The sequence below is a fragment of the Amphiura filiformis genome, chromosome 20, assembly GCF_039555335.1.
Source record: "Amphiura filiformis chromosome 20, Afil_fr2py, whole genome shotgun sequence".
Taxonomy (NCBI): Eukaryota; Metazoa; Echinodermata; class Ophiuroidea; order Amphilepidida; family Amphiuridae; genus Amphiura; species Amphiura filiformis.
In genome coordinates, this window is record NC_092647.1 from 11,495,835 (window position 1) to 11,567,923 (window position 72,089).

A 72,089-nucleotide genomic window follows, 5' to 3' on the forward strand; every position below is an offset into this window, starting at 1 on the left:
TCTTTAAATCGGGTATACACTGTAATACAATATAGGATGATATGTAAAGCCTTCGCAAAAATGTAATGCAGCCGTTAGTACGCTTATAGCTGCAGCACTATTCATCGTTGTCACAATAATTTAACATAGAATCAGCGACGGCTTATCTACGCGCATTTTGATACCACATTGTACAATGTTGTTCAATGTTAGCAATACAGTGGTGTTTTAAAGAAAAATACCGACATTAAAAAGTTGTATTTCATAGCGATCAATTATTTTGGCATGCAAAACCCGTCATTATCTTCACGCTGAATTTACATCAATACAATTTACTACCACTTTTAGATTTGGTTAGTTTTCTTTAAAAATACTACCGTTATGCTAATATTGATCATAATGGGGTATTGAATTACACGTAAGGGAGTACAGCCAAAATGGTTTGCTGAGCTCAGCCAAGCTTTGCTGCCTTCACTGACGGTTAAGCTTTGCTAGAGCCTTCGATACTAACAAGCAAACAGTATACCAGTTTGCTGATATGTGTCGGAGCCTTCAGTAAAGCAGCAGGATTATAAACGCAGGTTGACGACACAACCATAATCAATTTTCTTTGTATTCAGTAAGTACATAATGACCCACTCGTCAAAATGCTCAAGTGGTCATTAAAAAAGCATAGAAAGTCAATTAGGTGTCAAGGGGTTGCCAATTCAAGCATGGACGTAAAATAAATTCAATCGATGTTTGGTCAAAGGTGGCATCGGAGCAGTGTGTGTAAATTCAGCGAAGCCTGTCAGTTTTCTTCAGGCTTTTATGCGTTTGGGCTTTGCTAAAAGCCGGGTCCCCCTTCGCTAGATTGCATTACCGAATGCAGCAAAGCCTGTCTGAGCTCAGTGAACCATTTTGGCTGTCCTCCCTAAATAAACCATCTTTCTTTATATGCAAAATCAATGTGAATAGGATTATTAGTTCTGAAGCTATAGGCATATCTAAAATTATAACGCCTGCGTTACATTTTGTGTAGGTTTATATTGGAGTCGTTAAGATGAATACTCTTTCAAACTGTTCTTTACAATGTTCGTGTCCATCCTCATACGGAAAGCAGTATTGCATAAAGAATGTCTCTTTGACAGTCATAAATTGACAATAAAATCAAGTATACCGCACTACAAAACAAACAAGTCAATGTTTAAAATTACAATACTCCTGTAGTAAGTTTCATTGAGTTCTATCAGATATACATGTAGATATCCCTTCAGCTAAAGAAGTTATGATTGTTTCAATGCCATACCAGCCTCTTAGCCATATTCTCCTTTAGTGTGTTTGTCCGCTTGATTAGACTTCTTAGAATTCGAACCTATAAGCCACTGTTTTTCCATGTAATTGTTTTACTCTTGTGAAATTATTCTAAGGCATTATGGACTTAAACCTAGGGAATATTTTTGTACCTATTTGTTATCACTGGATAGAGTATTCATATAGCTATACATCAAATATGACAATGTATGATAAAATATAGCGGTTGCATTAAACGCCCCTTCATAGTTTGTGTCATGTCTACCACTTGCTGGTAGATTTGGTCAGTACATTTCGCCATATTGCATATTTATCAGACAAAGCATGTGACAATTTTTACAGCATGGCTTGCAAACAGACACAGGTACTGCTAAAACGGTAATGAAATTTTGTTCCAATTTTTGTATAATTGTAATCAAAATTAAGGATTATGCTATAGCACATAGGGTTGAGAACCCGAATTGCAATAAGAAGTTACGGTTCGAATTCTTCTTCAACCAAAATTATTTGGTTAACTCTTTGTGTTATTTTGTAATTATTACTTATCACGTTTCTCTCCTATATTATCTTCATTTATTTTAGTTGAAGAATTCAAATATAGGTGCAATTGTATTGGTTACAGACAGTAGCGTAGCGTCATAGGGGTACGGCGGGCACGCCCCCCCCATCGATTGCAAAACTTTAGAAAATCCCATAGGAAAATTGCTGAAAAACGGCTTGTGCCTCCTCCCCCAATCATGGTCGGTAACCCCAATCCAATATGATCACCCACGCTACGCCAAGCTAAAGATTAAGAAATTACACTTGAATTATAAAATGCCGCTAAAATTACATATTAATAAATACTTATTAGGGCTGAATCCTGCGTCTTAGCAGGACTTGATAAAGACATGGATACTGAATGTATGTTATAAATACAGGCAATATATTTTATTTTCGTAACGTTAGCTATATATTATCATACATGTAGTAACTTTACAAGTTGCGTAAATTAGAGTCCTCCGCTTATTTAACATGCTTACAAAGTTAGGGTTAGTTACACGGCCTTTAATTGATTTAGAATAATAGTTTATTTTGCGTTGAATGCTCAATAACTCAACTGTATTAATACTTACTTTATTTTTTGATATAAACATCTTAAAAGTAACTAACCCCCCTTAAATAATGGCCATTATTCAAAAAGGGGCCATTGTATTGCAAATCTGTAAAATACGTTGGAAGCAGAATTTATTTCTGCGCATTTTGACACCTCATTTGATACGATAGTCAAGCAAACAATAAAACACTGGTCAATTTTTTTTAATGTAGTGAGGTCCAGATTTTAAAGTTGCACTTACATACAAATTTTTACAATACATAAACACTCAGAAATCATTACACAGATTTCCATTACACTGAATACAAAATCAATACAATTTACTGCAACTTTCAAATATTGGGCTACATTGATTTAAGTGTACGCTGTGACGTCAATATTTAGTCAATTGCTACAAATGAGGTGTCAAAATGTGCAGAAATAACGCATTTTACAGATGTGTAATACAATCACCCGTTTTTGAATAATGGTCATTATTTAAGGGGGGGGGGGGGATTCAGGGCTACGAAATCCCCGGTATCGTGGTACCGGCGTTCCCAGAAAAAAAATCAGAGTCGCAGAAAAAAAATAAAGACGGGAAAAATAATTTATAACATCCTAATCTTTAATATCATTTTTCTGAAGCTCTGAAAATATTCTGTGAACACTACCATTTGTGAAACGTTTTCTGCGAACTTGGACGATAACTGATAAATAAAACTAAATGCCAATGACTAACTAAACGCCGTGTGTTGATTTTAATTATGTATGACTCGATTCACTGTAGTCTCTAACGCTGCTGCGTCAACATGAACTCAAGACCAGACTATCGTACACACCGCTCTGATCCCAGAAAGTAACATGAGGTAGGGCCTAACTGGGATCCCCCCGAAAAGCAGGTTTTTCAACATGCGGTAGAGCCTAACTGGGATTCGTTCCTAGAAAAGCAGGTTTTCATTGACTGTCGGAAGGTAAGTGATAGAAATCTTAGTCTTTCATCACGTCTTCGAATTTTCTCGATACGTCAGTTCGTTCGAATGAACGTTTGGACAGTATTTATTGTGGGACATTAGAGCACATCAGACATATCGAATTGCATTCTGAATACGAAGAATGTCCTTCTGATATCAAATAATTTAGATTTTTGAAATTCGCAATGTAATACACATTTTATGGCAATGATTAAAAATTGATATTTTTAATATTTAACAGTACTCGAAGTAAACTTTATAAATCTGATGATTTATACTTAAAGTGTATGTAGGTGGGATGAAAAGCCGACGATCAATTGAAAATTTTGACCTTTCGTATTGGAGATATGGATTTGTTCCCCAAAATACTAAAAAATTAGGTCTTTTGGGGAAAAATCCATATCTTCAATATGAAAGGTCAAAATTTTCTATTGATCATCAGCTTTTTCTCCCAGATACATACACTTTAAGAATATATCATTAGATTTATAAAATTTACTTCGAGGACTGTTATATATCAAAAATGTGAAAAATATCAAATTTTAATAATTTGTCATAAAATTAATATTATATCGTGAATTTAAAAAAAGAAAAGAAAATTATCTGATATCAGAAAGACATTCTTCGTATTCAGAATGCAATTCAATATGCCTTTAATATGTGCTCTTATGTCCCACAAAAAATACTGTCAAAACGCTCATTCCAGATCCCTTAAGTAAATCATAGTTAAAATGGTATTATCTGAAGATTTTTACCCACGATGTGACATAAATGTTGTTAAAAAATAAATTAAAGTGAACTGCAACAAAGAGAGATTGTGAGTTTTGTAGCTTTATTTACATGAAAATAGTCACTCATTGGGATAGTCAACCAATATTCATTAAATTTGTATTATTTCAATAATTACTAGTACTGTAACAAACACCAATACTTAATGTTTTGTAACAGGAGCTAACTGTTTAAGGAATTGAAAATGCAAATAGACTCCACTCTTCAGAATGCTGATTTTTGCCCATAAAAAATCCACTAACCCCTGCCTGGACGGCGCTGGGGGTTCGCCCCTGGACCCCACCTGTTCAAAAATTGTGTTCATACTCGGGCTCCGGCTCCACGCTCGCAGAAAATATTTCAAACAACAGTTCACGTTCCCAGAAAGGAAATTATTTTTCGCTGCCCCTGGGGGGGGGGGGGTAGTTACTTTTTTGAGATGTTTATTAATTTATCGTTGCTATGAATTGCCAGAGTTGAATGTATTGCATTCTGGAACGTCGAGAACAGAATATCGAGCATAGGTGAAACTAAACCATATTGCATTTTATATGCCATATTATACAATGCCCACAGCGTTTGCTACAATCACAGCTATTAGTGGATCGGTGTTGTATAATAAAAACATTGCTGCATTTTGACACAAGAGTTCGTACCCGGGGGGGGGGGGCACTTCAACTTTGGACGTGACGCGTATGTAGGGCTGTTAAGACCCCTTTTTCAGCATCGCTGTCACCCAAAGACCCATATTTCTTTACAAACACATGCTCTGTCCCGGCTCTGTCACCCGAAGACCCCCTATTTTTCCATTTGATCTGTCACCCAAAGACCCTTACAAGTTCAATTTGAGCAGCAACTTTCATTTATCACTGATTTTGTTACTTGTTATTTTGAAAAAACAATGAAATTTGAATCGATTTAGCACTAAAAATTCGATTTTCGAGGTTTCTGTGGCGCTTTTTCGGTTCTCACCCAAAGATTCCATTTCAAAAAATGGTCATGTTCTCACCCAATGACCCCATATGTTTTACATTTTGCTCTCACCGAATGCCAAAAATCATGCTCTCACCCAATGACCCCATATTTTTTACATTTTGCTCTCACCGAATGCCCCTTAGTGCGAAAGTGCCAGCCCTACACCTATATCCATTTCAAATTGAAGTGCCCCCGGGGTTCGTACTTCATCTCCTCAACCCATAGACTTATTCAAGAGTTCTTTGTTAAATTCATTTGACTTGCAATGTCAAGATAAAAAGAATTATATCCAACTAACGATTTGAGCGAATAATATATAGAGTTTTTAACGGAACAGATAAGATATTCGGCAGTGTACTTAGGTTATAAATGCGCTTTTATAAATACGCACGTGACTCATGGACACGACATACCAAGACCAGCAAGCGTGACCAAATCCTCATGCATTGACTACTATAAAACCATTGGTTCCACTAATGTAGGAATATACAATCCCAAACCCATAGCGCCATGTACAAAATGCGAACAATCATGCAAATCCGTGCAGATATGATTGTAACCTCATCCAGGTTTATAACCAATTTGGTCAACAACAATTATATATACTCTTGATGTATAATAAACAATATATATGTCATCCTTGAGACAGACAGTACCAACAATACTATCACTTCATCGGAAGCAATTTGGTTATCATTCGAATATGAGCCATTAGTATGAAACTTGTATTTTTTATGGAGGAAGATGTTGATTTTCTTTGTCATTTTTGTTTCATTCTTGGTATTCGGCTTTGTCAATTTATCTGAATCTATATACTAATTCAAAAACATGCGAATTAAAACAATACCCAAATCTGTGTGCTACTCCTTAACCTTTCTTTTTGTGTAAACAGAAAAACATAGTAGATTAATGAGACTTACGGTATGCCTTACGTACTTGTATTTGAACCCTCTCTTTCCATTACAAAGACTACATCTTATTAGTGCCAGATGCAATGACGTTACTCTATCATCTTCACGACTTTATTATCACTTTAACGAAATGGTTGGTCGACTTTGGTTGTTTGTTAGTCACTCGCAGGTTTTTGATAATTTAGACTAATTGAATTATTAAATTTGGCGAAGTTTTCTTAGGCTCCATTTTCAAAAACGTGCAGTTGTTACTAAAAAGCTATATCCCGAGTAATTTTCTTAGCAAGAATAACCCAGGAAGAAAACACCATCACTAACGCTCAATCTATAGTTAATAAGATGGATGAAGTTGATATTATCTGGCGCCAAGAACAGATTGATATTGGTATCATTAGTGAATCCTGGTTCACCCCTGAACTATCCCCATGCCAAGTAAACATCTCGGGTTACTCCTTGTACTCCTAAAGTAGAGAAGCTTGCCGGGGTGGTGGTGTGGCCATCTATGTTAAGAACGAGATCCCCTCAAGAATGCTTGACATTCAGGTACCGGACGAGCTGGAATGTTTGTGGGTTGAAGTTAGGCCTCACCGATTACCAAGAGGAATATCTGCTATAACTTTCTGTTGCGTTTACATAGTAACTGATTCCCCTTTCCAACCTGTTCTCGAGAAGCACCTTATTGAAACGACTGACCATCTTCGCACTCGTTATCCTGAAATGGGGTTCTGTATTTCTGGTGATTTCAACCGAATGAACATTAATGCTATAACTCGTGGCAATGATCTTAATCAGATAATTACATTTCCTACTCGAGGCCAGGCAACCCTGGATCTCATTCTAACTAATATCCAAACCCATTATTTACCACCATCTGCTCTCTCATCAATTGGTAAAAGTGACCATGCATGTGTTCTATGGAAGCCTAAAAACACCACTGCTAAGAACACAGTTAAGTCCAGGATTACACGGCCTTTTCGTGATGATAATATCAGAGCATTTGGTAGATGGATTCAGGATCAGAGTTGGAGTGAGGTCCACGAATGCAATGGTACTCAAAATAAAATGGATGCTATGTATTCTGTGTTAAACAAGGGTATGGAACTTTACTTTCCTACTAAATTACTCAAAATTCATCAGACTGATAAACCGTGGATCACTCCACGTATAAAGAAACTCATATCAAAACGTCAAGCAGAATTTGAAGCTCATGAAACCTCAAAATGGCGCCAGTTGCGTAATGAGGTGAAGAGAGAAATTGAGAAAGCTAAAGTGAATTATAATGCTAACAGAGTGAGAAAGTTGCAAAAGACTGAACCTCGTAAATGGTATCAACAAATCAAGTGTATGCTTAATTCCAGCAATTCTGATCTTGACATGCACATCCCAGGAGTGGATAGGGCTAACCACAAGGCAATGGCTAATGCCATTAATTCCAAGTTTGTGAGCGTGTCCTCCCATGTTAATCCCTTGGATCATTCTGAGCTTCCAACCTTCTTGCCCGCTGTGAAACCTGCCCCCGTTCTTTATCCATGGGATGTGTATAGCGAGCTTAAGAGAGTTAAAACTTCTAAATCAAGTGGCCCGGATGGAATTCCTCCCAAAATCATAAAGGAATTTGCTTATGAACTGAGTGGCCCTTTAACAGATGTGTTGAATTGTTCTTTTGAGGAGGGAATTGTGCCACACCAGTGGAAATCTGCCATTGTTGTCCCCATTCCAAAGCAACACCCTCCCAGCATTGATAAAATGAGGCCTATATCACTTACTGATATTTTTGCCAAGGTTGCCGAAGGGTTTGTGGCAAAATGGATTGTGTATGATATTGAACCATACATAGATATTAATCAATTTGGGAATGTCAGTGGTATATCAACATCCCATTACCTGATCAATCTTGTGCACACACTTTTCCAAGGTTCAGACAAACGCAACAATGTAGGAACGGTAGTCCTCACGGACTTCTCCAAGGCATTTGACCTGGTAAACCACAATATAGCTGTTGAAACGTTGATTGCTTTGGGGGTCCGGGGGGCTATCGTTCCTTGGGTTTGCAGTTTCCTCAATAATCGCACTCAGTGTGTGAGATATAACCAAACCATATCTGAGTATGCCCCCTTGTGTGCTGGTGTCCCGCAAGGTACCAAACTTGGTCCCATCATTTTCCAGGCTGTCATCAACGACGCTGCTGAAGGTTGCAGTTCTCACTACTGGAAATATGTCGACGATCTCACATTCGTTGAGAACCGTGCGTGTAGTGAGAAAGGCAACCTTCAGTCTGATCTTGATGACTTCCTGGACTGGTCTGTAAGTAACCACCTGAAACTCAACCCTGACAAATGTCAAGCCATTCAAATCTGTTTCATGAGAAACCCACCTTCTCATCCCATTCTGAAGATAGGCCATTCATTGCTTTCTTTTGTTTCATCTGCCAAAGTCCTGGGCATCTTCATACAGCAAGATCTTAAATGGGATGCCCAGGTGGATCACATGTGCAAGTGTGCTAACAAACGCCTCTTCATGCTCCGTTCTCTGAAACGTTTTGGTTTCAACGTTTCGGAGCTGACCACAGTTTACGTTGGTTACATACGTCCCCTGTTGGAATACTCTGATGCCATTTGGCATTCATCGCTCACTGTGAAACAATCAAATACACTTGAGCGAAAAAAAAAAGGGCATGTAGAATCATTTTGGGTGTTAATTATATTTCGTATGATAATGCAGTTAGTGTATGTAAGCTAGACTCTCTCTCTGCCAGGAGGGAACAACACTCGCTGAAGTTCGCGCAATCGCTTGCTAAATCAGAGCGTACCAACATGTTGCTCCCTCCTAGTAGAAGTGAAGTCCATGGAAGACAGCTGAGAAATGCAGCCCATATCTCCAAATTGCGTGCACGCACAAGCAGATTTGCTGAAAGCCCCATTCCCTACTACATTAATCTGTTGAATAAGCAGTAGTAGCTTGTGTGCTGGTGGCTTCCCATTGTGCCCTTTTGCATCTCTCTGCTGTTTTTCCATGCCAAGTTGTTGTTTTTTTGCTTAATAATTATGTGTATTTGATTTCTTTCATAATATTTGTTTATTGTCTCTTGTATAATGCAATTCGGCCGTTTGGCCGCGATGTTGTGCAGGTTAATAAAATCATATCATATCACATCATACCATCAGCTGAGTGAGTTTCACATGTCTTTTTTTTACACATGTCGGTGTTAATATTTTAAATATACTTATTGAGATAAAGATAAAAAATATTATATCCAACTAACGATTTGAGCGAATAATAGAGTTTTTAACGGAACAAATAAGATTTTCGGCAGTGTATTTCGGTTATTTGAACCCTCTCTTTCCACTACAAAGACTACATCTCATTAGTAGTGCCAGATGCAATGACGTTACTCTATCATCTTCAAGACTTTATTATCACTTTCACGAAATGGTCGGTCGACTTTGGTTGTTTGTTAGTCACTCCCAGGTTTTGATAATTTAGACTAATTGCATTATTAAATTTGGCGAAGTTTTCTTAGGCTCCATTTTCAAAAATGTGCAGCTAACATGCTATATCCCGAGTAATTTTCTTAGCAAGGATAACCCAGGAAGAAAACACCATCAGCTGAGTGAGTTTCACATGTGCAATGTCTTTTTTTTTAACATACATGTATGTCGGTGTTAATGTTTTAAATATACTTATTGATAGATTTATGTTCACTGAGCATGAACTTGGAGGGTAACTTTTTACAATGACAGTGCACCTCACAGTGTAGTCTAGAGTTTGCATCTCGAGTTTAGCGCGCTATACCTCACAGGTTACAGCTGCGCTATATACATCGAGATAAATTACAGCAACATTAAGAGAAAGTTAAGAGCGTTAGATAAGCACTTATTTTAAGTGCACGATCTCGTCGTATATTTGGATAACGTAGTAGCTTAGCGTCCCCTTATGCATGTTCGGATTATAAATCAATCTGGTAGTTATGATAGCACTGTGTTTGCAACAGTTGCATTCCATCCACAATAAATCAGAATTAGATCATTTTCGTCAAACAATTTTTATCACCCGGGTGAAAACAAGTACCTAAAAACAACATTGTGGTCAAAGTAATACACATTATGTTATCATGGTTATGGTAGAGTCTAAACCGATGCACACACTTACGTGAGTTTCGACACGACGACTCTATGTCTTTTTCAAACTGATGGATTATGACATGACGCGCCGGTGATGTCATGTGACAGAACAGGCTCATAGACCGGTGGTAGCTGGTGGCGGCCTCTGTCCTTGTTAAGTGAACTGAGGTGGCGTCTGATGTTGATGGCTTCCCTTACACCTCGGTTAAACCAATTGGAGTCCTGATGTTTTTAGTGCCATGTAATTATTGTATTATCAAAATTGCAGATACAAAGGCAAATGCAAATTTATCTTTGTGTTGTGTTAATGATTAAATAAAATAAAAAGTCCAACTGATTTGGTGAACTTAAGGGGGGTACTACACCCCTGCCCATTTTTGTGCCTATTTTTGCATTTTTCTCAAACATTATAGCGCATTGAGGACAAGTAAGATATGTATATTATAGGGGCAAGGACTACAACTACTACACTGGAAATTTTATTTCAGCACAGACAACAGTTGTGGAGTAACAGTCAAAAATGAGGGAAAACCAATATCAATAAATCAATAACTACTTGCTTTGAGTTGCTGAATTTTCAGTACAGTAGTTGTAGTCCTTGCCCCTATAATATACATATCATACTTGTCACCAATGTGCTATAATTTTTGAGAAAAAAGCAAAAATAGGCAAAAAATTGACCAGGAGTGTAGTACCCCCTTAAAGATGATTAAAGTTTTTATATTAATATTTTAAAAATGGCATGGAAGAGCATTTTTTGTTTCAGCGGAAAAGCCAATTTAAAGATTCCACCATCTTAAACTCGATATGTCGTTTCCTTTTGCTGTTCATAAGCCAACCAGCACGGTATGGCAATTGAACTTACATCCATTATGGATGCACTGTAATGGACTACATGTATTTCAGCATGATAATTGAATCTAGTCTGGTATATTATTCCACGGAGCTCATCTTAGAGCACACTGCTTTAAGGCGGATCGTGAAGAGAGCATCTGGTGTTAATACTCAAATTTTGCGACAAATCAACGTGATACACAAAACGAATGATATGGTATATATCCCTAGGCTTGATATAATCATTTCGACCCCATTGGCACGATTTTACATGGAAGGAGGAAAACAGTGAATGCTTCGTTTGGATATATTATTGGCCTTAGCTTCAGCGTGACTTGTCTCTAGTCCGAAGGGTCGCTAGTGGTCCGAATGTTCTCTAGTCCGAAGGGTCGGTAGTCCGAAAACCAAATTAATTTCGGTAATCCGAAGGTTCTCTAGTCCGAATATAGAATAAGGGTTATAGTGTTAGGGTTAGGAGTTAAGGGTTAGGGTTAGGATTATGGTTATGATTAAGGTTTAGGATTAGGGTTTAGGGTTAGGGTTAGCGAGCCTTATTCTATATTCGGACTAGAGAACCTTAGTTAGTATTCGGCCTAGCGAACCCTCGGACAATAGCACCCGATATTCGGACTAGCAAAAATGTTCATAATTCTGACTAGCGAATGGTAAATTACGTGTTCGGACTAGCGAACCTTCGGACTAAGGAGCCTTTGGACTAGGGAACATCCGGACTAGAGATTTGTTTGTTTGTTTGTTTGTTTGTTTGTTTACCCAGGTTGGTCCGTGAGGAACACATGCTAATCCATGGAAAACCATGGACCGTTCCAAGCTCATACAAATGCACAAGCATGGATAGCCAGTGTAGGCTAATATATGCATGCTGGCCTAGATAGCTTTGATAAACAAAGCAAGAAATGGAAGAAAATAGCTAGGAAAAAGAGAAAATAGAGAAGGCCACTCCCAAACACAATTGTACAATTTTACTCTTAGCCCTTACTTCGTGAGAAAGGAAACTGGAATTCCAATCTCAGGCCCCGATGCAAAGGCTATTGTACTGTCACCAACTTCAGAACCGCAAAACCTATGGCAATACAAATGTGATTATTGGCTTTCCTGTTGAATGATTAAAACAGATCTTTTATGGTCCATGCTATCCCACTCGCCTTAATGTCCTGGTATTGCACATTATGGCATATTGTTCGTACAACACTACGCCCATATATACAGAGAAATGGGACGAATTTAATGTAAAAAGTCACAATATTGATCTGCCCCAGATCTGATTCATGCTGTTCCATTTATCTTTGCTTTGAATCCAATAAGCTTTGATTGTACCTTTGGTATATGCGTCACATTGTCCTTTATATCCCATAAGCATTTGAAGAATACATCAAGTCATGCAATGAATACATTCCACAAATGGGAAGTCTGCTATTGCATTAGTAAAGTAGATTTAGATTTAAAACGTTAGTTTCAGTTTATGTGGATTTAAGGAATAGACACAGCATAAACAAGAAAATTGTATATGGATGTTATTTTATAATAAGAACATTGCATTGTCATGCTTTGCGATTCCATAGAGAATTGTGGAAGATTTGCAGGATGTTTTTCATTCTTGTACAAACACAATATTTCAGAAATGTCTTCAAGTGTCCTGGTTAATGGTAAATGTAACTGTATAAATTGTGGTATAATAGAAACATTTTAACCATTTTCCATTGTTATTAGTGTCACAAAAGTTGTGGGGCAGTAAAAAAATCTTGATCCATTTCAGTTAAATTCTTCATTTACAGGGTATGTGTTGATCCCCCCATTGCATAGTTGTAAAATTACGGCCTCTTTGATATTCACAAAGTGACATTTAAATGGTGTATCTAAATGATTGGTACCCCTCAGTTTTCATTGATAATGGATGAGCCCGACACATACAAATGTAACACCAGATCCAAATAAGAGTATCTAATGTTGTGTTTGGAAGAGTCAGGCTTTTAAAAAACATCAAAGTTGATGGGTACCAATCATTTTGATACACCACCAGCAAACACAAAATGTTTCGATATTATTCGCAAAAGGTTAGAAAGGGTTGCCAGAAAACATTTAAATGTCGGGTTATATAAAGGATATTATAAAGGGTTTAAAACGTTTTCATAACATACAAAAACATTTTGTTGGTAATCTACTGCATATATTCTATTAAACACAATGTTATTTAAGTGTTGACAAGATATTTGTCAAAAAATATTTGCCAAAAATAGTTGTAGTGTGATTTCATACCAAACGTTTTAAAGCGATTCCATAACCTTTATATAAATTTAGCTCGATATTTAATGTTATTAAAACGTTTTTATCTAAATTAAAACCCAAACTATGTTCTACTATAATTTTGGTCTCCACCATTGTCCCCAGAGGTAAAAAAATGCTACAATTTTAATCAAAGTGATTTCTAATTTCCCACTTGGAAAAATATTTTAAACAAAAATTAACCTTTCAATGAATATATACATGATTAGTGTTATACAGCAGCAAATATTATAATAGTGCATTAAAGGGACGGTCGCCCACCTTTGCACAGTATTTTTGTGGGACATGTGTTATGGTCACCAAAATGACCCAGGCCAAAATCACCTGCCACCGAGTTCACTCAACAGCAAACACGCAAACACACTGTTTATTATATAGAACAATTTCATTATTTTTCATTAATTAGTGCAATGTGGCTGTCAATCAAATAACAATACAAAATCATACACTAATAACTTAGAAATATTACACAGATTTCTTTTTACTACGATTACTTATCTAAAGCCTGGTGATCTTGATCGGCTGAAGATCTCATGAGATTCCTTTGATAGTCTCAGTTCTTGATCCAAGATCCGGCAATGTCCAAGATCCTGTCTACCCAAGGGACTATGACTATATTTCACTATCCTAGCTTCAGCGAAAGCATAATGAATAACATATTAAACACCGTCGGATTATAAAATAAATAGGACACAAGGAGCTTAAAGGCCCGGTCCCACTATGACGGCAGATAACCAACGAAAGGTGACGAACGTGAAAATCACAAAATGTCGACGGCAAAGCGACGGAAAAAAGAGGAAAAACAAGATTCGCTGACGAGTGGGAACGACCTTCAGCGACAACACGACGGCAAGGGACCAAAGTCTGCGGCAGGAAACGGAGACTAGCGACCAAAACCGGACGTTGTCTGGGCGGCGAGTGACGATGTCTCGACGGAGCCCGACAACAAGCAATGAGGTCAGACGGCTGGCAGCGGATTTGCTTGCGGCAAGGAACGGCAGCTGACGGTGGATTACGGCGATGATGACGTGACTCAGCGGCCGATATCAAAGCCTCTGTGTGTGTGTGAGTGCGTGCGGGTCGTATAGTCCACTTTGGCGTTCCCATGCACTCTTCACTGAGATATGCACTGTTTAAAGAAATATTTCAATGAAATGTACTCTCTAAAGAGATGTTTCAATGGTATGTACTGTTTAAAGGAATGTTTCAATGATATGTAATGTTTAAAGGAATGTTTTAATAATATATTGTTTAAAGGAACAACGTCAGTGCAACGTAGGACTTTAATTCTGCTCTCGTTGAGAATACGGTTTAGCACTTTGCATTAGCATGGTGAAGGGGCATATTATATGTAACGTAAATAAACTCAGCAATACCCCATGTTTTCCCATTGCTTTTAGAACAGAGATCCAAGCATACAAACAAACGCGAGTAATTATGAGTGTATTCGCTTCGTTTTTTCGGTCCACCTTTTTGCAAACTGTGACGGGGTTGCTACATCTAATGTGGCTAACAGCTCTGCCAACATTACCATATTTATAAGACTACGCATATGACAATTTTTACACCATGGCTTGCAAAAATATACAGGTACTGCTAAAATGTAAATGAATTTTTATAACAATATTTGTATAATTATTGTTAAAATTTAAGATGGTGCCAAAAGGTTATATGGCTGAATAGATCGTATTAGGTTGAGAACTCGAATTGTAATAAGAATTTACATATTAATGTATAATATGGCTGCAATCTCGCGTCTTTGCATAACCTTATAATGGCATACTGATATGTTATAAATACAGGCAATTTGTATTATTGTAATTTCAGCTATAATATTATTAAAATAACTTTACAAGATGTGTAAATTAGAGTCCTCCTATTATTTACATGCTTACAAAGTTAGGGTTAGTTCACCGACCTTAAGTTTAGAATAATGATATTTTGTTACGTTCTTGTTTATGAGGTTCAATAACCTAATCGTATTAATACTCGATTTATTGTGTCTTTGATGTATAGAATATTTCGTGGCTATAAATGACTAGTATTGAATGTCAATTAGTGGGTTCGCCGTCGGACAAGTTTAGAACTGTCTTGAATTAATTTAGAAAAGTATTGAATGTATTGAATTCCAGAACAGAATATCGAAGATAAGAGATACTAAATCATATTGCATTTTATATGCCTCATTATACAGTGCCTACAGCGTTTGCTACAATCAAAACTATTAGTGGCTCCGCGTTGTATAATTGTTTCATTTTGAAACGATGAGATTTTACTTCATCTCCAAATGCCATAGGATAAGTCAAGAGCTCTTTCGTGAAATTAAATCCATTTGATGTTCAATTTCAAGATGAAAAGTAATATATCGAAACAATGTACCAGTATTTGTACTGAGACTAGTTTCAGTTTATGTATTCTAATTTGTGGAAAAGACATGTTTGTTTCTTATATATAAGCAACCATTTAATTAAAGTAACAGTTAAAGGTGAAAATTAGAGCAACGTTTCGGTATACTCAAAATTTGGAATGCTTTGTCTTTGATTTTTGTGACTCGATTGATAGAAAACATGCAAAAATGCATTTTTCCAAGAAATTAATAAAATAGTGAACTTTTTCTCTTCCTTTTATCTCCAGTTAGGGCTAAATGAATGATTAGGATTGAGCTATGTTTCATTTGGCAGATCTTGATAATATTTTTGGGATATTTTAATCCCCAAAATAAGTGCTGTATTTTTCTAGAATGGGCAGTATTATAGCAAGCCAATTATCATTTAACTATTGTATTTCTAATTAGTTGGTCGCATCAGTCGAAGTCTGATGAATACTACGCTGTGAACTATGAAGTAAACAGTTTTTAACTTTTAAACCTTTCAAATTAAAACAAAACTACATTCATAAAATACATTCATGACGCCAATAAGCACATTTGCCTTTAAAACAACTTATTTTCAAGGGAGACCAAAACAGGATATGTGGATTACTTTTGCTTGCCATTCATCAAACAAAACCTGCTGACAGTTTCAGCAAAACATGATATTTGCCATTATTTAGAAGGAATAAAAGGCATAATACATAAATGATTGCAACGTCATTGGACATGATAAGTGCGCACATGAATTCCCCATTGCTTTGTACTATTCATGTGTTATTATCTTTATTGCTACCCTAAAGACTGTTGATATTTAACGAAAACGTTCATTGCACGAGTAAGATGTTTTGTTGTAGTTGTTATGCCACTTAATTTGCGCATAGAAAGTTTCGATTTTATATAAGATACTAGTTTAACTTATGGTGTTTTGGTCTGTAATTGCATGAGTTATTATGGAGTCTGTGAATATCAAAGAATGTACTTATTCATAAATTAATATCATGGAAATAATATGGCATTATTTTTAAGACCGGTTGTAAATAGTATTTTAGCACAGATATCGGGCTGGTGTATCATATATAATCCCAGCAAACACAAAACGTTTTTGAATCATTCGCAAAAGGTTATAAAAGGTTGCCAGAAAACGTTTAAATGTCGGGTTATATAAATGGTATATTAAGAGTATAAAACGTTTTCATAACCTTAAAAAACATTTTTTGATAATCTACTGCTCAGCAAACAAAAATGTTTTACAGAAAACGTTTAAATGTCGGGTTATATAAAGGTATATAAAACGTTTTTAAAACATTCCAAAAACATTCTTGAAAACTTGGTACAAAACATTCTAAACAGAATGTTATTTTGAGGTTGAAAAAATATTTTGCGAAAAATGTTTGCCCAAAATATTTTCAATAACGTTTTAAAAACGTTTTCATGACCTTTATATAACCCGACAATTTAATGTTATTAAAAGGTTTGAAAAAAAAATACATTTTAAGACCATTTCTGTGTTTGCTGGGTTCAAATATTTTAACATAATGTTATTTATAAGTATTGACACAATATTTGGCAAAAAAAAGAATTTGGCCCACTTCTTTTTCGTGTATCGTAACAAACAAATTCTTGGGCCAATTTATTTTTTTTATTAATTTTTAAAAACTAGATAAAAATATCTAGGACCCGTTTTTTGTTTTTTTTGAATTTCAACCAAGTGGGCCAAAAACCGTTACTTTTAGGATTTGGGGCCAAAAATGCCATTTTGGCCCAAATTTGACCTCACAGATGAACTTATCAAGTCTTTGCCATTCTAAATATGTATACTTTTATATACTTTAGACCAACAATCTAGAAGTTATGAGGCCCGAAAGTTTCCATAATTCCAGGGTTCAGACTAACCTTAAACCTGTCCATGCTTGTGTGTTCTCTTGCCCAGGGCATTCAACTCATTTTTTACGCTGTCGTAAAATATGAAAGACGTGGTTGCTGTTGATATTTGAGTCCATCTTTTTTCTTACCCCAAAATTCACAGGTTGAAACTGTATCTCCGAACTTGTATTGCTCTAAGTCCCATAATCAACTCTTCGTGAATTATGAATGGCTGCCAAAGAAATGTAAAACAAACCTCTTCTGAATCCTCAGCATTTCATTTCTTTTTAATGAATCCGCGAACCTACCAAAGTCCATATGTCAAACCTCTCGAATGAAATTAACCTGCTCATCTCCTAAATCTCTTCCGGCATTTTCAGGTTACAATGGTCGTCGCTAAGGTATGGATGTTATGGACAAATCGTCGTCCGTATTCCATAGTGGCGTATAGTGGGGCGCCGCGAATAAACAACTTTTCGAGAAAATCGGGTTTGAAGAAATGCCAATTTAAAATCGAGTTGTGTAAATCAGACATTCATTATATTTTGTAAATGATGTGAAATTTCTCTAGTAAACTAAATAGATTTTATTGTTATATATTTTTCAAAAGAAATAAATACATACTTTTGCTGGCAAACTGACAATAAAACTATACGTCACTATGGAAAACGAACAAAACGCAATACCTAACCTTTTCGTATTCCATAGTGGCGTATCGACCATACGCCACTTTTATACACATTTTATAATTATGAAATATCGGCAAAATGAAAAACATCGTATTCCATAGTGGCGTATAGGTTCGATACGCGTACGCCACTATGACATACGATGTTTTTCATTTTTGCCGATATTTCATAATTATAAAATGTGTATAAAAAGTGGCGTATGGTCGATACGCCACTATGGAATACGAAAAATGTCACTTTGTAACTATACGCCACATTTAATTAATCAATTACTAATTAATTAGCTAATTATGACTGATGAGACTTAGAAAAAATGAAAGAGAACATCATTAAAGACATATGTGCCAATTTTCAAAAAAATGACCAAAAATCACTATACGCCACTATGGAATACAGCCGACGAAATGTCATTGTCGGGTTATTTGTTTTGCCTCTTGAAGGTCACGGAACTCTTCGATTCGTTGCCTGGGTAAATCAATTATTTATATGCTCTCATTCTACATAACATGTTCAAACAAATACATAACTAGTAGCATGTCTAACAGCATTTAGTTACAATCAAATCGTTTCCTTTTCCCTGTCATGTAATTTTGATTATACCATGTTAGTACGACCATATAACAACGACTAACCTAAGGAATGGACGTGCTTTGAAAAATTAAGTTTAAAGGCACATGTTCCAATTACATGCATCACGTGCCGTTCTGTAGTGATTGTGTTTAAATTTGTTTAAACATACGTAAAATAGATGCAATTTGAAAAGAATGAAAATGCGTATATTTTGAATACAAGATAATTAACAAAGCATTGCACTATAATTCGAGAGATTTGTTCCAGAAAATTTTTAATACCTATATTTATCATAGTACTTTAAAAAGTACTATGATAAATATAGGTTTTGCTTCATAAGATTATTTTGGGGAAGGTTCAAAATAACTCTCTAGATATATACCAAGTTTGGTAGCCTACCATACCCACTTTAGGTAAGGGACGCAACATTAGACATCAAGGGGGTTAGGAAGTTGGGGTCGGGGGAAATTTAAAAAAAATGTCATGCATTCATACACAGATACACAGTTAGGTGGGGAAAGTTTTTTTTTTTAGTGTTGGTGGGGAAAGTTTTTTTTTTTTGCTCATGTAGTGGGGAAAGGTTTTTTTTTTCAAAACTTCCTAGCCCCCCCCTTGAAGTCTAATGGTGCGTCCCTAAGACGAACAAATCTGTTTTCGTTACAAATCCGCGCAATGATTAAACCCGCAATCACCTCGAGTAATTTGGTGGTTATTTCGAGCGTTTTGAGTATGTTGGATGATAAACTCGGGGGTTATATTGATTGATGACAGACGATTGATGCCGTAAAGTCTCACGATATAGAAAATGAGGTTATTGAAAGCAATATTAACCGCCTAGTAAAGCAGACAATCTATAATAGTGGCACATACAAATAAGCATGAGCTTTTGTATAAAACACCATCTTTAGAAATATTCGAGAATACTCCCGTCCCCTATTCTCTGCGGAATAAACACACTCCAGACGACGGAATAACCACCATCCACAGTATAGACTAGAGCTATTAACTAACTCTATACATAAGTATAAGCTTATTATCCTCTTCAACAATAGGATTAAAGATTGGCGTTTGACTGGCACTAAAATGAAAAACATGTAGGACACACATTAGGTGCACCTATGCACATTTTGCACTGTAACTCGAAATACAATTTGGCGACTTTACGAGCGGTTTGAGATGGATGGTCACATTTGTTGTGGCAATATTTGAAACAATATTTCAAACTCAATATATCGTAGGTCGTATCACATATTGACGTATTCGACATTTTTGACATTTCCTGAATTTTGGCAGAGTAAATAGGTAGACATGCAACACTCTTTAAAAGTACCAAATCTTAGCTAGGGATGTTGCTTCATTAGTGAGATAATTAATTTATCGACCTGGTGCATATTTGACCTATCTAGGACGTACTTGAGTTATTTCCAAAAAGGGTCAAAGGTCAAAATTTTTGCCGCGTACTTCCTGTTCTAATGTTCTTGCGACATGGGTCTCAAAATGTTTTTATCAAGGCAGCCCTATAATGAGCTTTGTCTGAAAGCAAAGATACTATGTATGAAAATATAAAGGGACGAAGAAGGGACAATGAAATATTAGTATTTTTTTTTCATATCTAACAATTTAATACGTCCTACGCATTGGCTTAGGAAGATTTAAACATTGGGGGTGGGTGCAAAAACAATTGTAAGCCACCCTGGGGATATCCAAGGGGAGGTTTCCCTCTTGGAGTCAGACAATGTTGCAAATTATAGGTCACAAACATCCATTTTCCAGTCTATGTTACACAATTTTAACTTCACCTAGGATTATTATGGAGGCTGAAAGGTATTCCATCCCCCGCACCAAAATTATTGAAGAGGCTGAGCCCCAAAGCCTACCCGGTTCCTAAGATTATGCTACAGTATAACTTAATAATAACTATATTGTTTGTACACGTGTACGTTTGAGTTATGGTACAAACATTACGTGGACAAAAGTTGCGAGGAAAAAATCGATGTTACATGGCGTTGAAAAAGGTACGATAAAACCGGGTCGACCATTGACAACATTCAAGCAAAATCGTTCTTTCCAACAAGAATTAATTTTTGACTAGGGAGAGCGTGGCTCAGTTGTTAGTATTCTCGCATTTTGATGTTCCACTTTCTTTCACAGGCGATGGAAAACTTACTTCTTATTAACTTTACTATTAAAGTTACCCGTGCATGACTCAATAGCGCGATATAATCGACTAAGAGACTTTAATCGAGTAAAACCTATGGAATAGACACCTTACTATAACACCTTATCCTTATGCATTTTTTTCAGCTGGAAACCACAATGAAAGAATGTTAGAAAACTGAATATTCGCTACATACATTACACGATAATGTTGAAAGGTCATATTAATTTGCTTGATGTGCTTTAACGACACATTAAAGTTCAACTAAGGCATCGGAAACAAATTTATTCGATCTTTGGATCGACCATCGATGCTGCTCCGATGCTGGTTATTAACGAACTAACTAATTAATGAGAATAATGCTAAATTTATATTGGTCAATATCAACACATACTAAGATTCAATTGTTATCACAATTAACAATAGTTAATGAATTAATTTCATAAATAATAAGGATCGACAAAGCATAGAAGGTCGATTGAAATAATTCATTGGACTATTTTTAAGTAGAGAATGCGGAAGTCCAGCTATGTTCACCCCTGTATATTAACAAAGATATTATGTCATAATTGGAACCAACAGCCAATAGCTGCATTTTTTTAAGCTCGAAAGACCTTATTCGATTCAATTTGCTCTATTGCATGCCCTATTGATTTGGACCAGCACCGAGAATTTTCAACCAATTTCAACAAAATACATCTCAAAAAAGTAACTAACCCCCTTAAAATGGCCATTATTCAAATAGGGGCCATTGTATTACAAATCTGTAAAATGCGTTGGAAGCAGAATTTATTTCTGCGCATTTTGACACCTCATTTGATACGATAGCTCAGAAAACAAAACAAAAACGGTCAATTTAATGTAGTTAGGCCCAGATTTTAAAGTTACACTTACATACACATTTTTACAATACAAAAACACTCAGATATCGTTACACAGATTTCCTTCCATTACACTGAATGAAAAATCAATAGAATTTACTTTCAAATCTTGAGCTACATTGATTTAAATGTACACTTTGACATCATTATTTTGTCAATTGCCACAAATGAGGTGTCAAAATGTGCAGAAATAAATTCTGCTTCCAACGCATTTACAGATTTATAATAAAATCACCCGTTTTTTTAAATAATGGTCATTATTTAAGGGGTTAGTTACTTTTTTAGATGTTTATATTAGCTGCTTGTGGATTTTTGGCATATTTTAGCAGAAATACTGGCCTAGTGCATCATGTATGTTACAAGGTCCGTGCATCATGTAGAAATGCATATAACCAACAGAGAAAAAAGTTCGTTCTTGCCGTATAACAAGTCAACAACCCTTTTATCTAAATTGTCATCAAAATGTTTAGATGTAGTAGTGAATATATTATACTATTCACCTACTACCTGATTCCTATTAAATGATAACTCTAACAACCAGGAATCAGCGCTGTTGTTTTTGGTACCGTAAGTTTATAACATGTGACCCCAGTGGGGGATATTCAATCTCCAATAAATTTGATAATAACCCAACAATGTTACATAAAGTCCTAAATTGTGCCCCCTTTAAAGCTACATTATTAACACCATAATGTCAACTTATTGAAAGCATGTTTTCTATCAACAACTATTTTACACCATCTTCTGATATACCCCATTTAATATTTAGCCCGTGCGGTTTATGGCTTAACGCAAAACACAAATCATCTGTCACGGACGTTCACAAATCCACCATCACTGATCATGTGGCCTCTACAGATCACTCCATCAATTGGGAGGACTCAAAAGTTATTGATCGTGAAGCCGACAAGACCACCGTGTTGCTGAAAGAAGCCATCTGGATCCGCAGAAAGGGACATGACACTCTAAACAAGGACAAGGGGGGCTACGCACTCAACAACATCTTTGACCAACTCATCACGCCCTCTATGGTGCATCCTGTTGCCTATAAAAGCAAGCAGTCAGATGTGATGAGTTGGCAGTCTGATGAAGCCACTAGTGTAGTGGTGAAACGTCACTAAAAACGTGAGTAAATCACCTCGTTTTTCCTAATGAACTTATTCAAAAAAGTATTGAATAGATTGCTTTTGGATGTCAAAAATTCACAGCTTGAGAGTACATCTCCGGACTTGCATTGCTCTAAATCCCATAATTAGCTCTTCATGATTTACAATTGGCTGCCAAAGATATGTATTTACAAACCTCTTCTGAATCCGTAGCATTTCATTTATTTTTTAATGAGTCCATGAACCTGCCAAAGTCCATATGTCAAACCTCTCTAATGAAATTATCCTTCTGTAAATCGAATGCTCATCTCCTAAATCTCTTCCGGCATTTTCAGGTCACTATGGTCGCCACTAAGGTATGTTGTGGACAAATGTCATTGTCGTGTTGCTTGTTTTGCCTCTAGAAGGCCATAGAACTCGTCAGATTAATATTCTGCGTATTTCCAAATATTACTAAAAGTCTTCGATTCGTTGTCTAGGTAAATATGCTCTCATTCTATATACATTACATGTTCAAACAAGTATATAACTAGTAGCATGTCTAACAGCAGTTAGTTGCAATCAAATTGTTTCCTTTTCCCTGGCATGTAAATTTGATTATACCATGTTTAGTACCACCATATTAACAATGACTAACCTGAGGAAAGTGCGTGTACTACGGCGCTTGAAAAAGTAATCTTAAAGGCACACGTTCCCATTACATGTACCACATGTCGTTCTGAAGCGCTTGTGGTTTTATTTGTTTAAAGGTACTTAAAATATATGCAAATTGAAACTTTTGCTTAAGATAATTTAGATACGAGTATATACCAAGTTTGATAGCCTGCCATACCCACCTTAGGTAAGACGAACAAATATGTTTTTGTTACAAATGTGCGCAAGGATTATACCAGCAATCACCTCGAGTCATTTTGTGGTTATTTCGAGCGTTTTATTTATGTTGGATGATATACCCGAAGGGTTTATTGATTGCTGACAGATGATTGATGCCGTAAAGTCTCACGATTTTGAAAATAAGGTTAGTGAAAGCAATATTAACCGACTTGTAAACCAGGCAATTTATATAGTGGTACCCGGGAGTGGTACATGCAACCAAGCATGATATTTCGTATAAGAAAACATCTTTAGAAATATTCGAGACTACACCCGTCCCCTATTCTCTGCGGAATAAACACATTTTTATCATGTGATGTACTCAGACGACTGTCGCAGATTAGTACATTCGCATTCCGTGGAGAGTCGCTGTAGGTTAGATGTAGATTTAAAATTGTGTGTAATTTGGTTAAATAAGATGGAATAGATTCGTCGCTGTTTTGGCATAGTGTCGTATGACGATTTTTGGGCAAAATGAGTTATATAAACTTTCAAAATCTATGAATGAAACTATATAACTAAGTAAATTAACGATACAATGTGAAATACAAGCAAATTTAAAATGATGTCATTGCTTAAACATTTTTGGGCAAAATGAATACAAACTTTTTATTCATTCACTAATTAGAAGTAATTAATCTGCAAACTCATACGGCAGTATGCCAACATATGCATATAATTTGACAACCTATGTATTAATACGTCGCTGTTTTGTATTATGTTGAGAACAAAGACAAATATATTATTGATTACATTCTTTGATAATAATAAACATATTTTACTTTGGTGCTCTCCAGGGGGTCGTCAAAAATTTGAAAAACTTTAAATGCGATTTTCTCAAAACTGCATTTTTCGTCATACGACAGTATGCCAAAACAGCGACGGATTGATTGTTTCATATGTTGTGGTAATTTTGGCAACCAACAATATTTCAAACTCAACATATTGCTGCAGATTTCTGTATGAAACATAAACCTTATACAATTACGTTTAGTTTACAGGTAATATTTAAATGCGGGCAGTCTGCCTCTTGTGCCATTTACCCTGATTATTATACGTCCTTGATAATTACAAGATTTTGATGTTCGTAGCAACAAGAAAGTTTGGTGACGTCATAAAAACCAGAGAAGAGTGGTGCCGGTTTTACAACATCTAGAAACACCATTTCCAGAATGAACAAGATTACTGAAAGGATTTGCAATATTTCTGAGTGAGTATAGTATAATTTTAATTGGATCTGAAATAAGAATCTTTATCAATCAAATGAACAATGAACGATCCTGATGAATCTGTTTCAATAATATTCATGCGTGTTTTAAGGAGAAAGGCATTAAATATTAGTGCCTTTATTGTCAATATTACATTTTCAAAGTGTTTTATTTGGTGTTCACCCGTTCGGATTCCACTTTTTCAGAAGGGGCAGTCTGCCTTGTGTGCCACTCCCCATGTTTACGTCCCTGTCAACTTTAACGGATAATTACAAGATTCTGATGTTCGTAGCAACAAGCCTGAATTAGGGCTGTCACACAACGCACTACGAGGTACGATTGGAAAGTTTTATGTTTATCTCCAGTCCTAGAGATTTAATGTACCAGTCGACTATCTTTCTGGGCATCGATGTGAGATTTAAAGGCCCATTCAGAATCCCAGAGCAAGTATTAACAATTAAAATTGCTTATAAATTGCTTAAGGGTCAAGGAAAAGTCATTCATATTGTCATTTGGTATTTTTGAAACGAAATATTTGGCAAAAAAACGAAAAAAAAAAACCCAGCAGTATTGACGAAGTTAAAGCCCATTATATCATATATGCTGCCAGTATATAAATTACAGATTCTTGTAAATGCCTAGTTTTGTCTTAAATACACGGAATTCGGCTGAACCACTAACAGGCTATGTTAACACATCCATGACAAAGGTACCAAAGTCTGAATTTTGATGATTTTTTACTTTCTTCCGGATGAGCAAACCATTGAATGGGTCTTTAAGCAATGACATCATTTTCAATTTGCCTGTATTTCACACTGTATCGTTAATTTACTTCTTTGCGACTGTTCGTCAAACAACGGAATGTATATTTGACATTCGTATTTAATGTAAGCATCCCGGTAAGCATGTCTGTTAATACGAACAGTCTAGCTAAATCCCCATATTCAATTTTCCAATAAATTACCAATATAAAACTTTAGATATACAACAATTTATATAATACAATTAATTGCTTGTAACGGCTAACTTGAAAACACAAGTAATATGAATGTTGAGCATATGCCACAAACTAAAAGCAGGTTGACAAGACCCTGGGCTTTACTCCGTAGGTGGTTGCAGATCTTTGGCATTAGGGAATCAAAACCGTGACAGCAACGGGTATTAACAACAGAGCAAGGACGAGGCTTTGACTCGTCGCTATCCGAGAGAATGCGCAGACAAAAGCAAGTGATCCCTGGTGTTGTTGATAAAAAACTCATTTATGAATAGAATCTAGGAGTTTGAATAGCAGTAAAGTAACACATGTGTTTATCCCGCTAGATATACTAAGTAGGACATGGCCCTAGTGGGAATGACCGAAGTGGGACATGTCTAAGTGGGACATGGACTAAGTGGGACATGGCCTAAATGGGACATGGACTAACTGAGATTGGACTAACTGGGACATAGACAAAGTGGGATTTGGACCTAATGGGATTGGAAGTGGGAATAATTGCTCAACATCTTAACTAGTGAAGATACAAAAGAAGTACTGCTGTGTTACAAGAAAAGTTTATGACGAAGGTTAAAACATAAAAATACCAAAACAACTCTATGATAGCTGTCATATTTACACAAAATTAATACTTTTATTGAATCACATTGCCTTAATCTCGGTATGCTGTGGCCAGGTGGAGCACAGGTGCACTTTCATGACTATTGTGTCTCTTATGTCTCTTGTGCAATATCTTATTCTGCAAGACCTTGCAAGTAACAAAGAAACGAAAACGGTTAAGATGCTTCATCTCATATGCAGCTTTGTACTTCGTGAAGAGTGACGTTCTTTAACAACAAAGTTCAATGACCGTGTCTGATTTTGTTTCGATCCAAAGACTCAAGGACGGTATCAAATACAATGATAAGGAAACACACTTTCCTAGCAAACAACTTACCGGTTTTTTTTACGAGGTTGACATCTAATGCACAAGCCTGTTAAAGCCATATTATAACATTTGCTGAGGAGGACGCCCTCACTGAATTTTTTTAATTCATTTTTTTACACGATTAAATTGTACTTTATTAAACCAATATAGCGTGCAAAAATTAAGACTCTAGGTGCTGTAGTTTTGTCAAAATCCGAGATTTTGAATAAAACGCCGGATTCGGCGCTTTATTATTACGATGGAATTATTAGTCGAACGCATACACGATGTTCATAACACACAGTACGTGACGGCGTGCGGGACGGTGATATACACAACAAAAGGTCGTACTATAACATGACCGAAGGAGTGGTACGTATTGGTGACATGTGCGCTGGTAGTAAATTCCAATTTTCTTTGCTTTGCCGTAGTTGTTCGGCTCAAAAATAAAAGGGGATATATCTGACAGTAAAAGCTAACCTTTTATGGCAAAGAAATGCTAATCTATTTTGTTTGAAAATGTTATAATATGGCTTTAATGATTGCCGGAATGCAATACAGAATGACTGTTGAATTTATTCAAGATGACAGGTATTAGAATGCAATGTAAGTTTGTAAATTTCAACAGAACTTCAATAATGTACAGACATTTATGATTAATTGCTCCCGTTTCAACCTTTCAATGATGTTATACAGTAAATGATATTATATTATTATAGTTCATTAACCTACAAAGCGATGCGTAAACTGGGGGAAGGAATGTGTCAATAACATGTGCTTACTGTAGCTGCAGTTAAAGAGCAGTGCCGTTGCATAGCGTAACTCTCATTCTGCAATACATAAGAAGAGATATCTAAAGCATCACAATTATTGGACAATAGTTTCCGTTATTCTTCAATGTGTCCAATGAAGAAAGTTTAGCACTTGGTCATTAGCATAATAATAGGGCATACACAGGTATAATATGATCACAACTATCACGAAACGAAATTCAGTAATGTTTTCCCATCGCTTTTGAAACAGACACCCAAGTATACTTTATTACTATTGTATTCGCTTCCTTAATTCGTGCATACCGGGACGGGCTTGCTCAAAAGTTTGAAACTCGAATTACAGAAGTTACGGTTCGAACCCCCCTTCATCCAAAAGCTTTGTGATCACTTCTTGTTTTGTATTTTGTATGTATTACTTTACACATATTTCTCTATATAATGTTCATTTACCTATATAAGTATAGTTTCATAATTCAGAAATGGTTGCAATTGTAATAGTTAGAGATAAGGGTAAGAATTTAGACATTACAATCGAATTATATATTAATGAATAATGATTAGGGCTGAAATCCCGCGTTTTTGTATAACTTTATATCTATGTTCTGGACGGCTGCTGTATATATCCTTATTTACTTCAGCGAAGACCATTGTACACTTCCATTTATAACTCATCACGCGAAAATGGTGCTGCTTTCTCCCAAATACTAAACTCCTTGCGTAGTTCTCCAAATTTCTTTACTCCTTGCGCAGTTTTCCTACTCGACAGACTTTATCAGCATGACGACGAAGATCACAAAGCACAATGCTGATTCAATATTCAACTTTGTGAATATTTTGCTGCACCATACACACAGCTCACTGCTTCATAATAATTAAATGTCTGTGTAATAAACCTGTTGACATTTGCTTTTTTATAACAACCAAAACCCACATCTATTAATAGCCAATTACTACTTTCACACTATGCTGCAATCTGGGAAATTCCCAAATCTTAATTATAACATTAACCTTTCACATGACATCACTTCCTGAGGGGAATCCCATGATATCACTTCCTGAGGGGGGTTTCAAAATATTCCATATTAGATTTTTTTTTTTCTTTATAACTCAGTGAGGTTGGCGAAACGCCTTTATTTTATTTAGTTTATATATCAAGCTCAAAAACTTGCTATTCCACAATATTGCGGCTCAAAAGCCACGACATGTAAATTAACATTATCAAAACATTATGTATAACTTATTACAGTATATTCAAATGAACCTTAAGTTCATCCCAGACATTTGATTTTCTTTTATAATTGTTGGCACATTTCCTGCATTTGTTGTTATTTCATTCAATCTTTCTACTTCATTAATAAAGAGCATTGGTATAGGAGTAAATATATTGGTTTCACTATATCTTATTTTGGCCTTGTAAACTGAAAACGATGCTATAATTAAGAGCAGGTTTACAAAATCAAAATGTGAGTCTTTCTTGTTCCAACCATAAATAATATGTTCTAGAGACACGTTCAAATGTGTGTGTGTCGTAATTAACACGCATTCTTTAAAGAAAATCCAAAATGATGTATTTTTCCTGCATGATATGAAAAAGTGTTCATAGTCCTCACGACAATTGCAGAAACAGCATTCGTCCGAATTACTAATCTTCCATTTCAATAGGTTTTTCTTACACGGTATTAGGTTATATAAAAGGTTATATTGAAAGTGTCCAAATTTGTTTCGAATTCTATTTTTATTTTAAAAGTGAAGATTTGTCTCCAAGATGATTTACTTGTATTACAATTGAAGTGATCTTGCCAATATTTAACGCAAATTGGGTCGCATTCTGATGGCATTAAAAGTTTATATATTTGTTTTGTGGATAGCTTTGAAATGTGTAGTTTGGTTTTCCCAACTTGAAATAATCGATCATTGCCCTTTGTTTTGTTGAAATCTACATGATTATTTAAAATTAACGTTTTCCATTCTTTTGGTATTGCTGTCAGTAATGTATGCAAGTTAAAAACATCATTTGGACACCGAACTATTTGTCTTAGCTAAAAAAGAGTTATAAAACGATTATTGATTACAATATCACTTAAGTACATTATACCAGCATCTTTCCACTTCTTAAACATAAGCAACTTATTTCTAAATTTTATGTCATTATTGTACCAGATTATTTGATCATGAAGTACTCTTGCTTCGTGTAAAGAGGCATCAGCATTCTTTTTTTTCAACATAAACCAAGATTTTAGTACCTCTGTGTAGAACTTGGGAATTTTTTTCTTTTGTTACTTCCGATACATTAGAGGACTTACATTCCAAATTAAGTACAAAATCTATGCCTCCTATTTGATTAAACCAAAATTTTGCTATTTTTATCCAAATACCATGATCATTTTCGCAAAGTAATCTTGAAATCCATTTAATTTTTAGAGCTCTTATTTGGCTTTGCAGGTCTATCATTTTCAAGCCACCATATTCCATGTATCCCGTTATCGTTGTTCTTTTGACTTTTCCCCTCTTTGAACCCCAAATAAATTGAAAGAGCATTTTGTTTGCTTCTTTTATCACATAATCTGGTACATGTATAGAATATGCACAATATAGTAGTTGTGAAACACCAAAAGTCTTGACAACTGATATTTTACCATAATATGATAGTTTTCTGGCTTTCCATCCGTTCAAAGCAAGTTCCATTTTCTTTAATTTTTCAGACCATATCAATTTATGACATTTCTCAATATCTTTTCCAAAATACATACCTAGACTTTTAATAGGTTGTGTTGACCACGAAATAGTTGTTTGAGGAATGTTAGGGGGACTGTCTCCCAACCAAATACCTTCTGTTTTGTTTTTGTTAAGCCTAATTCCCGCAGAATCACTAAATTTTTCAATTGCTTCCAATGCTTTCACAACTGATGTTTCATTTCTGACAAGTAAAGTAGTATCGTCAGCCAATTGGACTAACTTAATCTCTAAATCAGACTCATTTCCAATTTCGATACCCTGTATTTGCTGGTTTTGTTTAATATCCCCAGATAAAAATTCTACCGCTATTGTGAATAAAAGGGCCGAGAGAGGACATCCTTGCCTAATACCTCTGCTGATTGTAAAAGATTCGGATAACCATCCATTTACAGAAACACAACTATTAATGTTACAATATAGAGTAGATACCCATTTTCGGAACTGTTCACCAAAACCCATTTTGATTAAACATTTATCAATAAACGGTATTTCTAGCGTATAGAAAGCTTTTCGAAAGTCAACAAATAATACTGCACCCTCCTGTTTATTATTCGTACAAAATTCTATCGCATCTTCTATCAGACGAATATTTTGGCCACTAAAACGACCCTTCACATACCCTGTTTGCTCCGGATTTATCACTTTATCAAGAACTTTGTGTAATCTCAATGCTAGAGCCATCGTACATATTTTATAGTCATAATTGAGCAATGAGATAGGACGCCAATTATCTAAATTCGATCTATCACCCTTTTTGTATAGTAGGTTATTACTCCTTTACGCTGTGTATACGACAGTTGTCCCTCTTGAAAACCTTCATTGATTGCATTAACAAACATGTATTTAATGTCATCCCAAAATGTTTTATAAAATTCTGGAGTCAATCCATCAGAACCCGGAGTCTTATTGATTTTGAGACGTTTCACTGCGTCTGTACACTCATCAATTGTTAATTCACCTTCACAAAGTACAGAATCATCTCTTTCTAAAGTGTTTACATGACAATCATTTATATACAAATCCATATCATTTGGGTCAATATCCTCTGATGTATACAAGTCAGAATAGTACTTCGTGACTTCCTTTAGGATTGGATTTACGCCAGTTACTGTTTTACCATTTTTTATTTTGAGTTCACTTATACACTTTTGAACACTTCTACTTTTTTCTAAGCTTGTGAAATACTTCGTGTTCCTTTCCTCTTCTTCATACCATTTAACCCGAGACCGAATAATGGCCCCTTTTGTTTTTTGCAGGTAATATTTTTCAAGTTTTTCCTTATTCTTATTATATTCATTTGTATTTCTGGTGCTTTGAATGTTTGAATTTAATTCATTTTCACATTGCTCAACAGTGGATTGGAGTCTCAATAATTCTTGTTTTTGAAGTTTTGCTTTAGTCTTACAATAGTCAATAGTATATGAGCGAATTCTTATTTTACACAACTCCCATTTCAATTGTTTTTGTTTTTGCACCTTTAATAACACCTTTTAATTTCTCTTTACATGTATACACGGGGTCCTGTATTAATGACGAGTTAAATTTCCAATATCCGGGTCCGTGTTTCTGTCGTAACAAATTCAATTTGAGAGATATTGCATTATGGTCGCTTTTAGGAGCAGGTCTAATGTCTACAGACTGAACGAAATCTTTTACATTTTGTTGTATTAACCAGTAATCAAGTCTTGAGGCTTTTTTGATTAGATATGATTCAATTTGTTTTGCTCAATTGTGAGAGAGGAATTCCCAAAAAATGCCTTCATTCATGTAATTTTGTAAACAAAGATAAATAATCAAATTAAATTACATCACAATGTTCGTAGTAACAAGCCTGAATTAAGGCTCCCACACAACACACTATGACTGGAAAACCTCCAGTCCTTATAAAGTACCGGTCAGCTATCTTTCCGGGCATCTGATGGGAAATGACATCAGTTTAAGATACTTGTATTTCATTAATTTACTTCTTTACGACTGTTCGTCGACATTCGTATGTAATGTAAGCATGTCGATAATAATACGTACTCTCTAGCTAAATACCCATGTTCAATTTTCCAAATAAATGATCAATATAAAAATTTAGATAATACAACAATTAATATATAATACAATTAATTGCCTAAACTACTAACTTGAAAACTTCCGCAATTCGAACACAAGTAATATGAGTGTTGAGCATATGCCGCAGACTAAAAGCAGATTGGCAAGACACTAGGCTTCACTCTGGAGGTGATTGTGAGTCTTCGCATTAGGGAATCCAAACCGTGACAGCAGTGGGTAACAAAAGAGCGAGGACGAGGCTTCGTCTCGTCGCTATCAGAGAGAATGTGAAGCCAAAAACAGGTGAGCCCTGGTGTTGTTGATGAAAACTCATTTATGAATAGAGTCTAGGAGTCTTAATAGCAAAAAAAGGAACACAGGTGATTACCCCGGTGAATATACTTATGTTTCAGTTTTAGTCGCATATGCTAAATATATCGTATTGTAACTTTTTATTGTCTCGCATTTTCCCAAGGAAGAGGTAAACTACATATTGTTGCAAATGTATAAGTTAAGACAAAGGTCAATACATAAATATACCAAGCCACTCTATGATATCTGTCATAGTTGCACAATATGACTTCGTTTGAATCATATTCCATAAATTTTGGTGAGTTGTGCGTTAGGTGAAACGCAGGTGCACTATTGTGTCTCTTGTGCAGGCAGCTCAGGTGGACGAGAATGATGTCGTATCCTGTCAATGTCTTATTCTACATGTCCTTGGAAGTGATAAAGAAATGGAAACTGTAAAGTTTCTTCAAATGAGTTCTTTAATATGTCTATCTCATATGCAGCTTGATGAGGTCGTATTATCTTCGTAAAGAATTATGTTTCTTTAACATCAAAGTTCAATGACTGTTTCTGATTTATTTTAGATCCAAAGACCGTGAAACGGCATCAAGTACAATTATAAGAAAACGCATTTATCTAACAAATGACTTATCGTTTTTTACAAGGTTGACATCTAATAGACACATCTGTTCATTGACTGCAGGATACAATACTGAATGACTGTCAGCAATGATTAAGAACGTTTGAATTTGTTAAAGATGACAGGTATTAGAATGTAATTGAAATGATTTTGTAAATTTAAACCAAACTTCAATAATGTACAGGAATGTCAATGATTGTATGATTTATGTTATAAATAATATTATTATAGTTCATTAACCTACGAAGGGATGGTATTAACATGAACTTGGGACAGGAATGTGTAATCACTGCAATCACTAAAAATAGATATCAAAGCATTTTTTGGGTAAAAAAAGAGGACTTTTTGGGCATTTGGTGATTATGTGGCATGTGCCTCCCACCCCCACCCCCAGGTTATGGGCACAATCAATCCAATGTTGTATCAATACTGGAACGGAATTGCTCAAAAACTCGAATTTCAAAACTTATACTCTGCACATTTGTCTCTATTATAATGTTCATCTACCTAAGTGTAGTTCAAGAACTCAAAAATGGGTGCAATTGTAATGGTTAAAGATAAGGGTAAGGATTTACACATTATAAGCGAATTATAAAGCTAGAATTTCATATTGATGAATAATGATTTGGGCTGAAATCCCGCGTAGTTTTTTAAACTTTATAACGACGGATACTGATAAGTTATAATTGCAGGCAATGCTTTTTGTTATCGAAACTTCAGCATTTAGTATATTACATTTTTATAGTAACTTTATTTATTACGTATATTAGATTCCTCCTCATACATGTACTTAACATGCTTACAAAGTTCGGGTTAGTTCAACGGCCTTCAGTTTAGAATAATAATTGGTTTTTGCGTTGAATCCTTGTCTATGAAGTCAATAACCCAATCGTATTAACACTCAATAACTTTTGTCTTTGTATGTAATACATCGTGACTATGAATAACCAGTATTGAATGTATTGAATTCTTGAAAGACGAAAACATAATATCAAGGATAAGTGAAACTAAACCATATTGTATTTTACATGTCACATTATTCAAAGCCTACAGCGTTTGCTACAATCAAAACTACTACTAGCCTCTCGGCGTTGTATAATTGCTGCATTTTGAGACATGAAATTCTACTTCATCTCCTCTAACCATAGACTAAGCCAAAAGCTCTTTATTAAATCCATTTGACTCTCAAAGTCAAGATGAAAAGTAGTAGATCCAGACAACGATTTGGTTGAATTAAATATCAAGTTTCTAACGAAACACATAAGATATTTGGTTAAGATGCGTTATAGGAAACCATGACGTACTTTTCTGTTTAGCTATTAGCAGTCAATCATTGCCTGCTAAAGCATATAGAAAGCCAATTACTATTAGCATTTGGTTATTCTGTTACTAACTATTTGGTTATAAGCTGCTAAGTCTGACGAATATTTCGCTGTAAATAAAGAAAAAAAGAAACAAGTAAAAATAAACAATTTCACAAGAGCGAAATGAAAATCATTGGGCCTCACACGTCCCCCCATCCTATGATCATCTTTGATGGCTACTCCTACCCCCGGGAAAGGGGCTGTGGTAAAAAAAATCACTAAAATAAGCCCAAAGGATAGATCTACGATTAGCTTAGGAGGTTTGGGCGTAAAGGCGTGCGTTTTTTTATGACGGATAAATAATCTTAGGGGGGTGGTACACCTCACCACTACGTAGCTCTATGGTTAATAAATTGCTTACACTCTCCGTCAATACAAATCCTCGCTGTCAGCTAATGTTTGAAAACGAATCTATTCTACGGAATATTTCATGACATAACATCATTTTACCCTGATAAATTGTTTACGCGCTGTAAGAACGATCTACCACCATCACTTAATAAACTGTTAGCAGGCAAACGTGTATGCAATGAAAAGTTCGGCAGAGTTTCCTTTTCTGGACACATTCTACTGTAGGAAGTTTTCCCATAATGCACTGCACTAGGTTTTTAGTAGTCCAATTTGAAAAGACATACACGACATAACAAATACGATCGTGCCACCTTAACATTAGATAGCTGATATAAATATGCAACTTTCTATTAGAGCAAATAAATCTCGGTCGTTTAATTTTTAATTAATTAGTGTTTTAATTAATCAAGTCCTGTCGACTGGATCATTTTTTGTAGAATGTAAAAAAATCGCTGAATAATTTCATGACAATTAAAAAATAGATTATGTGCTTTTAAATATCTATAGTACTGTTTGCAAGACTTATCGGTAATATATTTGGAGGTAACATAATGTTTTTATTTTTCAGTAGGACTACCCCGATATTGCTGCAATGCACGATGAGAAATAATTTCAGAATTGGAATGTTTCCAGCTAAGGAAACTATGCCGAACTTTCGAATAAAAATATAAAAGACATGTCACCCGGATAATCTTTAGTAAATCCTTCACTTGGTGGGCTTTTAAAAACGACTTTCATGAGCAAATGCAGATATAGGTTATATACGTATAGGTGTGCCAAAAACTGAATTTAAAAAAGACAATAAAACTTCTCTTTCAATTTAATACTCCTTCAGGAAAATGTCACTGACGTGTTATGTAGTGGTTCTGTTTCCCAGGGCATTTAAGCTTCTTTTTTTTAACAATGCCGTAAAAGGTGAAAGACGTGATCTATGTTGATATTTGAACCAAACGAAAATCTCGCTTCCCAACTACTGAGTTGCTCAGTCGGACCCCCAAAATTCCAAAGAATGGGACTGCGTCTCTAGACTTGTATTGCTCTAAATTCAACAATCGACTCTTCGTGAATCACTAATGGCTGCCAAATATATGTATTTACAAACCTCTTCTAAATCCTTAGCATTTCTTTTTAATGAATACATAAACCTGCCAATGTCCATGTGTCAAACCTCTCTAATGAAATTAACCTACTCTAAATCGAATGCTCATCTCCTAAATCTCTTCCGGCATTTTTAGGTCACAATGGTCGCCGCTAACGTATGGATGTTATGGACAAATTTCATTGTCGTGTTATTTGTTCTGCCTCTCGAAGATCAGAGAAATCGTCTGATAAGTATTCCACATGTTTCCAAATAAAAGTCTTCGTTTTCTGGTTAAATCAATCATTTATATGCACTCATTCTACATTACATGTTCAAACAAGTATATAACTAGTAGCACGCCTTACAGCATCCATTTACAATCAAATTGTTTCCTTTTTCCTGCAATGTAAATTTGATTATACGCGGTTAGTACGTCCATACAACGATGACTAACCTTTGAAAGGACACATCATGTACTGCGACGTTTAAAAAAGTATGTGTAATGGCACACGTTCCGATTATATGCATCACGTGACGTTCTCTAGCACTTGTCTTTTTATTTGTCTAAACATACATACAATAATTGCACTAAAATATTTTTCTTGTCCCCCCCCCCCCTCAACTTTAACAACATTTACGACAGTGTGCACTTAAGGGGGTACTACACCCCTGGCCAATTGTTTTCCTATTTTTGCATTTTTCTCAAAAATTATAGCGCATAGGGGACAAGTAAGATATATATATGTATTATAGGGGCAAGGACTACAACTACTGCACTGGAAATGTTATTTCACCACAGGCAACAGTTGAGGGAAAATGGGGGAAAACCAATATTTGATCAATAAATCAATAACTATAGCTTTGAGTTGCTGAATTTACAGTAAAGTAGTTGTAGTCCTAGACCTTATAATATGCATATCTTACTTGTCACCAATGTGCTATAATTTTTCAGAAAAGTGCAAAAATAGGCACAAAATTGGCCAGGGGTGTAGTACCTCCTTGATAATTAACAGAAGACCTGCATCGTTGTATTAAAGCAACATGTTATCAGAGGCAATTTAATTGAGTTTTCGTAATAGCAATAAGCAGTGATAAGCAATACTTGGTTTAAATACGAATGTTACAATTTTATACTCTGCAGTAAGTGATATACAATACAGCCACATGATATCTTCGTTATATTCAATTTTATTTTTATAATGTCCATCTAGTCGGTTATTTTCCCGGTGGGAAAATATCCTACTTAACACAATTATATATACACACAATGATAGTTTGAAATCTACACCTAGAGCGAATATGTATACTAATTTGTACATTATTTACCCTCATGGAACGAGGGGTAGATTACCCCGCAATATCGAAATAATTACGTATTTACAATTAGTAGGGGGTCAATGACACAACCATAATCAATTTCCTTTGTGTTCAGTAGGTACATAACGACATACTCTTCAAATACTCAAGTGGTCATTAAGCAGCCATGTCTGGGGTTATTGTCTGCGGTCAATAGAAAGCCAATTAGGTGTCAAGGGTTGTCAATTCATGCATGGTCATCAAATAGATTCGATCGATTTTTTTCTCAACAGAGAAAGCCTGTCAGTTTTTAACGGTTTTATGGGTTTTTGGTTTGCTTAAAAGCCGCTAGAATGCGTTATCGAAGGCAGTGAAGCTTGGCTGAGCTCAGTGAACCAGTTTGGCTGTCTTCCCTTATTTTCTTTTATTTTTCTTATAGCTACCCTTCCACTTCGATACAATTGCTATACTTTTTATAAAGTAAACGAATTAGTCAACAGCACTCCCAAATGAACATATTTCTTGTGAATTGGTCCTGTTAAGCAATAGGTAAAATGCATTGCATGTTTATATAGCTGGTGTAATAATTATTGATATTCTGGTGTGGAGATGGTTTTTTAAAAATGCATTTTGATCATAAACTTTCAAGTCACACGAATTCAACAAGGAAAATGTTTCACGAACGATGATGCTGAACTGAGTTTCTAAATTATACTCTCAAAACTCTACGGTATTTTGATGTACGATCAGTTAATAAAAAATTATGAAAAAGGAAGCAAACTGTTTATGCAACCGCAAACATCTCAGCTCGGAAACCTTAACCATGCTATCTGGTAATATTTAGGAAACTTACGATATTAAATACATCTTTTGCCTTTTGAGGTGCTAGTGATGAGACCAAAAAAAACCACGACGTATACAATTTGACATTTTAGTCAATGCTATACTCCTATATCCGTACAGACACTTAATGTAGAATACCCAACGAATAGTAATAAAAAAAATACTGAGGATTGTAGGGATGTGTCTTCAATTTGAAGCTTAATATCCAATACTTTTATGCTTTCACGGCATATCCCTGATAGTACATTTTAAAATGAATAACTCTTTTTGCTATTTCACATGTCAACGCTAACCTTTACGCCTGCGCCAGTCAAAAACATTTAAAGCGTTCTATTCTGATAAATTTTCTGTTTATTTAACTGGTGTTTTTATAGCTTTGGCGGAATGTTCTCAAAATGTACGGATTGTGGCACATGTTTTATATTATACAATCTCACTGTTTTCAGCTCATTGCAATAAAGCCATAGGAACGCTGTTTTAAATATGTCTTGGGTGCAGGGGGCGGACCCCCCCTTTCGCTCTTCAGTGGCATCGGTTCATCTTAGGCCGTCGGTAGACGATCGACCTTGGCTAATAAAAATGGGGGTCAACAATATATAATTTTGTGTGTACATGTTGAAGAAAGAAAGAACATGTCGCTCAAATACTTTAAATCTTGGATATGACTCTTCCTTTTTGGCTCAGGAGAAATCGGTCCCTGGCGGTTGTCTTTCGGGGTCGACCTGATCTTGGTCTAGGTGTTTTAGTTCCCGTCTCTCGACGTCTCTTCAAAATTTTAGAAACGGCACCTTATCTAATTCCTAACGCGGCAACAATATCCTTCTGTCGTTAGCCGCGATTACGTAATTCAATGACGCGGGCGTATAAATCTGCGCTCAACTTGCACCCCGTGGTTAGAAATATCGTAGGCCTATACAACAGACAGATGCAACAAAGTAAAGCTGGTTTCTTCACATGGTAATGCAAAAGCCAATGTAACCTTTTGGATCGCTAAAATAAATGCGAAAAGGATACCCGATGGTTCATTGGTCAGACACAAGAAGCCATTGTCCTACATTACGTATTATGTGATATGGAGTGGTATCCAAGACCTTGCCATACACCCGTGATCGATTTTGCATGGCTGACGGGTCATTGATGGTAAGAAACCTGCACTTAAGGGGGCACTACACCCCTGGCAAATTGTTTGCCTATTTTGCATTTTTCTCAAAAATTATAGCGCATTGGTGACAAGTAAGATATGTATATTATAGGGGCAAGGACTACAACTACTCAACTGTAAATTCAGCAACTCAAGGCAAGTAGTTACTGATTTATTGATCAAATATTGGTTTTCCCTCATTTTTGACTGTAACTCCACAACTGTTGTCTGTGCTGAAATAAAATTTACAGTGCAGTAGTTGTAGTCCTTGCCCCTATAATATACATATCTTACTTGTCACCAATGCGCTATAATTTTTGAGAAAAATGCAAAAATAAGCAAAAAATTGGCCAGGGGTGTAGTACCCCCTTAAAAACAGGGCTATGCAAAAAATAAAAATATTCCAAACTTTTGTCCATTACTGTATTATCATTATTATTATTATTTGCCAAAGCAAAGTAGCAGATGTTCTTTAGTATTGGCTCTGATAATATCATCTTAATGTAGGCTATTTTTCCAGGTTATCCCTGCTGATTTCTGTATACAGTAAGAAATAGTAAACAAGGAGGGATTTTGTGAAAATCTACTCCCTGGGCGAAACATATTTCGATCTTTCTTATGTTTCAGCAGAATAGCACATGCAATACCCTAGTGACATTTTTTATGAGTTTCAAGTCGATCCGAGACAAAAGGTGTTTTTCGCCAACACCCTAATGCACATGGGCATACTGCATTGGGCATGAATGATGAATGTCGAACAGACAGAAGTGATTAAATTTCTTACTCAATAACTTCACAAAGTCACAATAAAATAGAGGGGCTATATGCTACATTGTGTAATGTATACAATTCACAATTGAATACAGCGATTATCTGCCCCAGATCTGATTCATGATGTTTCATCTTTCTTATTACATCTTTATATTCACAAAGCATAGGAGGAATATGTCGAGTCGTAAATGCACTGAATACATTGCGCAAATTTATGGGATGCTGAGTATTACACTATTAAAGTAAGTCTATATCATAATTATAAAGATTAAAAGTTGTTTTCAGTATCCTTGTGTTGTTATAATGAAGACGTGGCTACGTGACTAAATGATTAACCCGTATTGCATTATGTTTTGTCAACGCAAAATGATGTTATTCGAAAAAGTTGGAAATCGACAAAGACCTCCATTGTAAGTATATTGTTTTTCAATTTGTTGCCGGTTTTTTTTTGAATGGGCTTCCAGCATGCCCAGCCTTGTAGTTTTGTCAGCCTCGTACGTCACCATACGCGTGTCCTATGCCATCTTGGCATTCGATAAAGTGTTTTAATAGCCCAAGCTTGCTGATAGAGAGTTGTTGAATGTTGGAATATATTTAATTTTATATAGAAAAATGCATTTTAGGGAGCTCTCTACTTTGTGAATCACTTGATTCCATTCTGGCTATCAGTGCAATAGTAGTGTATACCCTATTCTTAGTCAGTGGGAGTGGTCTAGTTCGTATACACATTTCTGATTGGACAATCGCATGATTTCGGGTGCCGTCTATCAGGCCGTAGACGACCCCACGTCATCATGCGTCTTGATAATTCGTAACACGCGTGTAGAGGTGCGCGTATGTATCGCGCTGGATGCGTAGACTAGTGCGGAATACGCGAACGCGCTAGCAATACGCGCAACAGAATACGTGAAGTTGTAAACAAGTTTCGTTCATTTTATAATGAGGGGAGTTTTTATGACGGTAACTTAGTTTTTGCTTAAAAAATTTGTTTACAGTTATTAAAATAATATTTAACTGACTAAGAATGAGAATAAACGATAGTAATTTTTATTTTGCCTATCCTCTACCTATGATAGACGACAGGCAGGTCCAATATTTTTATCGTAGTGGATACCGGCTGCGCCGGCATCCACTACTCAAAATATTGGACCTGCCTGTCGTCTATCACACGGTAGAGGCTAGGCAAAATAAAAATTCCTATCGTTTATTCTCTAAGTGAAATTTCTTCGAGAGTTCCAAATCGATCCGAGACAAAAAAAAGTGTTTTTCGCCACACCCTAATGCACATGTGCATACTGCATTGGACATTAATGATGAATATCGAACAGACATAAGTGATTTAATTTCTTACTCGGTAACTTTCACAATTCACAACAAAATTGAGGCGCTATAATGATATGCTACATTGTGTAATTTAACAATGTATAAAATTCACAATTGAATACAGCGATTATCTGCCCCAGATCTGATTCGTGTGGTTCTTATTGCATCTTTACAGGATGTATACAGTATGCATCGTAAATGTACTGGATACATTGCACAAATGAGATGTTGAGTATTACACTAATAAAGTAAATCTAGAACATAATTATGAAGATTAAAAGTTATTGTCAGTTGCAGTGCATGTAGATTTTAGTAAGGAAAAGACACAACGTAAGCAAGAATAGTGGTATGGTCTTGTGTTTTATAATGAAGGCGTGGCGAGAAAGCTCCTCTTTAGAACGTTGTTTCTTTCAAATTACATGTATATATTAATTTTCCTTATGTATACAACAACATTATGCTACGAGTATAAAAGGCACTATATGTAATGCCTACGTGACCAGATAGGCGCTGACATTACAGTTTCTGGTCTGGATAAGCGGACGGTCTTCCTTTATACTTCAATGAAAAAGCATCATGTGTGTTCAGATTTTTAAAGCAAACTTTTCGCATATTGTAACAACTTGTTAGTGCTTGATATATAAAGAGTTCACTTCAAATATTTTTTCTCACACATGCTATGCGTAAATACTTTCGTTCGTGAAAACCAAAAAATTCAGAATCTCTTAGTGGCTAATAAAATAAAATAGTTATAACTATTTAAATTGTTTTATAAATGTGTAGTAATTGTGTTGATATTTGTCTGAAAAGTTCTCTTGGCCTTATGGTACTGATAAATTATAACTCAGTGGTCTCAGTGGTCAAGCATATACCCTAAAATGAGGAAAAATACATATCTTGATATTGTTTCTCTCTATCTTTTAAATATTTATATGTTGCTATCGAACGTATCAGAGAAGTTGTGGAGCAGCAAAAATCGTTGTATACGAATTACATTTGCTTTCACAAATATTTACTTTAAAATATTCAAATTCTTTTGCAGGGTATGCGTGACCCCCACATGGCATTATACTCCAGCAGCATTGCATGACGTAAGCTTTCTCCAACTATTGCGATCCCGGCTGGGCAAACGAAACAATTTTGTTTGGCTGCAGCATTCCTTCAGTATCTCCCAGGAGGTGCTGGACATACTGTAAGCACAGTGTGAGCGGCCGTCCCGGTTTCCTCTTCCCGTGTGGTAGAATATAAAGGTCATTCATACTCTTTCACAGGCTCGCCGTCTTCAAGACGCAGTATATGGCCGAGAAATTTGAGTTGATGAATCTTGACTCTGGCAACCAGTGGATTGGTGTTGGTCAGATTGCAGATGATTTTATTTGGAATCCGATCCACACGCTTGATGTTTAACATGACTCTGTAGCAAGATGTTGGAAAGGCATTGATCTTGTTTTCCATGTCATTGGTGATGACTCGCACCCAAACAGAAAGACAGTAACACACGTTGTCTCAAACAGCTTGATTTTTGTTTCGATTGGTAGGGATGGGCGTCTCAAAAGGCGTTCCAGTTTCCAGAAAGTTACCAAGGCTAGTGCTACTATCGCTATAGATATTCACAAATGAAAATTATGTATTTACGCGTTATTACTTTACTTCTGACAAAATATTTGTGAAATTAAATCAATTTCTGTAACCTTTCAGATATGAAGACAATTTGCGTCCATTTAACTAAATTTAACAAAAATAAAATAAATATGTTTCCGTGTTCACACATTCTTAGCAGTTTGTCACCATCACACGTACGTAGATGTAGGTGTAAATTTGCGGTTTTAATGGTGGCACTTTCTTTGACAACAGGTCGAAATCTTCATCAGGAAAGCCCGAATTGAAGGATTCCTGGGAGCATTGACTGTCACTGAAGTTGAAGTTCCACTTAAACGAGGTGTGAATTATACTTTACCTGTATTGGGAGAATGTATTTGTGATGAACAACTGACTGCAGTTTCCGTTGGTATAGTGGTCACTGTGTGGGCCATGATGTGGCTCCCATAGTGCCATCTGATATCCCACTCTACCGTTGAAATCTCCATAAGTCGATGAAAGAAGAAAACCCTGTTCTACGGGCCCGACCGACCCAGACATTGAACAAATTGGGGAAAAAAGCCTGTACAAATGAATACCGACCCAAATTTCGACAATTTCAGGAACAGTTTTTGTGTATTTTCCCAAATTGCAAATATTTACTTACAGATTTTGGTGATTTTTTGGGTCATTTCCAAAACAACAACAACAAAAACAATAACAACAAAAAAAAAAGCCTGACCGACCGACCCTACTTGAAAGGCCCGTCCGCCCGTAGAACAGTTTTTTTTCCGTCGCCTAACCATTAGTTGTCTTCCGATTTAACCTCTCAGATTACATCAAATAACTGGTTATATATTATATACGTTATCCCTTTCCTTATAATTTATGTGTATGAATCATTGCAGAGTGCAAAAAGATTTATTTTTTGGTCTTTTGTGAAACTTATTCTTCAATACCAAAGGTCAATATTTTCATATGATGGTCGGCTTTTCCTCCCAGATACAAACGCTTCAAGTAAATATCATTAGATTTATAAAGTTTGCCCCAAGGAATGTTAAATGTTAATAATGTCAATTTGTTTGTATTATAAAGCGAATTAAAAAATAATAAAATGATTCAATGGCATCAGGACATTCCTCGTATTCTGTGCCACAATCTTATTACAATAAAGGCACATGGATTATTACCTGATAATTTGTTTTTTTACAGTATGGTTAAAAAAAATGGTACCGTTAAAAATTTGAACACAATAACGAAATTTTATCACGCGCTTATTAAAATTAATAGTGGAGCCAGAGTAAAAAATATTGTAATTTTGTTAAGCACTGAACTTTATGAAGAAGGGGTCGTGGTAATTTATCTTTACTCCTTTTCTATATTACCTGGTATCTCTGTATAGTTATATGTTTACTCATTGAGTGATTCCAGAATTCAAGAATGAGTCCAATGGCTACAGATGCGTGAAATGATTTAGAATATAGATTTGAATGTGAAGGTTGATTTTTAAGATAAAATGATACATCTTGAATGTCTTTTAAATGCCAAGGATTATAGTTATAGGTAAACATTTTTTCTAACTGATAGCTATACGTATTATTTAGAGCACTTCATTAGTCATGCTGATAACAGGCCACTTACCTTTAAGCATGTTATAACATCAGGTTACGAAGTTCAGACAGTTCAACGTCCTTCTGTTTAAAATACTAATCTTCGTTTTTGCCTTTCAAATTCTTGTTCATGAGAGTAAATACTTTAATCTAATAAAAGCAAGATTTGTCTGTCTCTCACATATTAATTTTTTGGCGCTATGTATTGAACTCTAGATTGATGAAAACAGAGTATCGGGGGTAAGAGAAACTAAATCATTTTGCATTTCATATGATACATTATACAACGCCTACAGCGTTGCTAAAATCGAAATCACTATAGTCTCGGTGTTGTATAATTCCACAGACTAAGTCAAAAGCTCTTTCAATGTCAAAATTATAAATACGTTATACTGGTATGTTTGCAATATACCAATTTGGAGGGATAATGCCAGTGATGGGGGCATATGCATCATTTTCGCGCTTGGAGCAAAACTGGGAGCAGTCACTTAAATCCACTATTCATTGTTAAAGCATCAGTATTCTATTCTGTCTGTATAGTCTAACCTTGGATGTAGATTTGTATAACATGGCAGAAATATGACGTAGAAGCAGGGATATTCCTGATAGATGTGAAATGTTTCCATTCAAGATATTTAAATGTCCGTCAGACGTTGAAGTTTGTAACGCATGTGATTTGATTGTTACAATTAATATCCCAAAAGCAATTAAAAAGTCCTATCTTTTCTTCGATTTATCGTTTGAGTGTTAGTTTGGTATATGAAAAATTATCTTTTTGTACCAATAAGCTTTTATGTATTCCAAGTAGTGTGTTGTTGTATGAATAAGAATAAGTTAATGGACCAAATTGCAATTTTGAAACTAAATTGTTGAAATATGGTGCACAAATGGAATAAATTCTCGCGAATTGCGAAAAATTGCACTTTGGGGGCTAAAATGGGCAACTATGAGGTTAATTTGGTCAGAAACCCCATATTCAGGTGTCAACATTTAGGGGCGATGATTGTATGGACCACCCCCCTGGCAAAATATTGGGGGGGGGGTAGATCCCCCGTCCCCCCGGGATCTACGCCTATGTAAGTGAATCATGGTATTATTCAGGAAATGAATGTTATGGAACATGCTTGTAACCACATATCGTCACCCTACTACGATTCTTTTGGAGAACAAGTACAATTTACAAGAACAAATGATAATGAGACAAATAAGAATGTGATTAATGCATGCTTGAACCACATTTTATACTTTTTCACAAAATTACAGTCATTGTTGCAGGGTCACAATAGATAAGAACAAAATATATTTAGATTAACGATCAAAACGAAACAAACGCTGTAAAATTGGTAAAAACTCTCAAAATCATTTAAAGTTATGGTGGTATAAAAATGTAAAATACGACGTACAACAGAAACCTCCGTTGTGTATCACTTCATAAAATATTAGATACCGCGTGCCATAAGTGATTACACCCCTCCCTATTTTGAAGTGTAAATGGTTATTAGAAAACATAGAAACGATAAAAAAACATTTCTTTAGTTGTCAGTAGTGGAGACAATGGGGAGCCAGGGGTTGAATGTCACTGCTCACTCAATTTTCCCCCAAAATTGGGAAATTTCGGTTCATACCACTCCCTTATGTCAGCTGAGCGGTATGGGTGCGTGACGCCATTTTGGAATATCTGCTGAGGTTAACTGTGCTTTAAATTTCATCCGTTGGGGGAAATGCTGTAAAACTGCAAACACGTGACCAACTTTGATGCACTAAGCGCTAAGAAAACGGCTTTTGAGTACTCAGGGAAATTGCCAGATTATAAAGACATAATTATTATTATAAATAATATTTTTATTATTATTTTTTTTATTATTATTATTATTATATTATTATTATTATTATTATTATTATTATTATTATTATTATTATTATTATTATTATTATTATTATTATTATTATTATTATTATTATTATTATTGTTGTTGTTGTTGTGTAACTCGCATACATCATACATAAAACAACCATAATGATACTACATCAATATTTATGTCTTGCGGCATTTGTCTGCAGCGGATCTGTAGTAATATATCATATTGATTTCTATCATATTTGAAAGCCACCATGATCATGATGATATGAGCTTTGTCTGAAGACAGGGATACTGAGTATGAACACATACGTAGCCTTCTCCGTAGTCCACTTGCCCATTTGTGCACAATTGATAGATTTCCACATATGATCATTTGATTCACTGTACTCCACCTGTTGATATGAGCATGATATGAGTATTGCCACCAATTTTAGCATCATGTGACCTTCCCAGGCTGAGATATTGAATATTCTATATATTTCAAGTCATTATATTAATATTATGTCATTATAATATCGTCAGCCGTATCACATACTGACGTATTCGAAATTTTTAACATTCTTGAGAAAATTGGTATATTAGTTTGTTATGTTCTACTCTATATATTCACCAAAAACCATGCATCAAAGTGGCTTAATTAGTAAGGTATTAATTAATTGAATTACCGATCACCTATACTGCGAAAGCCCAGTATATCGTATCTGCAATTTGTAGAATTTGCCGTTTCACATACTGACGTATTTGCGCTACGTATATTTGCGCGACTCTGTCATTGCACGGCAAAATTGCTGTTTTGTCCTTTTACATACTGACGTATTTGTACAACTGTTTCACATACTGACGTATTTGCGCGACGCATTTGTCATTTGAACGGTGAAATTGACATTAGTGCTATTCACATAGTGATGTATTTTATTTAATATTGATTTTGTTGCAGAATAAGTTAGATAGTGATAAGTGAATCATATTGAAAATATGGTATATTTGCATTACTGTTAACCTGGTTTTAATCGACAATAATATTTTAATCAAGATTATTCCGCAAATGAAAATCGCTAGATTTTCAATTTTGATTTTCTCGAAATGCGTATTTTGCAAAAAAACGGCCGATGATATGTTGCATTCAATAATAATTAAGCCTTCGTATACTTTACTTTTATTGTCACTAATATAATTATACAAACCTTTTCATAAGCATTTACTAGTATTTTGATTTAATACTAATAAATATCAGTATAATTTCAACTGAACATATTTTCATTTATCAACAATCGACTATGGCATAGTCTAACACATACGTTGACGTATTTTTCAATATCCATCTATTCGATGCGCCCTACATTTGTGACCCGTTGAAAAATCCGTAACAAATCTGTGTTGGATTACAGATTTGGCACGAATTTTTCCACCGATCACAAACTGTTGTCTATTAGTGATTTTTACACGTTTGCGTTATGCTGGGAAAAAAGCTGTATAAAAAGCCGTTGCAGCATGAAGTTCAATATTTACTGTAAATGGGGGTAGTTTTAGAATGCAACGACGTACCGTAACATTAGCAGCTTCTCTTCTGATCGCTTTTTACATTTAGAAAAAAAATGAATATATATAAATTCATAAAAGTGATTTCAAAGAAAATCTGATATACTGTAACACTTGAAGTGATCTTCAAGAAGTGCAGCGCTGCATGCCAAGGTAAACCCTTTTTACGATACCAACACAGTTTTTCAAAATGTCCCATTTCTTGCTAGTATTTAATTTTGTCATATTCTTTACGTACCAATAATAGTGATTTGATAGCGTAAAAGGAAAAGCAAAAATAAGAAAGAGAGTATGTGAGTATTTAAAATAATATAACGAACTAATACGTATGTCTTTAATTGAGCAGAACCGGTTCAATACGTAGATACGCCTTACTATCCTTACTATTTGTTTTATCATGTTGTTAGAAAGGTGTGCGTTTTATTCAGCCGTGTTACCCTAAAGTGAAAGGTTGGAAAAAATGGAAAAATAATAATCACTACATAAATTCACGTTTCGTGTCGGTTCGACGTCAGAGGCGTCTTTTAGGGTCGAGTAGTCCTGACCTTTTCATAGCCAACAACTCGTCAGTATAGCCATTATTAACTCTGTCAGTGCGCTATTGAGCTATTTCATGATGTACAGGTAGCAAATAGAGCATAGCAACCAGTGCATGATATATTTATCGTTTTCTCCAATAACATGAATAATGTGACCAAAATTCAACCTCCCAAACTAGGCTCCCAAAAATGCCTTACAAGTCCAAGTAATGTCACTTTTAAAACTGGATCTTCGTCTTTTCAATTGCTTGTAACTTTACTTCTTGAGGTCACAATGGATTCAATGTGGTGTCATAATGTATAAAAAGGTATGATTATTTTTCCCAGTGAAAGTATACACCAATCCGAGAAGCGTTTACTGTATTTGGCCCTCTATTGACGGCAACACAGATGTACCAGAGCGGGAGATTTAATTCGTAATTCAATACTCATGATTGTGTATTGAATATCACTGTTGTGTACAATTCCCGGGTACAATTCTGTATAGCACACAATAAATAATGGATAGAACCCCCGACCTCGGGACACACCTAGGTTTCATTATCATTGAGGTATAGGACTTTTTATTTTTTCGGAGGAGAGCAGGTAGGGCAACTACTTGATTATATTTCTACATGTTCATACTACATACTCTGAAAATTTTAGAAAATTCGCACGAGTCCGTTTTTTAAAATCACATTATTGTTCCTAAAATGGGGGTTATAGCGCCCTCAACGGGCACTCTCTCCATAGGGCTACATGTAAAGACCAGTTGTAGACAAATGACCCTAAAATAAAATGGACTCGTGCGAATTTCCTCAAATTTTGCATATGATGTAGATTTAACATCTGGAATGTAATGCAAGTGATGTCGTTGCTGCTCTTCTAAATTCATTTTTAAAATGTCCGCCCCAGACCAAGGTGGACACCGCAGTTTTACATCGGGGACACCGCAGTAATGGCGAAGTCGGATAGGTGTATATTTTTGGCGCAGTAGACGCTCGGGGTTTACGCCTCCGTTTGTAGTATGAAACGTGATTATGTTTTCATCTGCAAAAAAAGAAGCCACGCTAACTATAATTCGAGACCAGATTAAAAAGACAACCGTAAAACCCGTCTACAAGCATATAGAGTGTTTTCAATTAATACGAAACAGCCGTGAATATGTCAATACAATACATTGGACTTACAATAGTACTTGTTTGTATACGCTTGTATTTTTATTTATTTGCTCAAACTCCATAATCATAATTTTGTCGATGGACGGCGCGTGGATTAATTTGGCTTTCATCAAAAGCACTCTCTATATATGGGTTGTTTTACAATCAGGGTACACAGATTGTCTCACTGGGGGTGAAAAAATGAAGTGTCTAGTTTTCCTCAATTTATTTGTCTTTGTGTTGTAGATGGGTCAAATAGGAAATCTGTACAATTTTTAGGCGTCAAGTGTTTAGAGTTTCAAGTTATGCCAGAAACATGTTTTTGATGTACATGTTTCTGTATACCCAATTTTTCGGAGAGGACACATTTTTACGGAAACATGACTTCCAACTTTCAAACATGTGATACATGGAAACTAAGTGCAAGTGGACTAAGTGTTTATTATGAGTTTGTAGGATATATATAAGTGTTTTTCAAGAAAATCTAATTTTAGTCTTGGGTCAATTTTAACTATGGATTACGAGCTTGTATTCGGAGAGGACATTTTTTGACGGAATTTTCAACATAAATTTGAAGAAATGGTACAATTAATGAAACAGTCGCAATCTTACATGGTTCTCAATTTTGAACAATCATGTTTCAAACATTACTTCTGAACAGTCAAAATATGTTTTTATGTTATTGCTGGCAGTGATATATCATTTACAAAGTTCACAAAGGTCAAATGAGACGGCTATTTTGTCTCAAAATCATACAGAAATGTATATTTTCATCATTTGCTAAGCATTTCAAACAGTTTCTTTGTGGCTGTAGGTGGAACTAATAGGGGCCAATAATTAGGCATGGCAACTTTTAATCATAAGTTAATCTAATATTTGAAACAGGGCACAATATGGTGCTCAGCCCAAATGTACCCTGATTGTAAAACAACCCATATTATGCTTGTAGACGAGGTTTTATGGTGATTTGCGTATAACGTCTTGTCAACCAGACCCAAAATGTCGTTTTACGCAGGTCAGCAACCAATCACGCCGCGCAGACACAAACTAGTCCTTTTAATTTTGTCTTTATATCAGTAACCCGGCAACTTTCTGTAATTATAATTCTTTGGTAATATTATCGTAAAGAGTATCGGCGTAATGTTGGCCCATATGGATGAACAGTGTTCTTTCACTTAGTAGGGGGATTAAAATATTTTATGTCACACACACCCCGACATAATATTTATGCATCAAAAACAGCGAAGCATAAGTTCGTCGTTGTCGTGTAAGAAGTCAACAACCCTTCTATATATCAAAATGGATTATTCCTAAGAAAATGTCAGGATTTAATACAGTAGAGAATATTAATACTTTTTACCTATTAGATTACTCCAACTTGAATATTAGATAGTGAGATCTATAAGTCGCTATTGGGAGAGCGATCCGATAATACCAGCATTGTACGATAAAGTAAATTTTATAGTTATCTGGCCTGCAGAAAATGTCAAAAACCTGAAGCCAAGATAGACTAAACCCTCTTGAGCCAATGCATCTCATTGGTGCAAACTGTCTAGACGTAACAAGTGTCGTGTAAATACCTCAAAATTTATACGCGCTTCACCGTATGATTGTCAACAATCGTTGACAACTGGACCATGGTTTCAATTAGTCTTGGTAATTGGATATTTTGATCTAAATTACAACCCCCCAAATTTAATTTAAAACTTCAATAGATTAAAAAACACAGCCTTATAAATCAAGTAATCAACTATTTATTCTTCGGAAAAATGCATTTACAAAACTCTTCTGCTTTCTTGGCGTTTTCTTTTAATGAATTCATGTAATGCTCTCAACGTTCTTAAAATAATATCCATGTAATGCTCTCGACCCCTAAAATTTACCTGTTCCGATTATTTTCTTGCACTTGTCTTTTCTGTATTTATTAGAAATTAATGACGAAAATGAGTAAAGATATTGTAAAATCATCAGTCGATACCTATAGTGGCGTACATGCAGGATATAAAATACGTTTCTATGACAAATACATTTGAAGGATATGTTAATAATAACAAAACCAACATTCCTCCACGGATATAACTTAGAACATTGTTACGAGAAATTTGTTTAAAGAACTTCATGAACTTGAAGATGAAGTAACAAAACTAAATACGAAAATTTATAACTATAAATCGCTGAGTACTAATGGGCGCTTTACACGATCGGATGTTAATAAAATTGATCCGGTGATAAGAGCAATCGCGTTGCATACTACTGGCTTGTAACATTAGATATTAACGACTTATTATCTCATAATTAGTTTATACCGTTAAGAAGAAGTCCTACTAAAACATGTCCCACTCAAAATTTGAGTATAATAACGAAATTGTATTACACAATTTGAAAATAATAAATACAATGAATAGTGGATTGAGTAAAGATACTGGTAACTTAGTAAAGACTGGGTAATGAAGGGTCGCCATAATTTATCTTACGTTGTTTTATCAACTACTGGTGCGTTTCTCTGTATACAGTAAGCCAATGAAATAAGGTACCAAGTGTGGTCACCCCTGTATGTCCTAAACAAAGAAAAATATGTCAAAATTAAAACAAGCAGCCAATACCTGTACTCTTTAGTTCTAATTTAAGACCTTATTTGTTGAAATTGGTTGAGCATTAAAGAAAAGGTGATGTAAAACCTAATAAAGAAAGGAAGTCAAATGTTGCACTTTTGTGTTCTAAATCAATGAAAACACGACATCACAACATTATGCCTTATATGTTAGAAAAACAATTATCAAGCACTGGCATCGTCTTTGGGGTTTTGAACCGTCGTGTCTTTATTTGTTGAACAATTTCAACGAATTAGGTCTTAAATCCGAGCTAAAGATTCAGCTATTGGCTGCTTGTTCCAATTATTACATATCTGTGTTTGTTTAGGATATACAGGTGAACATAACTGGTACCTTAATTATTTTGCTTACTGTATTGTTATATGGTGTTCACTCATTGAGGGATTCCTGAATTCAAGAATGGGTTCAATGGCTATGGATAGGTAAAATGATTAAAAAAATATATAAATGAATAAGAGAGGTTGGCTGTGAAGATAAAATGATAAATCTTGAATAAAGATGAGAGTATTAGGACCGCGAAAGTTAATTTCTTACTATTAAAATAGCTAATATTAACATGCTGATAACAGTTTGCTTGCCTTTAAGCATGACAAAACACGATGTCTGATAGTTCAACAGCCTTCCGTTTAAAATATTAATCTTCTTTTTTCCTGTCCAAAGCTTGTTCATGAGAGTCAATACTTTAATCTAGTAAAAGCAAGACTTGTTTTGTCTCTCACATATTTGTCGGCTCTGAATACCCAAGTAATAGGAAATTATTGACGCTAGATCAATGAAACAGAGTATCGATGATAAATAAAACTAACTCCTATTGCATTCTATATATCAAATTATACAATGCCTACAGCGTTTGCTAAAATCAAAACTACTAATATCGGTGTTGTATAATTCCTACATTCTACCCCAGCCATAGACGTAGTCAAAAGCACTTCATTAAAGCCCTTTGACTCTCAATGTCAAGAACAAATGTTTTCAAAATTACTATTGATAATATGAATAGTTTGCTCTCGAACATCCGAATTTCAGCATGTCAACTTGTAAATCAAGCAAGCAATCAATCCTTCACCCTTCTATCCGAAAAATGTATTTACAGAACTTTTCTGCTTTCTTAGCTTTTCATTTGACGTTAAGAAATAAATAATATGATACTTATTTCAAATTCATAAATTAAAATACCACTTCAAATACCCCATTGTTTAAAATTACCCATCTTAAAGGGCAGGTCTATTGCAAAAACAAGTGTATCTCTATTCGAAGAGAATATTACTACATTACAAGTTGACACTCGTTGCAATTTTGTATGCGTATTTCTCCTTAAAACGGAGAAATTGTGTGGGTAAAGTTCAGCCTCGTATGTGTTCTTCCCCCGTTTGAAGCGTATGTGTTCTTCCCCCGCTTTGACAAGTTTGACATTAGCAACAATGAGTTGTACTATTATTTACCATAACAATGCTGCATAACAATATGCAGACTATTGTTCTCATTTCGGGAACAAAGCCTCACACAGTATTGTTACTATGCGTTTTCTTTGTAATATTTCATCCAACTGTAACTATAATAACTAAAGCATTGCAATCCCACAGGGAAATCAGATACATGAGTTTGTTTTTTTGAAATTCTAAGCTCAAATTATTATTTTTTATTTTTTAGCCAAAATGTTTCTCATGATATTGATATACATATGAATTGTAATATCACAATTTACTAATATATATCACAAAAAAAAGAAGCGACTGAATTTATCTATAATGTTTAAAAACCATTAAATTTGTAATACTTAATTCAAGATATTTTTCTGTGAACAACAACAGTATACGTTCTGTGCATTGAGAATGTTTATAGTACCTTCTGGCAATGCAGGCACAGTCATTTCATGACGTCAATTTTTTTCTAGGCCAAATCTGTCTCGTGCGAAGGTATCGTTTAAGTTGGTTTTTGCAGAATATCAATTTTAAACGTCTTATTTTCTCAAAAAAGGAGTCATTTTCATTGTCCTTATAATATTACCTTGCTAATGATATGATGTTGTCCGAGCAATATACCTGACCTTTAAGAGCACCGATCACGTGGTTCACAGTCACTTTTGCTACACAAAGGCACGAAAGTGGCCCAAGCTGATTTAGGTCTGGCATGACTTCCTTACACAATTGGTCATATCTTCGTTTGTAGACCACCGATTTTATTGAAATAAATTTATTGAAGTTAATGTTATTAGCTTAAGATATTACCTTGACGACCAAGTAAAATTCAATACACTTAACGAGACATACGTTTGCCTATTACTATTTTCTGAAAAAGTTTTACTGTGAGGAGTAAATGTCAAAAATATCAATATTTAGTATTTTACCATAAATGTATGTATTGTATTTTACCATCAATTTGGTATTATATCAAAGAAATCAATAGTTTTGGAAGAACAGCAAAAGGCCCTAATGGGTCAATACAGTCCTTTGGAGCAAAGAAATAAGGTACTTACTCAAACATTGATTGATCTGTCTAGACGTAGAAATGTCGTGAAAATAAATCAAATTTTCACGCAAATACTCGAGGACAACAGTACATGTTTTGAATAATTTTAAAATAGTCTTGATAATATGAATAGTTTGCTGCAGAGCCTCCAAATTTAAAACATCAGTCAGCAGGTCAACCTGTAAATCAAACAATCAACTCTTCACTCTTATGGCCACCGAAATATATATATATATATATTTACAAAACTCTTTTGCTTTCTTAGCTTTTCATTTGAATAATCATTACACTTGTCTCCAACGCACAAACCTCTCTAGCAATATTATCCTACTGTAAATGTTCATCTTATAAATCTCTTCAGACATTTTCATCAACATAGGACATAGTGTCGTCATATACTTTTATTTGTCTTTATCTTAGGCTTATAAATCATCTTCCAGATGAAGTAAAATTGTTTAAATTCTCCATCGACTGAAATCTTCTTCGTCAGCCCATGTTAGAAAACAAATCTATGTTACTGATCTTGTTTTATCCGGTTGTTGTTGTTGTTGCAGTTAATGTTTCTACGCCCTGATAAAATATTTACGCTCTGTAAGAACAATTTATCATTATTTATATCTCACCGAAAAGCTCGAACAAGTTTCAAATATTCTCTTGGGATACTCTTTAATAAATAAAATGGATCTTGATGGTCCAGACTACAACGGAGAGATTAGGCGGAAGCATGTGTCAGTTAATGAATTAACAATAACACACTTAATCCTACTTATTCAGGAAAATTACCATGGCGTGTTCTCTTTTGCCTGTATTTGACCAAATATGAATAAATGTCTTCGATTTTTTTCTGGAATAAAACAATCGTTTGTATGTTCTCTTTCTAGATTGCCTATTCATAAAAAAAATTGCACTGGGTGCATGACTTAAAGCATCCATTTAAATCAAATTGTTTACGTGTCCTGCCATGCAAATTAGATTATGCTGACACACCTGTAGGAATGGCTAACCTTATAGAAGGACATATACTTGGGTGTTTGACCTGAAAAAGTGTCACGTTAAAGTTGCATACTCCAAATTTTGAACAGGGATATCACCTTGGGTTCGACTGTGTCTCATGTTTTTTGTGTGTGTTTTTTTGTTGTTGTTTTGTTTTTGTTTTTTGTTTTGTTTTTTTGATGACATGTAGAGCTGTATTATTCATTTGTAAGCACAGATTTCTTAAATCTGGCTTATATCTTTACAAGGGTTAGACACTTGTACAATTACATTAAAACATCCTAAATGAGTAACATAATAACAAAGACATTTTCAATGAAATAAAAGGAATAAGTAATTTTATTGGGCTAAATTGAATATAAAATATATGTGAAAAGCGACCTTAATGTGCATACATTTTATAGAATGAAAATTACCACAAAAAGGCAGAAAGAGATGAAAATTTGATAAAAGAAAAGAAATTCTAAGTTAAAAATAGCTAAAAAATATATCTGTATAATAGTGTGATAGCTGTTGGTATTGTAAAGATCTATATTGAAAATTAAGTAATGTTTTATTAGAAATATTAATAAATGATCACATCAAGCAACCGTATTCTCTAATCTACACAATTATTATAAGCATCACGTGACATTCTCTAGCACTTGTCTTTTCTTTATTTGATCATACATTGAAATAATTAATACAAATTTTAAAAAATTTAAATGCAAGTGCATGAACAGAGATTTATATCTTTAGGGAGAGATTTATTTCAGAAAGTAATCGAAGACCATCTTTATTGTTTAAGGGGATTTCGTAAGAGTATTTCGTGTAAGCAATAATTGTACTATATTTGGTTTAAATACGAACAACACAACTTTAAACATAACAGTAAGTAAGCACCCGACCCATCAAAGTAGTCTAATGCAACCACTATCAATAATGTCTAGCCCGGTTATAATAGCCCTTGGGAGGTTGCTTTCTAATTAACTTGATTCCAGCGGGGATGAGAATCAGCAATATGTTGGCATGAAACTTTTTCGTAGGCGGAGGAAATGGTCTGTTGCAACCACAGATTCACTTTATTAAACGCCGTATAGATAATCTGGTATTTCTTTTGAAACCACAACAAAGTACAAACAAGAGTATGACGTTCACGATTGTTTGAAGTGCTCATTTATTAAACTTTGTTACAAAACATGTCAAATTCTAGACCAGGACAATACCAACAACTACCACACTAATATGTATATAAAATTCCCAGCTCTTTGTAACATATATTTTCGTTTCTTTTCCAACTTATTCATCTTTTTCTGCTTTTTTTGTGGTATTTTTTATTCTATTAACTGTATATTTGTGTGCAAATTGAGGGCGCTATTTACATATACTTTAAATTTAATTTAGCCAAATAATATTATTCCTAACATTTCATGATAAAAAGTTTTTGAAAATTTCGTTACAAACTTTTACTCTTTTTCTGATGTTTTAATGCCAGTGTCTACCGAAAACAAGATTTAAGATATACGGGGATTTTTACGATCGTCTGGATGAGCAAATCGCCGAATGGGCCTAACTCATCAAACGTTCCAGTTGGTGCAATTACAAATTTCCAACCATATGCATGATCATGATTGCAACTCCACACCCCTACATGTACTTGCCGGCAAACGGGGATCCTGTACATGTACATAACAATCCATACGCGGATTTTTTTTCTGATTTTCTGTGCCTAACCCGTTTTACAAAATTTTACGCAATTTGTTTGGATTTTAACCTATCAACCGGGGATTGGTTTTTTATATCAACAATAGAGGACACACTCTCATATTAGGCTGTTTGCAGTCAATTGCACATCTTAGCTAACCTGGGACGTTTGCAATACCGTCCACGATTTGAATGTACAGTTTCATAAATATGTCCACGTTTGCTGGTAGACATATACGACAAAAAGACCTACGCAAAAGAATAGCGTAAATATGTTTTAAATAATATCAAAAGCAGACTCACCTGTCCGAACAAAACTGAAAGGGTTTGGCAGATTTGATTTCTTTTTGTAGGTATGTTCCAAGCCAATCAAGTGAATTTATATTGTCACTGATTTCCTTCAGTACTTTTCTCTAGGGAAACACATTGTGATTAATTCAAATCAAAGCAGGATCCTACCTTTATAAATAATATACAACATACTTGTGACTACAGTTTAAAGGAATACGTTATTTAGATTATAAGATTTACTATATTGAATAATAGCTTCTTGATAATACCGGTTCATTTCAAACCTTTTCCTGTGGGATTTTCTAATGTTCTCACTCCCATAATGCACCAGCGTGTAACTGTGTTAAACCAATGGCGACCATTGGTTTGCATTATTGTTCCTCTTTCATAATGCAGTACTTTTTTTTTTATTACATTTTGCGAAAGTAATGTTTAAAGTGATTTATTAATTTGTAATGTTCAAGTACAAATATTTGTTGCAAGTTGCTTTAAGGTGCTCATGGGATGATTAATTCAACGACATGATATATATAGTATTCAAGTGTATTGCGTATCATTAACCATGGTATTATTCTATATAGTTTACAAAAAGATTGCACCGCTTTCAATACTTCTTCACAGGGAGTTTATAGTAAACACATGCTATATTTCAGGTTGATTTAATTTGCGCGTAATGTATATAGGCTGGTGTTACTGGATGATTCAATCGCCATTACCTCAAATTCTGGCCATGAAGTTAACAAATTGAAACAAGTAAAAATAGGATCCTCAATCTGTAAAAGCAATTATAGATTCAATAAGCTGGTAAGTTACTGCACATTTATAGTACTTGTTGCGGAAGTATTCGAAATAATTTTTCTAAGATATAAATAATGTAAATTTTCTCTTTGGCTTGCAATATCAAGATCAAAAATACACCATACTGGTATTTGGAAGGATGCGGACAATGATTTTGGAGAAAGTATACTATTTTTTGGTGAAGTGAAGATATGGTGCAACACAGTATGAAACACTTTCGCTTGGAGCAAAGCTGATAGCAATCGTTCATGTAAAATAATAATTATTATATTTTAAAGCATGCAAGTAAATATCATTCTGCTATTATAATATTTCAACCACTCACAGATTTTTGTCTCCTAGTGTATAGTCTAGTGGATATAAGTATTAATAGTTAGTATGAACAAAACTATATTTTCTTGACACAAGAAACACTAAAAAAGCCATTAGAACGTCAAAACATGACTATACATGTATCGTTTATTTGTTTTCAAAACAATAATTTTAGCGCTAGTATATACAAGAAACGATTCAGTTTGTTTTGAAGAGAGTTTCAGCAAAATGTATCATTTCCGCTGTCCGATTCAATAATATCTTATAGCCCAAATTTGGTATGGTAGATAAATTGCCAGAACCGAATTTGACGTGGTAACTTGACGTTATTGTATTCTTTATTGCTCATTAATTGCGCTTTGAGGAATGTGAGTATTCAGAAAGCGTGGATAAATATCGTTTTATTATTATCATATGCTGTTTCAGTTGAAATGGACGCTGTATGAAAAAAAGAATGAGCGGGGGCTTTGAGACATAGTGTTTATTTTTGTAGCCTTAGGATCCAGCATCATTTTAATTTCGTAAGGCAATTGTCTGTGGTTCGATTTATAGTAAATATTTAAAGCTAACGCTAAATACGACGCCTCCGCCTAATGTGAAATGTATATCCACAAAAACGATATATAGTGCAGTTGGTGACTGACAGTTTGCCAGTTTCAAATGGAGACTTCTCATTTTGACGTTTTAGAAAATACTTTTTGTGTGTATTATACCATCTTAAATTAAGTCCAGTTCATAGCGCATTCTCACCACAGTACCTGTCACAAAAAAATGTATACGAATTAAATTATAGTCACACTGCATATCATACGTAGTAAAAGCTTTTAGAGTTTGAAAACTTCTTGAGTGAAAAGCACGTACAAGAATCTTTAAGCTTTGCCTTATATTATATGAAATTTAGTTCAGTTCACAGCACACCTTTATGACACAGTAAATACAAAATAAAATGTAAATTTACAATAGTCAACGCTTTGTGTGATTCCTCTTTTAGTAAAAAAATAAAAAGCACGTACTAGAAACGTAAGTTTTTGTCTTATATTGTCTGACGCGATTGGTCTTATATTATAGGAAATGTCGTTAACATCAGAGCACATCTAAGAGCACATATCAGTTAACAATATAAATACCTATTGTTACGATAGAGATAAAAGCTTTTTGAGACACGGAAACTTTGGTGTTTAGTGGTTTTTGTATGAGGTAAATGTCTCTGGAAACTTCTTGTAGACAGTCTAGACGAAATGTACACATATGCAGTGTCTTGCAGACAATGCAGTCATTCTGTGTCGCACACTTCTATAAAATGCATCAAACACAAACAGCGAAGCAAAAGTTGGTTGTTGACGTACAAGTCGTTTAACCTATTTATATATATTATCCTGTTTACCTGTTACCTGAATCGTGCTTCAACATTAAATAATGATACATAATACATGGCTTTGTGTCGGTCTGACATAATCTGACACAAAAAACCAAGAACAACAACAACAACAAAAAAACAAAAACATTGTACAATAATTTAACGGTTGTTTGACCTGCTGAAACTGTCATTTGAAACTATCCAAATACATTCCAAATGATTCCATTGGTTCAAAGGAATATAGAACATATAGCATTGCATGAATCTCTCTGGACGCAAGTTTTGTGTAAAGACATCATATTAGATTTCGTAGCACTTCATATGAATAACATTTTCTGACAACGGTGTCATATTTTTAATTAGTTTTGATAATTGAATAGTGGTCGGTTATATGAGATGAGGTCCTGCCGGTAACATTTTCTGCATCTTTTAAATTCTTATGTTCTTTAAGGGTGGTCTTAACCCTGGAATTACGGAAACTTTTAGGCCTCATAACTGCTTGGACCACGTTTTTTGTCTTCCTGTAGACCAACAGTTTTACGGTAACATCAACCTTACTTACAATCAGAGCGGCCAATATTAAAACAATATTAAAACTCTTTGTATTCATTATTCGTAACAATATTTGAAGAAACATTTGGTTTGAGAAAACTTTGATTTCTGCAGTTGGAATGTTTTGAATGTTACCAAGAACTGGTAATTCAAAATTTAGAACCATAACAAAGCAAAACCCACACGTAAAAGCACTTGATTACTGTCATTCTTGGCTCAAATGGTCTTTAGAAAGTTAAAATACATGTATAACATATTTCACAACAAAGCTGGGAAGCTTCAAACTGCAAGAATCAAAGTATTGTCACGATAATTAATGCGAAAGTTAACTTTTAACTTTTAAGGCATTAAAAATAATATTGCACAGTACCAATAGTTAGAAGCTTTACAATTTTAGTACTTAATCATGACTTTCTTGTTTGTTTGAAAAGTTTAACATTTTGCATGAAGAATTAAAGCTGATAATCCTAAAGCTAACCAATTTAGGAATTTATGTTAGGTTTATTTTAATTCAACCGCTATATGTATTAATCTGAATGCCAATTCAAAAGTTATATTCGGGTTGTTCATCTTCACAGTGAGAGCATGAATAACAAAATACCATCGGAATATACAATAGATAAGAGGTCAAAATTCAATGAGATCCACAAACTTCAGAAAGGTGTGAGCGATTATGAAAAATTGCGTATAATGTAATCGTTCACTCTTCTAAACCAATCAACCGAATCAAAGAGAATGGGAACATAGGAAACAATATATAATAAGCTATTCGCTACTTTCGCTAAATATTTTGAGTCTAAAGCGCTCCACAGACTCCGAGTATTAGACGTACAATATTGTATGTAACATATCTACGTTATTTAATCTATTGCCATTCTATTTCCAGTAATGTTTAAGTTCTAACGAATGTTTGATGACGAAAAATCGATAATATGTTACATATAATATCTAGTGGAAATATAGTATCGATTTTACGTCATCAAACATTCGTTAGAACTGAAAAATTACTGGAAATAGAATGGCGATAGATTAAACAACGTAGATATGTTACATAAAATATTTTACGTACAATAAAAAGTCTGAATAATGCTTAATGCATATTGTTTGACTTATGGTCAAATTAATTCGACCTGTATTTTTTTTTATTGGGTGGGGGATACACGGTGTATGTTTGCGTTGATTTTGCTTAGCGTAGAAACGTCTCTAACAATATTATCCAACTCTAACTTCGATCTCCAAAACTATTCCGGCGTTTTCATCAACATTAACTTGCTCACAATAACGACGGATCGTGCTTTGGAATAATCTCGCGGACCACGCACCTCCCGGCCCCATCGATTCAAATCGGTCAATGTTTTAAAACAAATCTATGCTGCTGAATCATTCATGTTATTTTATCCCATTGTAATAATGCGGTTATGTTTCTTTGTTGTAATTGCGCCCTGACAATGCACTACGGCGTTTAACATTAGAAGTATCATGTTTAAAGTTATACGTCCCGTTTATAAGCATCATGTATCATTCTTCAGCAATTGTCGTTTAGGGAATACTGATAGAATGAAGATCAACGTGCCTCAATTGTTGACTGCAGTGCCACCTCGCGTTGATTGCGGATTTGTTACACAGCTCCTCAACTATAGGTTGCCGTTTGAACATAGACAAATGTGATGTGATCATGCAAAATCAGTCGGAAGTCGGAAATATTAACTTTTAGATATAGCCAAACATAGGAAGTATTCCCTTTTGTTTCATATTGTTTTGAAAACTCTTTAACTGCTCACAACTTTTGGGTTGGGTTTAATGGGGTGTGAGGACTGGCAAGTAGTGTGGGATGAAGATAATCGCCCAGCTATGTTCCATCCAGAGATAGTGACCATATCGAAAAGGCCAGATAACAGTGTTATTGAATTCACAGTAGCTGCTGAGGAAAACTTAGCGCAGGCCAACCTCAGAAAGAAAATGAAGCATCAAGATCAAGATATGCCACCACTCGACCTACCTGAAGTTGAATAAATGACCAAGCTTTACTTCCCTACATAGGACCAGGATCCTGTGACCGGCCTAACCTCTAATGGAACTTGCACACATCAAGATGTTCCAGCAGTGCAAGTTCTGCCCAGCAGATCCATGACAATGGGTTTGCTTGGTATACTATGGGTGATGGCTTGGCACATTGGTTACAACACCTTATACCAACAGTTCCTGGTCCGCAAGAAGGGAGTAGCCACTACTGTAATGTGATTCCCTGATGTCAACAGTTACTGCACTGGAGCGGGATGATTCCCGGGAACAAAGCACTCAACCAGCCACCGTTCGATCCAACTCGAGGGCAGTGCAGCAGATTGTTATATTGATGGAACAGGATTTATAATATGTCTACCTGGGCTTAATACAGCAAACAACAACTTGCTTCATCTGTACACATCCTTAAAAAACGTCGATTATCATTGCAGATCAAGCCAGGAAGCAGCCACTCCACGACTGTGGAATTTCACCCTTTGCATGATAATAAATGTCAAAAATACAAATGCCCAATATTTAGTCATATCAAAAGCAGCGTCGCTTAAGTGAAAGGTGTGTGTCAAATTTATTTCACATGTTTCTTATTTACACGGGTACTGATATTTGTAGATATTCTATAACAGTATTAGTCATTCTATTCTGATTTTGCTAACGTAAACCCATGTTTGTTAGCGATTTCCTTTAGTACTTTTCTCTTGGGAAATAAACTTATTCAAATCAAAGCAGGGAGTATGCTAGCTACCTTTACACGTAATGTATCATAAGTTAACACACACGCTAGTACGTTGTAATTATTCCTTTTTTAACTCGTAAACATTTTAGTAAGTGCATTGAGAGGATTGCATTAAACCTAAAACATATATCATTTGTTTCCACAAAATCGCAATAACATTGTAAGCGATTACGTAATGGAAAATCCTTTGTCAGCTTGTGAAATGCAACTAATTGTGCCAATCCTGCTTTTAAATTTTTCAAGAATAATTTTGATGGGAATTTTTGACGCGTAGCGTTGGGCAAAAGTAAGAGTTTTTGAGATTCTATGTGGTGATTTCTTTTAATTGTTTGTCATCATTTGACGTAAGTTTAGTTAACTTGGAAATCATGAAAAATTTTAGTACTTAATCATCACTGATCATGACTTTCTTGTTTGTTTGAAAAGTTTAACATTTTGCATGAAGAATTAAAGCTGATAATTCTAAAGCTATCCAATTTAGGAATTCATGTTAGGTTTATTTTAAATCAACCGCTATGTATTAATATGAATGCCAATTCAAAAGTTATATTCAGGTTGTTCATCTTCACAGGGAGAGCATGAATAACAAAATACCGTCGGAATATACAATAGATAAGAGGTCAAAATTTAATGACATCCACAAACTTCAGAAAGGTGTGAGCGATTATGAAAAATTGCGTATAATGTAATCGTTCACTCTTCTAAACCAATCAACCGAATCAAATAGAATGTAAACATATGTGACCCCTCAGCACAACTGAGCCCTGAAGTCGCCAATCATCGTTTTTGAGATATTCAACCAAAATATTCTGCTTGAAATTAGCTTTAAAATGATGTATATCATGTCTATAGTACTTGACATTTAAGTAGTGAAAAATCAATAAATCCTTTGTTTCCTATTGTTTATTGTTAAGTTCGATGGAGCATATCTCAATAGTGGCAATGGCGACATCCGGGCTCAGTTGTGGAGGATGGTCACATATGATACAGTATTATTTGAAGCAAACCTAGGTTTCATTTGATCATGATTGGAAGTGGCCAGTCCATACACTAGTGAAAAATCAGATTTTTCACAACAATGCGTAGGGTGGGTGTTTTTGTGACATTGGCTTCAAATTTTACTATTGTGCCAATTTCTATTTTCAAATTAATTAAGTTTCCATTTTTTAATTTAGTCAGTTCTTAATCATGACTTTCTTGTTTGTTTGAAAAGTTTAACATTTTGCATGAAGAATTAAAGCTGATAATCCTAAAGCTAACCAATTTAGGAATTTATGTTAGGTTTCTTTTAATTCAACCGCTATGTATTAATCTGAATGCCAATTCAAAAGTTATATTCGGGTTGTTCATCTTCACAGTGAGAGCATGAATAACAAAATACCATCGGAATATACAATAGATAAGAGGTCAAAATTCAATGAGATCCACAAACTTCAGAAAGGTGTGAGCGATTATGAAAAAATGCGTATAATGTAATCATTAACTCTTCTAAACCAATCAACCGAATCAAAATAGAATGGAAACATATGATACATATATAAGGCCAGACATAATTGTGTACTCACCATCAGACAAGCAAGGCATCATGATTGAACTCACAGTACCTGCTGAGGAGAACTTAGCACATGCCAATATCAGAAAGAAAATGAAGTAACAAGATCTAATCCAGGCCAGGAAGGACAGAAAGGCAGGATGGTAACTGAAATACTTCCCAGTAGAAGTGGGATCAAGAGGATTCACAAACAACACACTTCGAACCTGCTTCAAGTTCTTTGGCCTTACAAACAAAGAAACCAAAAAGGCACTGGATACTGTGGCGAGAACAGCATTAAGAGCAAGATACACTCTATGGCTTGCACGCAACAACAGACACTTTGGAAACTGGAAATTGGAAATTGGTGAATCGTCCGTATATTCACCACTTGACCTACCTGACGTTGAATAAATGGCCAAGCTTTACTTCCCTACATAGAACCAGGATCCTGTGACCAGCCTAACCTCTAATGGAACTTGCACACATCAAGATGTTCCAGCAGTGCAAAACCTGCCCAGCAGATCCATGACAAAGGGTTTGCTTGGTATACTAGGGGGTGATGGCTTGGCACGTTGGTTTCAACACCTTATACCAACAGTTCCTGGTCTGCAAGAAGGGAGTAGCCACTACTATAGCTCTTGATCAGAGCCCTCGCAGTACCTTAGAGAAGATCCAGTGATCCCCAAGTAAAATAAACCCAAGCAAGTGACTGGTATTTTTAAAGAGAATGTATATAGGCCAATCCCTGCCTGGTTTAGACCATTCTGTAAAAAATTAATACCACTCCCAGCAGTACATGTACATGTACAGAGCTTGCCGAAGGCAAGCTACATAAGTCACCAACAAGTAAGTAGGACCACTATGCAGTAGGACCACTATGCAGTAAAGATCACTGTCTGCCTAAGATATTGGTCTACAAAACCCCTGGTCTCTACTATTAGTGTCAGAGGGCATATGGCATGGTTTTTCATTTTTTCTTTCAATTGGATGGAAAATAGGTTGGCTTTGGAGCAAAGCTACCACTACTATAATGTGATTCCCTGATGTCAACAGTTACTGCACTGGAGAGGGATGATTCCCGGGAACAAAGCGCTCAACCTTCCACCGTTCGATCTAAGTCGGGGGCAGTGCAGCAGAATGTTAGATTGATGGAACAAGATTTATAATATGTGTACCTGGGCTTGATACAGCAAACAACAACTTGCTTCATCTGTACACGTCCTTAAAAAACGTCGATTGCAGATCAAGCCAGGAAGCAGCCACTCCACGGCTATGGAATTTCACCCTTTGCATGATAATAATTGTCAAAAATACAAATGCCCAAAGCTAATGGAATACAAAATATTAAGTCATATCAAAAGCACCGTCGCTTAAGTGAAAGGGGTGTGTCACATTTATTTCAGATTTGTTTTTATTTACACGGGTACTGATATTTGTAGATATTCTATAACAGTATTAGTCATTCTATTCTGATTTTGCTAACGTAAACCCATGTTTGTTAGCGATTTCCTTTAGTACTTTTCTCTTGGGAAATAAACTTATTCAAATCAAAGCAGGGAGTATGCTAGCTACCTTTACACGTAATGTATCATAAGTTAACACACTCGCTAGTACGTTGTAATTATTCCTTTCTTAACTCGTAAACATTTTAGTAAGTGCATTTAGAGAATTGCATTTAAACCTAAAACATATATCATTTGCTTCCACAAAATCGCATTAACATTGTAAGCGAATACATAATGAAAATCTTTTGTCAACTTGTGACATTTTCAATTTTTAACTTGAAATGATAAAAATAAATAACTGTGATTGATAGGTTTACATTTTACTGTCAGTTATAATTTTGATCCCAGCATGTTAAATGGTGCTTTCATTATTATAATCCAAACATTTTTGTGCGATTTTCTAATGTTCCTTCTCCCATGGTGAATCATCAAGAATAATTTTGAATGGAGTTGGGCAAAAGTAAGAGTTTGTGAGATTCTATGTGGTGATTGCTATTAAATGTCTGTCATCATTTGACGTAAGATTAGTTAACTTGGAAATCATGAAAAAGGGAGCAAACCTCTTAACGCTGGAGAAACAACAGCGATGCTATCAGTAATACCTACGCAATCTTGTAAGTAGCTTTGGCTTTTTGGTATGCTGGTGATAAAACCCAAAAATATGAGAATGATAGAATATGACATTGTAATCAATGCTGGGGCTTCTACAGTCTGTATCAAAATTGGTGTTCTCCATCTCCTTTTATTTTTCAAAGAGATTCATATTTCTACAGTGCTTGTGTTTCCTTTTTTGTCATATTTGTAAAAAATTATGATTAAAAAACCTCGTGAAAATTTTAGAGAATGCTTCAACATTCAAATTGTTTATGCTGTCGTGTTTTTATGCTCTCACTGGAATATTTAAACTGATTTTGTGCCAAGAAAACTTGCACTTATTCATAGGCAATTTGCTAAAAGGGTATAGGACTACCACAATTACATTTATATTCCTCCAGCTGTTTTGTAAAAGAATGACATTACATGGTCCATGTTCTAATTTCCTGACAAGATAAATTTATATTTGACAGTTTTCGTTTGCTTTTTCACTCTCAGGAGATTATTAGAAATACTCCCAATTAATACAAACTAGATCACTAGTTGCATACGTATGATGTAACTAAAGAGACATTTTATGAAATAATTACGTAAGGCAATCGAACCAAATATGCTCGATCTTTTGAATGGCACTTGGTCGATCCTTATTATTCATAAAATAAATAAATTGACTGTTGTCAATTGTGATATATGGATCTGTGCGTGTAATAATATTGACAAGTACCAATTTACCAATAATTCTGTTAGTTCATTGAAGCAGCATCGACTGTTGGTGCCTAAATGAAGTATGAATGCAAACCGTTTCCTTTTTAAATATTTTACACTCCCCACATACAGTATTGTACACTCTCTTAAAAATATCTGTTTAAAATAACCACGCAATCCGAACAGAGTCCCTTATAATCCTTAGGATTTATTAAAAAGAAATATTTAGAGGAGATTGTGGCGTAATGGCCCAATACTTAGGATCCTTACCATCTAGTACATACAGAGGAAGTTGTGCCAGTTGTGCACACGTTCCGAAAACCTGGCTACGCCCCTGCTGCAGGAAATAAAGGTTATTTTTAGGTTTAAGAACTAAACGGGTTCTTAAGACGCTTTTTTTTTCATTTAAGAACAACTTCTTCTCATTTTGACTTTTCAGAAAAAAATGTGTGTATTGTACATCAAATGTAATCATTCAAAGCACATTTTCACGTCCTGTCACAAAAATCAAATATATAAATTAAATTATAGTCACACTGCATATCATACATAGTAAAAGCTTTTATGGTTTGATAACTTCTTTTATGAAAAGCATGTACAAGAAATTTTTATTATATGAAAATAGTTCAGTTCAAGGCACAAGTAGATACCCAAAAAATATAATTTTACACTATAGATTATTATAGTCAACACTTTATGTGGTTCCTCTTTAAGTAAAAAACAAGTACCAGAAATGTATGTTTTGTCTTATATTATCGGAAATGTCATTCACATCAGAGCACATCTAAAAACGCATCTCAATTAACAATATAAGTATCTATTGTTCCGTTACAGATACAAGCTTTTAGAGACCCGGAAACAATGGTCCTTAGTGGTTTTCTGTGCGGTAAACGTATTTCTCTTGTAGAAAATCAGGCGAAATGTATTTACGTATAATGTCTTTACAATGCAGACATTCAGTGTCGCACACTCCTATAAAATGCATCAAAAACAAACAGCGAAGCTTAAGTTCGTTATTGACGTACAAGAAGTCGTTCAACCTATTTACATATATTATCCTGTTTACCTGTGGTTCAACATTAAATAATGATACGTAATATATGGCCGTGTGTCGCTCCAAAATAATCTGACACAAAAACACAACGACAACAAAAAACAAACAAACAAAAACATTGTACAATAATTTTACGGTTGTCTATTCTGCTGAAACTGTCATTTGAAACTGTCCAAATACATTCTATTGGTTCAAGGGAATATAGAACATACCGAGCATTGAATGAATCTCTCTTGGCGTACGTAAGTCCCGTGTAAAGACCTCAAATTTACCTTTCATAGCACTTCACATGGACAAAATTTGTCAAATTTGCTGACAACGGTGTCATGTTTTTCATCAACACAAACTAGCTCACAATAGCGATGGATCGTGCTTCGGAATAATCTCGCGGATCACGTAAGTTAAGCTTGTTCAAATTCCCCTTTGGTTCAAATCTTCCTTTATAGTCGGTCAATGTTTGAAAACAAACCTATGCTGCTGAATCATTCAGGTTGTTTTATCCCGTTGTAATTGTATTTAAGGTGGTTTCTTTGTTGTTATTGGGCCTTGTTAAAATAGACGATTTATCATCATCTTTAAGGATACGATACGTGATTTACCGACAAGTGACTCATTTCGGAATGCGATCATGAATTTTGAAGAAAAAAAAAAGTTTCCACAGGCTTCGTTGGGATTCGAACCAGAGAAAATCTCATAATGCCATCTTTAGCCTTTTGTTTACTAAAAAAAGACGCGTTTTGTAAAAATAGATTAGCCGTTTTATGCATAAAGAGCACGAACGTTTGGGAAATGTTTCAAACAAATAATAAAGACACTGATGTGATGATGAAATTGCGTAAGTCGGGAAATATCTGCGTCGCAATGTTTTGTTTTGGTTTTAGGAATGTGACCTTAAAATTTACGACTTCATGACATTATCATTCGAAATCAACAAAAGATATTTAAACAGTATATGGCATCATTCTTTCTCTAGAATGTTTTGTACATGTATGTGAAATAGGTTCAACAATGGTTCGCTGCATAATGGTAAAAACAGCCTTGACCTAAAAAAGGGCGAGAGGTACCATATTTACCGATTCAGGCTAAATTTAAAATTGATATAAAACGTTTGTTTTTTTATCGATTACAAAAATTAATTTTTGTCATATAAAGAAATTGTGTCTGGCGTGAGTTACACTACAGTTTTTTTATTCTTAGGGCTCTTTAACTTCTTCAAATAATTTTTTTTAATGATAGAGTGAATCCCCTGGCCCACTATAATTACGCACAAAAGATCGAGTCCCCTTAAATACAATTTCCTCTGCTCAGCAAAAAAAAAAAGTAATGAAAGACCATTCACCCCGGATACTCTTACTAAATCTTTAAAAGTGGTCTTAGACGACTGTGGATTTGTTAGGCGTAGACATACGTCAGTAATGAATTCCTTCTCTTTAAACTCAATCGGGGAAATTTTCAGATCGCGCTCTCTTCTGCCTCGGAAGTCATAGAACTGAAAACAATACCCAGTATTACTAAAAGCATTCGATTTGTTTTTGCCCCATAAATCATATACATGCGCTCCTAAATTACATTTCTAAACATGTATTGCACCTCTAGCATGGCTTACAGCATTTATTTGGAATCAAATTGTTTACTTGTTCTGTCATGCAAATTACGATGACAGGTTGAACGATATGCATGTAGCAATGGCTAACCTTATGAAAGGACGATGGACTACGGCGTTTACCTTTAAAAGTATCATGTTTAAAGCTGTACGTTCCGTTTATAAGCATCATGTGTCATTCTCCAGCAATTGTCTTTTTTGGGAATACTGATAGAATGTATATGATTGTTGACTGCAGGGCAACCTCACGTTGATTGCGGATTTGTTACATAACTCCACAACCATTGGTCGCCGTTTGATCAAAGACAAATGTGATGTGATCAAGCAAAATCAGTCGAAAGTCGGAAATATTGATTTTTACATTATAGCCAAACATAGGAAGTTTCCCCTTATGTTTCCTATTGTTTTGGAAACTCTTTAACTGCTCACATATTTTAAACTGGTTTCTATAGGGTTTTTCTAGCTAAAGTCTAACTACGGTGAGGCGTTAGATAGGTAAATGTCTTTGTTCTTACATACCAGTTGATGTCATTTCAAGCTGTTGCAATCATTTGCATGATAATAAATGTCAAAATCACAAATCCCCGCTAATGGAATTAAAAAAATTAATTCATATCAAAAGCAGCGTCGCTTAACTGAAAGGGGTGTGTCAAATGTATTTCAGATATGTGATATCATATATTATATGATATCCTAAATTATAACAGTAGTCATTCTATTCTTATTTTACTAACGTATACCCATATGTTTGTTAGTGATTTCCTTTTCTCTTGAGAAATAAAATTATTCAAATCAAAGCAGGGAGCATGCTAGCTACCTTTACACGTAATGTATTAAAAATTAACACACTCGTAAATATTCCTTAATTTCTTAACTCCTAAACATTTTAGTAAGTGCATTGAGAGGAATGCATTATAAAACATATATCGTTTGTTTCCACACAATCGCAATAACATTGTAAGCGAATACGTAATGGAAAATGTTTTGTCAACTTTTGAAATTTTAATAATTGCACTTTGATTGATAGGTTTACATTTTACTGTCACTTATATAATTTAGATACCACCATGTTGAATGATGTTTTCATTATTTATAATTCGCTTTAATCCAAACCTTTTTGGCTAATGTTCCTTCTCCCATGGTGAATCAGGGTGTAGCTAATTGTGCCAATGCTGATTTCTAATTTTTAATATTTTGACAAGAATTTTTGACGCGTAGAGTTAGGCAAAAGTAAAGCTTTTGTTGCTAGATAATTCAAAATGCATTGTGTAACAGAAAACCAAATCAATCTACACTGTCAACATGGTCAATAGGAGTTTTACAGCGATATCTAAATGTTTGCATGTGGATTAAAAACATGCTATTTTAAGTTGCTTTTATTAATTTGTGCGTAAATTAAACGGCTGGTATTCAACTAGAAAAAGATTAAATTCTGATCATAAACTCATCATTTCAAGAAACAATAGAACCATTAATCGATAAAAGCAAGTTTTCTAGATTCATTGACA

The 72,089-nt window shown here is 35.0% G+C and overlaps 1 protein-coding gene across 1 annotated transcript; it reads left to right on the plus strand.

Moving 5' to 3' along the window:
- The first annotated feature begins 6,689 nt into the window (after positions 1 to 6,689).
- Positions 6,690 to 43,547, plus strand: LOC140143055 (uncharacterized). Its single transcript, XM_072165100.1, has 2 exons — positions 6,690 to 8,276; positions 43,353 to 43,547. The coding sequence occupies exons 1-2, from the start codon at positions 6,690 to 6,692 to the stop codon at positions 43,545 to 43,547; spliced, it is 1,782 nt and encodes a 593-aa protein (XP_072021201.1).
- The last annotated feature ends 28,542 nt before the right edge of the window (positions 43,548 to 72,089 follow it).

Excerpts from the sequence above, each read along its gene's own strand:
- LOC140143055 (XM_072165100.1), top strand. The coding sequence starts at position 6,690 with ATGGGGTTCTGTATTTCTGGTGATTTCAACCGAATGAACATTAATGCT. Across the intron at positions 8,277-43,352 it reads ATGACTTCCTGGACTGGTCT|GTCGAAATCTTCATCAGGAA; the intron begins GTAAGTAACCAC and ends CTTTGACAACAG.